Genomic DNA, 72,089 nt, shown 5'->3' with positions numbered 1-72,089 from the left:
CTGCCGCATGGAGCAAGGGATCGCATGGAGGTAGGTCCTCTGCCGGGGAAGGCACCTGTGAGCCCTTCCCCCCGGCAGAGGGCCCGTGGTTGCCAAGGGCGCCGTCAGTGTCCCCCTTGCCCCTTGGTCTCGTCCTGGTTTCCAAACGCCCCAATGGTGCTCGGGGGAGGTGCAGGGCGGGCCCTTGTCAGGCGACATGAAGCAAGGCTCACGCCTATGAAGGTCTCCGCTCGTGACACTCTCATGTAATAATGAGTGGGGTTGTACACGCCCCGGAGCCTCCTGAGTGCCGCCCTCGGGCCTTACGGGGGCTCCCACCCACGTCCAAATGGAAGCACCATGCTCGGCACTAGCCGTAGACACTGTCCACTATGCTCACACCCAGTGAAAGCACTTAGTTCCATGCTGGTGAGACGACAAGAAGACTAGCGAGGTTCCAGATGCGGCCATTTGCTCTTACTCCTTTTTCTGTAACTCGATTCGCCGCCTTTTTGGATTGAAATTCAAAGTTCCTTGTGTTTGTCATAATTGGGGGGAAGTCTTTCTTGATTTGTGTCGGTTTCTTGCTTTCTGGTTGTGTGTTTTACTGTGAGGCTCACACCTGCTACCCTCCCCATGCGAGTGCCCCGCAACCGGGGGCTGGGCTTGGTATGGCGCGCCAAGCACAATCAGGTCGGCTCGAGCGACGGCAAGGCCCCTCGGGCCAAGGATGCAATTCCGCGGGATCACGGCGCGCATACCCTGCCTTGGTCTGGCATTCGTTCCTCGCGAGGCTCTCTTGGACGGGCCAACAGGCCCCTCGGGAGACCTAAAACCTCGCGAGCCCCGAAGAGCTCGCCTCAGAAGGAAGGCAGATCTGCAACCTCAAGACCCGCTCAAGGCCTACTAAAAGCAAGATAAGTATCAACAATAACCCTGCCCGGGGGCTCGCAAGCTCGCGACAGCACATTTCAAGTCCTACTTTAAAAGGTAGGACATTGCTTTATACATTACAAGGGGACCCCCCCTGCAGGGACGGGTCCAAGTTTTTGCGTACACGTCAAGGAAAAAGGAATGTAGGCCTAACTGGACGCGCTACCTCCAGTACCGTCATGATCGCCTTCGTCCGCGCTACCTACGCTGCCACTGATGTCATCTTCATCATCGTCATCCACGCCATCTTCATCCGCCATGATCACCGCCGTGTCATCCTCGGGGGAGAATGATATGTATCCATCGTATCTACTTTTCCAAACACTTTTGCCCTTGTTTTGGACTCTAACTTGCATGATTTGAATGGAACTAACCCGGACTGAGGCTGTTTTCAGCAAAATTGCCATGGTGTTATTTTTGTGCAGAAATAAAAGTTCTCGGAATGACTTGAAAATCAACGGAGCATTATTCTAGAACATATAATGAAGATTGGAAGGAAGATCCACGTCAGGGGGGCCTCCACCTGTCCACAAGGGTGGGGGCGTGCGCTACCCCCCTGGGCGCGCCCCTGCCTCGTGGGCCCCTTGACGCTCCACCGACCTCAACCCTGACTACATATATTCACTTTCGGGGAAAAAACTAGGGAGAAGGATTCATCGCGTTTTATGATACGGAGCTGCTGCCAAGCCCTAAACTCTCTCGGGAGGGCTGATCTGGAGTCCGTTCGGGGCTAGAGGGGAATCCGTCGCCATCGTCATCATCAACCATCCTCCATCACCAATTTCATGATGCTCACCACCGTGCGTGAGTAATTCCATCATAGTCTTGCTGGATGGTGATGGGTTGGATGAGATTTATCATGTAATCGAGTTAGTTTTGTTAGGGTTTGATCCCTAGTATCCACTATGTTCTGAGATTGATGTTGCTATGACTTTGCTATGCTTAATGCTTGTCACTAGGGCCCGAGTGCCATGATTTCAGATCTGAACCTATTATGTTTTCATCAATATATGAGAGTTCTTGATCCTATCTTGCAAGTCTATAGTCACCTACTATGTGTTATGATCCGGCAACCCCGAAGTGACAATAATCGGGACCACTCCCGGTGATGACCGTAGTTTGAGGAATTCATGTATTCACTATGTGTTAATGCTTTGGTCCGGTACTCTATTAAAAGGAGGCCTTAATATCCCTTAGTTTCCAATAGGACCCCGCTGCCACGGGAGGGTAGGACAAAAGATGGCATGCAAGTTCATTTCCATAAGCACGTATGACTATATTCGGAATACATGCCTACATTACATTGATGAACTGGAGCTAGTTCTGCGTCACCCTAGGTTATGACTGTTACATGATGAACCGCATCCGGCATAATTCTCTATCACCGATCCATTGCCTACGAGCTTTCCATATATTGTTCTTCGCTTATTTACTTTTCCGTTGCTATTGTTATCATCACTATAAAACACCAAAAATATTACTTTTGCTACCGTTACCTTTTGCTACCGTTACCACTACTATCATATTACTTTGCTACTAAACACTTTGCTGCAGATATTAAGTTTCCAGGTGTGGTTGAATTGACAACTCAGCTGCTAATACTTGAGAATAATCTTTGGCTTCCCTTGTGTCGAATCAATAAATTTGGGTTGAATACTCTACCCTCGAAAACTGTTGCGATCCCCTATTGTGACGCCCGGATAATTAGGCTACAGTAATCCCACATTAACGATGCCACATCACCTCGGTTATTGTTGCTAATCTCGCGTTAGTTCGAAACCGATTCAAATTCAAATTCAAAATCAAGCAAACAATAAAAGTTTTCAAATATTAAAACTAAAATGTTCAATAAATAGTAGATAAATCAGAGGCTATGATAAAATTGTAAAAAACATTATTGAAATTTGATAAGTGACTTAAACAACCTCAAACAGTGGCTGAAAGCATTATTTACTAACCTTTTTATTAATATAAAATAAATATGAAATGATAATTTACCCAGACTAGTTTTTGGTGGTAGGATATATTCTGCTGTGATTTGTGGGCCAACTCTCATATTTTACAAAACTCATTTGGTGCCCAAACAATTAGCCAAAACAGAAAAGGAAAGAAATAAAAGAAAGTATAAATAAAAAGAAAGGCCTGGCCTTTACAGTGCCACCGAGCCTAAGTGCTAAAGTGCACAAAGGCCCAGCCCACGTCGGCCTTCCACTTCACAGGACAAGAGGGAAGGAAGAGCCATGGCCGTGGCCTCTGCTCGACCGTCCACGCGCCCGATGTCGCCGTGCCGGCCATCCCCTGCGTCATCGTCGACCTACAAGGCTCCCTCGGCATAGTGGACAAACCCTAGCCCCCTCCTTTATTCCCCCCTCGCGCCCCTCACTCCCTCTCCCATGTTTGCCGGACGGAACCATCGTCGCCTACTTCGTCGCCTTCGTCCATGCCCACCGGAACACCGTCGTCGTCCTCGCAGCTAGTGCCATCCTCGAGCGTTGAGAGGATGTCGAGGAGATGCGCCACATCCTCCTCGTCGCCTACATGGAGCATCGCAACCGGGTTGCCTTGGAGCCTCGCCATCATCCTCGCCTTCCCCCCCCCCCCCCGACTGCGACGCCACCGTCGATGCCTCGATCCGCCGGCCCCAGAGCTTCCCCGGCCTCGTCGCCCCCTCCACGACCTCCCACTGTGTCCCCGAGGGTCACCGCCGTCCGCTACTTCGACTGACGCATCACGTTGGAGCTCGGAGCCACCGCAACGCCCACGTCGTCGCCGTCTTCCTCCTCTGCTCCGACGAGCTTCGCCGCCGATTCCGCCGCACCGAACCCTCCTCGAGCATGCTTGAGCACATCTGCAGGAGCACTGTGAGCCTGCGCTTCTTTCCCCTCTCCTCTGAGCTCAATCTCGAGCTCCTAGCTCGCCTCACTGTCGTCGCCGTATCTCGTCACCGCTGTCCATGTCACCGCCGCGCGCACAGCTACCGCAGCCCACGCTCGAGCACATCATCGTGCTCAGCATCGCCGTAGGAACCCGGAGCGACCATCCGTTGGACCTACCGTGCCCAGCATAGCCGTTCCCCATCGCGTCCGACTCTGGCGTCCGCCAAACTCGACGCCGGCGCCGTCTACGGCCGCCCCAGGGCCGGCCACCGCCATGGTTCATTGCAGCTCCTCGCTCTCGACCGAACGCACCCCCCACGCATCCTACCTTGCCCCGTAGCGCTATCCCCGACGAGGCCCGTAGCTCGCCACCGCCTTAGCTCCTCGTCGGCACCTTTTCCCGCAGCTCTAGCTCCGGCCGGCCTCACCACGTGATGCGACGTGCTCTCCCCGTTCGAACGCGCCCGCCCGCACCTATTTTGGCTACCGGACGGTGAAACCCGGCGCACGGCCGCGCCCTCCGCTGTGGATTTGGTCACCGAAGCTAGCTCCAGCGCCACCGCTGACCTGGCCGACCGGGGCCACTCCCCGAGTCACTGACCAGTGGGCCCGGGGCCCCCTTTTGACCAGTTGACTAAGTTAACTGTGCTGAGTGGGCTGGCCCAGTCACTCACATGTGGGCCCCGTGCTAATTTAACTGATTTTGTAGATAAATATAAGGTTATTTAAATTGTTAATTAACTAATTAGCTAATCAGTCTTTGACTAATGGGACCCACACCCTATTTAATCTGTAACAAGTTAGTTAGTCCCTAATTACCTAATGTGAGTCTGACCAGTGGGGCCCACTGGTCAGGTTTGACCTGGTCAGCTGGGCTCGACCTGCTGACGTCACACCTATGTCATGATGACGTCATCGTTTTCTATTCTGGATAATTCGAATTTAAATAAATAATTAAATTCTAGAAATTCTTTAAAACTTTGAAAATTCATATAAAATAAACCGTAACTTGGATGGAAAAACTTTGTACATGAAAGTTGCTCAAAACGACGAGACGAATTCGGATACGCACCCCGTTCATCCGCCACACATCTCTAGTATAGCAAACACGCAACTTTCCCCTTTGATTCATGTGTCCAAAAACGCGAAACACCAGGGATAGTTACTCGGATGTTTCCCTCCTTCACCGGTACCACCTCATACCGCGTTAGGGCACCCCTAGCACCGCTACTTGTCATGTCATGCATCGCTATGCATCTGTTTGCTTAATATTTATTGTTTCTTCCCCCTCTTCTCTCGCTATACACCGAGACCGACGCCGCTGCTACCCAGTACGACTACGGTGTTGATGACCCCTCTCTCTTGCCAGAGCAACTAGGCAAGCCCCCCCTTTGATCACCAGATATCGCCTATTCTTCTCTCTACTGCTTGCATTAGAGTAATGTAGCATGTTACTTCTTTCCGTTATCCTATCCTGATGCATAGCCTGTCCTTGCTACTACTGTTGTTACCTTTACCTGCAATCCTAAATGCTTAGTATAGGATGCTAGATTATCATCAGTGGCCCTACACTCTTGTCTGTCTGCCATGCTATACTACTGGGCCGTGATCACTTCGGGAGGTGATCACGGGCATATGCTATATACTTTATACTGTTACATTACTTAGATACTGTTCGGAGATGGGGGATGAAGGGGCAGGTGGCTCCATCCCGGTAGAGGTGGGCCTGGGTTCCCGACGGCCCCCGACTATTACTTTGTGGCGGAGCGACAGGGCAGGTTGAGACCATCTAGGAGAGAGGTGGGCCTGGCCCTTGTCGGCGTTCGTGGATAGTTAACACGCTTAACGAGATCTTGGTATTTGATCTGAGTCTGGCCACTGGCCTATATGCACTAACCATCTATGCGGGGACAGTTATGGGCACTCGACATCGTGGTATCAGCCGAAGCCTTTGTAACGTCAGCGACTGAGCGGCGCGCGCCGGACTGGACCGTAAGCCTTCTCTTGTATTAAGGGGGCTAGTTCTGCTTCCGGCCGCATACGCAACATGCAGGTGTGCAATGGGTGATGGGCCCAGACCCCTGCGCCATAGGATTTAGACCGGCGCGCTGACCTCTCTGTTGTGCCTAGGTAGGGCTGCGACGTGTTGATCTTCCGAGGCCGGGCATGACCCAGAAAAGTGTGTCCGAACAAAGGGGATCGAGTGTGTTGGGGAATGTGGTGCACCCCTGCAGGGAAGTTAATCTATTCGATTAGTCGTGATCTTCGGTAACAGGACGACTTGGAGTTGTACCTTGACCTTATGAAAACTAGAACCGGTTACTTTATAAAACACACCCTTCCAAGTGCCAGATACAACCCGGTGATTTCTCTCTAACAGGGTGACGAGGGGAGGATCATCGGTTAGGATTATGCTACACGATGCTACTTGGTGAACTTACCATATACTCTCTTCTCATTCTGCAAGATGGAGGTGGCTAGAAGCGTAGTCTTCAATAGGAATAGCTATCCCCCTCTTATTTCGGCATTCTGCAGTTCAGTCCACATATGATACCCTTATTCCATTTGATACCAATGCATACATACGTAGTGTAGCTCCTTGCTTGTGAGTACTTTGGATGAGTACTCACGGTTGCCTTGCTCCCCCTTTTCCCCTTCCTATACCCGATTGCTGCGACCAGCCGATGGAGTCCAGGAGCCAGACGCCACTGTCGATGACGACTACTACTACTCGGGAGGTGCCTACTACTATGTGCAGCCCGCTGACGACGACCACGAGTAGTTTAGGAGGATCCCAGGTAGGAGGCATGCGCCTCTTTCGATCTGTATCCCAGTTTGTGCTAGCCTTCTTAAGGCAAACTTGTTTAACTTATGTCTGTACTCAGATATTGTTGCTTCCGCGGACTCGTCTATGATCGAGCTCTTGTATTCGAGCCCTTGAGGCCCCTGGCTTGTAATATGATGCTTGTATGACTTATTTTATTTGTAGAGTTGTGTTGTGATATCTTCCCGTGAGTCCCTGATCTTGATCATACACGTTTGCGTGTATGATTAGTGTACGATTGAATCGGGGGCGTCACAAGTTGGTATCAGAGCCGACTGCCTGTAGGTATCCCCCTTCCACACTCCTTGGCGAAGTCGAGTCTAGACATTACAAAACTTTTTACTAACATGGATGTGTGCCTTACAGGCCCACATCGCCATCTGGGTGGTTTTAGGATCTTTTACTCCTCGATCCTTACTCCGGGATTCTAATCTCTCTTCTATTCGGGTTAAATGATTTTGCTAACTCTAACTCTAGGTTCTCGTAATTACTTTCTTCTGAAGAGTCCCTTATTACAGATGATCGCCTGCTGCACCAGAAGATTTCGAAGATACTCTCCGATATTCTCTCGAGGCTTTGTGCCCATTGCTTTTGCAATTCCCTACCACCGAAACATCCCTATGGATAAATACTTACACATGTCGTCTGTCGTTCTTACTTTTATTGCCAGTCGATCTTTTTATTACAAGATACCCCGAGAATACTTTGTGCCTACTACCTTGTAGTTCCTTGCCCCAGAAATACCCCTATAGATAATTCCTCGGTCTTATCGAGTATCCACTCATTCCCAATTGTTCTTGTGTTCCACAAAAGACTTCGGAATACTATTTGATCTTTCGAAAATCATCAACAGCCTGTTGTTCTTGGAATTCTTGCATACTGGCATTCCGGTTAATTCCATTGGTCTAGCTAATTACTTTAAAAACCTTTGTGATTGTCATTCTGATCCTTTTGATTCAACATGTGTGTGAATGCACACCATCATCAATTGTTCCCTAGAATTTATCCTTCCGACTCACACGTCATTTTAAACATGAGATGGATCTCGACCAATCAAATTTTGCCATCGATTGTACCTCTACGGCTATTCAACTTATCCATCCCTAATTAGAGCCTTCTGATCCCTTGTCTTGGAATTGATAATTCCTTTGCATTTGAACTTTGAGTTAGTCAGTTGTTTCTATAAACTGATCTCCTTGCATTCCTTCTTCCTCTGGTTGAGTACTGATGCTCACATCAGATCCCTTGTGGACCACCAGATCCTTTGTTGGATTTTATCCGACAGCGTCCTTCATATTCTATAAGCTTGTGAGCCTTTCCTCGGATACATAATGCCTTTGGTAAATTGTATCCTCTGCTTTCCCCAGCATGCTCTACTATCGAGCTGGTGTTATTTATTCCTGAAATTGTGGTATATGCTCCTAAGATGCCTTGATGGGTTGAACCTATGCCTTCCCCAAACCGTATGAACCCGAAAGTTTTCGCGAGTCATACTCTTCTGTTGTTCCGCCACATAAAAATTCTCCACTACAGCCTCATCAAAAGGGAGAAGTAAAATGAATGGTTATGCATTGAAGAAGTGGGAGTCGACCTTGAGCCTTTGCGTTCATGCCCATGGACCCGATGTGGAACTTATCATCGGAGCTTCTTGTAAATGATAATAATCCCCTTGTTATAAGTTCGTCCTGTATCTATGTTTGGTCCTTTGCAATCATGGTTCCGACCATATTTTCTCCTTAATACCATTTCTCAGACAAGTTGAAGTACTTGTCTTGTGCAGATCATTGCACCTGTCCAACCTTTACTTTGATCTATTGTCTAGTATTACACTATGATATCTTGATAATGTCATGGAACTGCATAACTTCTTATGGGTTCTTCATTAACTGTTATATCTCACCGATTCCAATTTTTCTGGGTTATGGGTTGTCGTTAACTAAGAACACCGATATGTGAACCGATTCCGCATTTCCGGTTTGATAACCCTAATTAATTTTCATTTCTTATGAGTTTAATAATCCTTCAAGTCATTCCTAGCCTGATCGGCTATACCATTATTGGGCTAAAATTTAACTGTGCTACCTGGTCCTTCTTCACGGAGCACAAATTTCGATAGTAAGCTAATCTTACGTCAATCTTCTTTGCCATATCATTTGTCCTTGAATAGCAAACTTGATTTCGAGTTTGTGTCGTACCCATGGTTCTAATAACCTTTCGCTTCATCTTTCAAATTTGATGTCATCGCTGATTGACTACATCTTCATGGAATCTCTCGACAATTTTGTCGTGATCATCATCAACATTCTGAGCTCTTACAGGATATCAATCGAATTCGTGTTGAGAAATACCATCCCTGCCCATCGATGATTTGTGTGTTCATCAACAACATTCTTGCCTTCCCTCAAACACAAACTTGTTCATGTTTTGTGTTATACCTGGAGATCCTTGCTATCCAGCAATTATTCTTCTTTACCTTGGAGTATTACCATCTTTTATGTCAAGAATGTCGTGAGAATTTCACCACCTCTTATGAATTCTTGGTACAAGTGATACTTCTTGCCATTTCCGTTCATTCCTTGGTCCCCGTGTTGTTTCTAACCGGTAAACCGACAATTGAACTATGATGTGTGAATTCAAAAGTTCTAGAAACCCTATTGCTTTGAAGTTAATGGTCGACATTACATTCTTAGGCCATTGGTTATCGAAACACCATTCTAACATTGATCGTACTAACTAAGCCCATATATCGGGTGCACCTTTCAGCCAATGTTTAATTGTGTATGTTTTTCCTCTAGCATACATCATTATATCATTTGATATGACAAATGTTATCTCCTTGTTCACATAAGTGTGGAAATCCATCTTTTGAAAATCTCAAGGAATTTTCGCTGAGCCAATCAACCACCTCCTCACATCTCCTTGATTTAATGATGAACTCTTGTTTCGGAACTTGCTCCCATAGTTCATTTCCCGAGAATCTTACAATGTCATCCCAACAATATGTGTTGCACCTTTCTACTCAGGTATCCTGAATTTGAGTTATCCTAACACCAATCAGATCTGAATCTCGGTCAGATATGATGGTTGGGACATATTTGCAAGAGTTGTAACATTGGTCCTTATATATCAGTAAGGTGATGTCATCCTAGCACACCTGGCTGGAGGACCTATTGTTATCAGTTTTCTATTTAGCAAGGTTAACCATTCTTCCATGAGGAAACCGTAAGACCTATACTATATGTTGTTCCTGTTGAATCCTTTGTGTATCCAAGTTCGATCTTCGCTTGAAGACCATGTCAGTGCTATCTCGAAGCATGTCTGTGGTACTTCGATTTTTAATAAGAAAATTTGAAGCACAAGGCTAAATTTTCTTATCAATTATTCAAACGCCGTTGTATGGGTAATGTCATGAAATTTCTCTGCCCTTACCTAAAGAGTTCTCTACATTATATCCCGTCATGGATATCATGCTCTGCTTAACCTTGGGAAGGATATACCCTTGAAATATGTGTTTAAACACATTTTCCTTTCCATTGTTCTGTTTAATCTAATAATCATATTTTTCTTTCCATTGTTTGGTTTAACCTTTCTTGTGATCTATATGAGCTATCTAGTAATATTCTCCTGCTTATGTAAGCACCTCGGTGTACAATTCTATCAACAAGACCCTGTTACTATTGTTGATGACATTCCGATAGCCATCAATGAACGAGAACTTTGCCTATTGGTCTGCCTCGTTCAACGAGCAGGAAAATGATTCTCTTCGTCCCTCGCCCTTGGTACCGACGTTGTTGCCTACATAACTGACAGGCTACCCTCTGACATGCCTTGCTATCATGACCATGCAAGATGTCACCGCTCCTACTTTTAACCCACATGGTGGGCCCATAACACACAGTTCCACATGATCGAAACCTGACTCTCCTGTTCAACCCTGTTTCTAATGGTTATTCCTCACGCTTGGCTTCATATTTAATTCACGTGCCACCTTCCTAGTGCTCTATTCTGCTATCAGACGCAATACTTACTCTCGCTGCTCTGAACCCCTTTCTCACTTTGGTTTAGACTTTGAGCAAATATCTATCCGCTTGGAACCTCTTATTGTACCTTCGTACCTTACTCTTGATGTATTTTATATGTTCAAATCGAGAGATAATTTGATGCTCATTCATGGGTTAACCCCAGATTGTTTCCCTCCTAAACATTTTGTCGTAGCCGAGCTGCCCCTTACCTATTCATAAGTACGTTGGAGTTCCCGAAGAAAAGGACGACTTCACCATGATGACCTGAAGCGGAGAAATGAGGACGTCAATGTAATGGATCGACCTCTTCAAGAAGAGTAACCAAGAGCGAGAAGGTCCGTTAGAATTTCGTAACTAGACTTTGCCCCCCTTCTCTACCTCTTAAATCTCGGGACGAGATTTCTTGTAGTGGAGGAGAATTGTGACGCCCGGATAATTAGGCTACAGTAATCCCACGTTAACGATGCCACATCACCTCAGTTATTGTTGCTAATCTCGCGTTAGTTCGAAACCAATTCGAATCCAAATTCAAAATCAAGCAAACAATAAAAGTTTTCAAATATTAAAACTAAAATGTTCAATAAATAGTAGGTAAATCAGAGGCTATGATAAAATTGTAAACAACATTATTGAAATTTGATAAGTGACTTAAACAACCTCAAACAGTGGCTGAAAACATTATTTACTAACCTTTTTATTAATATAAAATAAATATGAAATGATAATTACCCCAAACTAGTTTTTGGTGGTAGGATATATTGTGCTGTGATTTGTTGGCCAACTCTCATATTTTCCAAAACTCATTTGGTGCCCAAACAATTAGCCAAAACAGAAAAGAAAAGAAATAAAAGAAAGTATAAATAAAAAGAAAGGCCTGGCCTTTACTGTGCCACCGGGCCTAAGTGCTACAGTGCAGAAAGGCCCATCCCACGTCGGCCTTCCACTTCCCTGGACAAGAGGGAAGGCAGAGCCATGGCCGTGGCCTCTGCTCAGCCATCCACGCGCCCGGTGTCACCGTGGCGGCCATCCCCTGCATCATCGTCGACCTACAAGGCTCCCTCAGCATAGTGGACGAACCCTAGCCCCCTCCTTTCTTCCCCCCTCGCGCCTCTCACTCCCTCTCCCACGTTTGCCCGACGCCACCATCGCCGCCTACTTCGTCGCCTTCGTCCATGCCCACCGGAACGCCGTCGTCGTCCTCGTAGCTAGTGCCGTCCCCGAGCGTTGAGAGGATGTCGAGGAGATGCGCCACATCCTCCTAATCGCCTACATGGAGCGTCGCAACTGGGTCGCCTTGGAGCCTCACCAACGTCCTCGCCTCCCCCCCGACTGCGATGCCCCGGTTGACGCCTCGATCTGCCGGCCCCAGAGCTTCCCCGGCCTCGTCGCCCCCTCCACGACCTCCCACTGTGTCCCCGAGGGTCACCGCCGTTCGCTACTTCGACTGACGCATCGCGTTGGAGCTCGGAGCCACCGCAGCGCCCATGTCGTCGCCGTCTTCCTCCTCCGCTCCGACGAGCTTCGCCGCCGATTCTGCCACACCGAACCCTCCTCGAACACGCTTGAGCACATCTGCAGGAGCACTGTGAGCTTGCGCTTCGTTCCCCTCTCCTCTGAGCTCGATCTCGAGCTCCTAGCTCGCCTCACCGTCATCGCCGTATCTCGTCACCGCCGTCCATGTCACCGCCGCGCACACAGCTACCGCAGCCCACGCTCGAGCACATCATCGTGCTTAGCATCGCTGTAGGAACCCGGAGCGACCATCCATTGGACCTACCATGCCCAACATAGCCGTTCCCCATCGCATCCGACTCCAGTGTCTGCCAACCTCGACGCCGGCGCCGTCTACGGCCGCCCCAGGGCCGGCCACCGCCATGGTTCGTTGCAGCTCCTCGCTCTCGACCGAACGCACCCCCACGCATCCTACCTTGCCCCGTAGCGCCGTCCCCGACGAGGCCCGTAGCTCGCCGCTGCCTTAGCTCCTCGCCGGCGCCGTTTCCCGCAGCTCTAGCTCCGGCCGGCCTCACCACGCGATGCGGCGCGCTCTCCCTGTTCGAACGCGCTCGCCCGCACCTATTTTGGCTGCCGGACAGTGAAACCCGGCGCACGGCCGCGCCCTCCGCTGTGGATTTGGTCGCCGGAGCTAGCTCCCGCACCACCGCTGACCTGGCCGACCGGGGCCACTCCCCAAGTCACTGACCAGTGGGCCCGGGGCCCCCTTTTGACCAGTTGACTAAGTTAACTGTGCTGACTGGGCTGGCCCAGTCACTCACATGTGGGCCCCACGCTAATTTAACTGATTTTGTAGATAAATATAAGGTTATTTAAACTATTAATTAACTAATTAGCTAATCAGTCTTTGACTAATGGGACCCACCCCCTATTTAATCTGTAACAAATTAGTTAGTCCCTAATTACGTAATGTGAGACTCACCAGTGGGGCCCACTGGTTCGGTTTGACCTGGTCAGCTGTGCTTGACCTGCTGACATCACACCTATGTCATGATGACGTCATCATTTACTATTCTGGATAATTCGAATTTAAATAAATAATTAAATTCTAGAAATTCTATAAAACTTTGAAAATTCATATAAAATAAACTGTAACTCGGATGGAAAAATTTGTACATGAAAGTTGCTCAGAACGACGAGACGAATTCAGATAAGCACCCCGTTCGACTGCCACACATCTCTAGCATAGCGAACACGCAACTTTCCCCTTTGATTCATCTGTCCAAAAACGCGAAACACTGGGGATATTTTCCCGGATGTTTCCCTCCTTCACCGGTTCCACCTCATACCGCGTAGGTCACCCCTAGCACCGCTACTTGTCATGTCATGCATCGCTATGCATCTGTTTGCTTAATATTTATTGTTTCTTCCCCCTCTTCTCTCGCTAGACACCGAGACCGACACCGCTGCTACCCAGTACGACTACGGTGTTGACGACCCCTCTCTCTTGCCAGAGCAACTAGGCAAGCCCCCCCTTTGATCACCAGATATCGCCTATTCTTCTCTCTACTACTTGCATTAGAGTAGTGTAGCATGTTACTTCTTTCCGTTATCCTATCCTAATGCATAGCCTGTCCTGGCTACTACTGTTGTTACCTTTACCTGCAATCCTAAATGCTTAGTATAGGATGCTAGATTATCATCAGTGGACCTACACTCTTGTCTGTCTGCCATGCTATACTACTGGATCGTGATCACTTCGGGAGGTGATCACGGGCATATGCTATGTACTTTATACTGTTACATTACTTATGATACTGTTCGGAGATGGGGATGAAGGGGGAGGTGGCTCCATCCCGGTAGAGGTGGGCCTGGGTTCCCGACGGCCCCTGACTGTTACTTTGTGGCAGAGCGACAGGGCAGGTTGAGACCACCTAGGAGAGAGGTGGGCCTGGCCCTGGTTGGCGTTCGCGGATACTTTACACGCTTAACGAGATCTTGGTATTTGATCTGAGTCTGGCCACTGGCCTATACGCACTAACCATCTACGCGGGGACAATTATGGGCACTCGACATCATGGTATCAGCCGAAGCCTTTGTGACCTCAGCGACTGAGCGGCACGCGCCGGATTGGACCGTAAGCCTGCTCTTGTATTAAGGGGGCTAGTTCTTCTTCCGGCCGCGTTCGCAACGTGCAAGTGTGCAATGGGTGATGGGCCCAGACCCCTGCGCCATAGGATTTAGACCGGCGTGCTGACCTCTCTGTTGTGCCTAGGTAGGGCTGCGACGTGTTGACCTTCCGAGGCCGGGCATGACCTAGAAAAGTGTGTCCGGACAAAGGGGATCGAGCGTGTTGGGAAATGTGGTGCACCCCTGCAGGGAAGTTAATCTATTCGAATAGCCGTGATCTTCGGTAACAGGACGACTTGGAGTTGTACCTTGACCTTATGACAACTAGAACCGGTTACTTAATAAAACACACCCTTCCAAGTGCCAGATACAACCCGGTGATTGCTCTCTAACAGGGCGACGAGGGGAGGATCGTCGGTTAGGATTATGCTACACGATGCTACTTGGTGAACTTACCATCTACTCTCTTCTCATTTTGTAAGATGGAGGTGGCCAGAAGCGTAGTCTTCGATAGGAATAGCTATCCCCCTCTTATTCCGGCATTCTGCAGTTCGGTCCACATATGATACCCTTATTCCATTTGATACCAATGCATACATATGTAGTGTAGCTCCTTGCTTGCGAGTACTTTGGATGAGTACTCACGGTTGCCTTGCTCCCCCTTTCCCCCTTCCTATACCCAATTACTGCGACCAGACGATGGAGTCTAGGAGCCAGACGCCACTGTCGATGATGACTACTACTACTCGGGAGGTGCCTACTACTACGTGCAGCCCGCTGACGATGACCAGGAGTAGTTTAGGAGGATCCCAGGCTGGAGGCCTGCGCCTCTTTCAATCTCTATCCCAGTTTTTGCTAGCCTTCTTAAGGCAAACTTGTTTAACTTATGTCTGTACTCAGATATTGTTGCTTCCGCTGACTCGTCTATGATCGAGCTCTTGTATTCGAGCCCTCGAGGCCCCTGGCTTGTAATATGATGCTTGTATGACTTATTTTATTTGTAGAGTTGTGTTGTGATATCTTCCCGTGAGTCCCTGATCTTGATCGTACACGTTTGCGTGTATGATTAGTGTATGATAGAATCGAGGGCGTCACACCTATACTTGTGGGTTATCAAGACTATTTACTGGCGCCGTTGCCGGGGAGCATAGCTATATTCTTTGAGTCACTTGGGATTTATATCTGCTTATCATTATGAAGAACTTGAAAGAAGCTAAAACAAAATTTTATCCCTCAACTACGAGGGGAGGTAAGGAACTGCCATCTAGCTCTGCACTTGATTCACCTTCTGTTCTGAGTAAGCTTGCGACACCTATACCTGCTTCTTCTATTAATTCTGATATGTCACATGTTATTGATGATGCCACTTCTGCTATGCATGATACTTATGATGAAACTACTTCTATGCTTGATACTACTGTGCCACTTGGTGAATTTCTTGATGAACAACTTGCTAGGGTTAGAGAGAATGATATTATTGAAACTGATAATATTGATGAAAGTGATGATGAAGACTCTCCCCCTAGATATGAATTACCTGTTGTGCCTGAGGGCTATGTTATGGATGAAGAAACTACTAGAGATTTTCTTGCTTGCAATGATAGGAGTGATCTTAAGAAATTATTGGCTAAGCTGAAACAAAAAACTTTGAATGCTAGAATGAAATATGATCCTGCTTATGCTACTTCACCTATCTTTGTTACTGATAAGGATTATGATTTCTCGGTTGATCCTGAGATAATTACTTTACTTGAATCTGATCCTTTCTATGGTTATGAATCTGAAACTGTTGTGGCACATCTTACTAAATTAAATGATATAGCTACCCTGTTCACTAATGATGAGAAAACACGCTATTATTATATTCTTAAATTATTTCCGTTCTCATTAAAGGTTGATGCTAAGATATGGTTTAATTCTCTTGATCCTGGTTGTGTGCATAGTTCCCAGGATATGATTTATTACTTCTCTGCTAAATATTTCCCTGCTCATAAGAAACAAGATGCTTTAAGGGAAATATATAACTTTGTGCAAATTGAAGAAGAGAGTCTCCCACAAGCTTGGGGGCGGCTTCTCCAATTACTTCATGCTTTGCCTGATCATCCTCTTAAGAAAAATGAAATACTTGATATATTTTATAATGTACTAACCGATGCTTCCAGAGACCACCTGGATAGTTGTGTTGATTGTGTTTTCAGGGAAAGAACACCAGATGAAGCTTAAATTCTATTGAATAATAGGTTGACTAATGAAAATAATTGGACACTTCCTGATCCAATTCCTGATCCGATTCCTGAACCAACTCCTAAGCTAACTCCGAAGAAGAGGGGTATTCTATTTCTCAGTCCTGAAGATATGCAAGAGGCAAAGAAATCTATGAAGGAAAAAGGAATTAATGCTGAAGATGTTAAGAATTTACCTCCTATTGAAGAAATACATGGTCTTAATTTACCGCCTGCTGAAGAAATACATGGTCTTGATAACCCGACACGGGTAGTAAAGGTAAATTCTCTCTATAGATATGATAAAGCTGAAATCCCATTTACTAAGTTTGCTAGCCCATGCTTGGATGAGTTTGATGACTTTATGGAAACAAGAAAACTTTAATGCTTATTTTGGTAGAGAATTAAAACGCAATGCTGATATGCTTGAACACTTGGGTGATTATATGGCTAATGTTAAAGGTGAACTTAAGCTTATTAGTAAACATGCTTCTATGGTTACCACTCAAGTAGAACAAGTACTTAAAGCTCAAAATGATTTGCTCAATGAATTGAATAGTAAGAAAAATAATAATGTTGTTAGAGTTATGAGTAGAGGTGGTAAAATGACTCAGGAACCTTTGTATCCTGAGGGCCATCCTAAGAGAATTGAGCAAGATTCTCAGAGAAATATTACTGATGCACCTAGTCCTTCATAGAGGAAGAAAAAGAAAAATGATAGGACTTTGCATGCTTCTAGTGAACCTGTTATTGACACACCTGAGAATCCCAATGATATTTCTATTTCTGATGCTGAAACACAATCTGGTAATGAACATGAACCTAGTAATAATGTTAATAATGATGTTCATGTTGATGCTCAACCTAGTAATGACAATGAAGTAGAGATTGAACCTGTTGTTGATCTTGATAACCCACAATCAAAGAAACAACGTTATGATAAGAGAGACTTTGTTGCTAGGAAGCACGTCAAGGAAAGAGAACCACGGGTTCAGAAATCCATGCCTTTTCCTCCTAAACCATCCAAGAAAAAGGATGATGAGGATTTTGAGCGCTTTGCTGAAATAATTAGACCTATCTTCTTGCGTATGCGTTTGACTGATATGCTCAAAATGAATCCTTATGCCAAGTGTATGAAAGAAATTGTTACAAATAAAAGAATGATACCGGAAGCTGAATTTTCCACCATGCTTGCTAATTATACTTTTAAAGGTGGAATACCTAACAAACTAGGAGATCCCGGAGTACCAACTATACCATGCTCCATTAAAAGAAATTATGTTAAAACTGCTTTATGTGATATTGGAGCCGGTGTTAGTGTTATGCCACTCTCTTTATATCATAGACTTGATTTGAATAAGTTGACACCTACTGAAATATCTTTGCAAATGGCTGATAAATCAACTGCTATACCTGTCGGTATTTGTGAGGATGTGCCTGTTGTGGTTGCAAACGTTACTATTTTAACGGACTTTGTTATCCTTGATATTCCCGAGGACGATAGTATGTCTATTATTCTTGGAAGACCCTTTTTGAATACTGCAGGGGCTGCTATTGATTGAACCAAAGGCAATGTCACTTTTCATGTTAATGGCAATGAGCATACGGTACACTTTCCGAGGAAACAACCTCAAGCTCATAGTATAAACTCTATTGGAAAAATTCCATCGATTATTTTTGGAGGTTTTGAATTTCCTCTTCCTATTGTCAAGAACAAATATGATATTCTTATTTTTGGGGATGTGCATATCCCCGTTGAGGTAACCTAGTGTTATTCAAAAATTCTCCGGTTTCATGTTATTCGGAATGAGTTTGTTAACAAGACTTGATCAACCTTGTTAGTGGATTCCTTTTTATGAGCATGAGATGGATGAATTTAGAAAACACAACTCTCTGTACCCTCTTTTTACTTTCTGTTATTTATATTGAAATAAATCAACAATAGTATTTTTCTGTCTGTTTTCTGAATTATCAATGCAATAAAAAATACCCCAAAAATAAAAGTTCTCCAAATGCCCTAGAATTTAAAGATGATTTTTTCTAGAATATTTGAGAATATCTGGCACTGAGAACATAGTAGGGGGAGCAAGCACCTGGCCACGAGGGTGGAGGGGGCGCCCCCTGCCTCGTGGGCCCATGTTGGCTCCCCTCCACTTATTCCAGCTACCACACACTCCTTCTTCCTCCTACAAACACCACTAATTAACCAGCTCAAACCCGAGTCCAAGCTCATTTTGTTGCCATTCTCGATCCCCTTGCTCAAAGCTCCACTCACAAAACTGCTTTGGGGGATTGTTCCTTGGTATGTGACTCTTCCAATGGTCCAACTAATTTTTGTTCTAGTGCTTTATTCATTGCATATTTTTGCTGCTTAGGTGACCCTGTTCTTGAGCTTGCATGTCAAATTTATATGGTCAAAAGTAGTTTTGATGCATGGTATTGCCTCTAGGCACTTGTAGGAGTAATTTCTATCAATATTGTTGAGTTTGGTTCACTTTTATTTTGAAGTTACTAAAATTTCAGAAATTTTTCATAGAAAGAAATATGTTTAGGAAAATTTACCAAGCTAGTCCTTCAAGGAAGCAAGGACCCATGCTCGCAATGCGCGATGCCGACGAAGAACCACCGAGGGAAGCTCAAGTGCGGGCTTGTGAATGGCCTTCAGAGGACTTTATGGATCGAGCAGTTATCAAGGAAGAATTTAACGCATATGTGTGTAATGCTGATCTTGAGAGCTTCGAGGCAGACAAATGCCGCCAGTACCACTATCTCACTGATTCCTTTATGAGGAGGTTTGAATTTTCATCATCACGCAATTCTCAAACTGTCCTGTTTGATCTGTATGAAAATTCTTATACTATGGACTTAGAGGATTTTAACACTACTTGCAAACTTCCAAAATGGGGTAGTCCTAATGAACCTCGCAAATCTGAATTTAGAGATTTTCTTGCTAGTATAACTGTGGGGGAATCTAGAGACATAACACAAGCTACCATAGGGAGAATTCATTTTCCTGCTATACATTATTTTGCTCTCTTCATAGGGAGGTGCATAAATGGTAAGGATGAAGCATGTCACATGTGTGTCCCTGACCTCAGTGTTCTCAGGAGTGCCGTATTAGAAGATAGACATTATAATTTGGGAGCCATTGTTGCCCGTAGGTTGAATAATAATAGATTTAGTGGAGATTTCTTCAGTGGAATTTATGCAACCGGTCTAGCTAATTTTCTTGGTGTACCCATACGTGGGTATGATGTTGAGTTGCCTCCTGTTTATTTGGATCATGAGGCCATGGTTCGTCATCAGTTTGTTGACAAGAACGATAAGTTCCTCTAGTACCGACTAATCTTTGACAGACGATGCACCTATCACGTCGCTCTCCCTGCTCTTGCTTTCTTTGACTTTCAGGCAAAAGGGGGATATGTTATAACCAGGGAGGAGGCGGACAAGTATAAGAGGAGGACAGAGACGGCCCGTCTCCAAGCAGCAGCTCATGAGGCAATAGCTGCTGCATCTCAGTACGACCCCAACTATCACTTTGTATATCCGCCAGGCCAGCCGTGGCCATAGACCAACTTAGGCCAACACTACTAGGGAAAACCTTATACACAGAATCTTAGCAGCAACGCGGCATAAAAACAGGCGCTGCTACTAAGTAGTAGCAGCGCGGCTACGGAAAGCTCGCTACTGGTGCAAACTTAGCAGTAGCGCGTGACGCTTAAACCGTGCTGCTACAAAAATCCACCGACAGTACACAACGACATAAGTTTACCAGTAGCGCGGCGCCAGGGAGCGCGCTGCTGCTAATGCCATAGTAGCAGCGCGCTTTTTTGTCACCTCGCTGCTGCTAATTTTGAAATTGTGCACAGGGTTGGCCCGTTTAGCAGTAGCGCGTGACAGGAAAGCGCGATGTTGCTACGCTCTTAGCAGCAGCGCGCTTTCTCTCCCGCGCTACTGCTAAGACGCAGCACCCACCACCTTTTCCACCTCCCCTCCCCATCTCCTCTCCTCCCTTTCCCCTACCTCCCACATCCTCCCTCTCTCACTCTTCTTCTGACTCAATACTTCTCCCCCCATTACTCTCCCTCTTCTACCTACCTTTCTCTCTCTTCATTACTCCTAGCTATAACTACACCACCTCCATTAATTCATCTCCTTTCTCTTTTTCCTCCCCCTCCACTAGTTGAAGTTGTCTCCTCCCAAATTAGCTAGCTAGGTAGATGTAGCATTTAGTTAAGTGACCTATTTGCCCCCTAACTAGATCTTTCTTTGTCAAGAAGAGCTTTGTGCACTTTTGACCTCCCTACATCATCATCTCCACCGTGTGCTCGATCTCGAGATAGAGGTGTGATTAATATTTCATGCTTTTGCAAAATGGAAATATATGTTCCTATTTTGTATACACACTTAATTAGCCATTATTATGCATGGGTCCAATGATGTAATATATATATATGTTCCTATTTTGTATACACACTTAGCCATTATTATGCAAGGGTCCAATGATGTAATATATATGTTCCTATTATGCTGAGGAAAAGAAAAAAAGGGAAATTGGTTATAGCAGTAGCGCTTTAGTGAAAAAGAGCTACAGCTAGTCAAGGTAGTAGTAGCGGTTTCTGTAGAAAATCGCTATAGCTGCTCGTAATAGTAGTAGCGCGTTTCGTGTAAATGCGCTACTGATATGTCCACTTAACCCAAAATTCTCCCTCTCCCTGCTTCATCCCGCCTCTTTTCCCCCAAATCCCCACTCTCTCTTCCCCGGCCCCGTCGCACCGCCGCGCCCGCCCCCGACCCCGGCGCGCTCACCCCCAACCCCGCCGCCCCCGACCCAGGCGCGCTCGCCCCGGCGCCGGCGCTCGCCCTCGACCCGTCGGCCCTCGCCTCCCTCCTCTTCTTCCTCCCCTCCCAACCTCGGCCGTCGTCGGGCCTGCCTCCTCGCCCTGCACCCTCTGTAAACCAGCCCCCCCCCCCTCTCTCTCTGCTATCTAGGATTAATTTACTTAGGTTTTAGTTATGTTAATTAGGTTATATATTTAGTTATGAATTTAGATAGGTTTCAAAATTTGCTGAATTTATATGCAAATTTGAACTGGACATGTGATATGTGGATATGTCATGTTTTGGACATGTCATGTTTTGGTAACTGATCCGAGTTGCCTATGTTACGCCGGAATGTTGATTCATTTCCGTCCCGTGAATTTCAGGCGCTCGATATGTCCATTTTTTAGGAAAGGTCATGCCAAAATTTCCCGTGAATAAAGGCATGATTTGTGCTACATAGTTGGCATATCGAGTGCTGGCACATAGATTTATTTTTTATCTCATTTCTCATTTATTCATACTTTTAGAAATAAATGAGGACACTTAATCATAGGAAACATGTCGAACAACGAAGAAACTAGGCCTTCTGACCAAGATGCAGACGAGATGGATTATGAGGGTGAACAAGACTACCTCGACTTTTTGACTGTTAAGCAAGGTTTGCAGGTCCGCCTCGATGATGGTACTGACGCCGACACCGACACCGACGACGCCGGCACCGATGGCGGCGCCGAGACCGGTGGGGAAGGTACCGCCGGGGAAGATACCGGCGCCGATGCCGTTACCGAAAAGAGGCATAAGAAGCAGAGGATACGAAAATCTAACAAACTAGGGATTGGACGACTTGTGATCACAAAGATGGCACCTGGCAAGTTTGAGCCGTTAGAGCCGGAAGAACCACGCAAGTGCTATGGGAACCAAGTAGGATGCATCCTACGGGAATGTGCGAGCATCAATGACGATGACTTAAGGAGTAAAGAACATTTGACACAGTTGCTCCTAACGAACTTGCGTAACGCTACTTTGTGTCGGTTGAACTTGTATACTATTTGTAGCAATGCAACTTTGTGATGTCCATGATCCCTGCCGAACTTGCGTAACGCTACTTTGTTAGTTTGCGTATGATGACCTGCGTACCTCTAGTTAATTAATTTGCATACTGTATGTTGCATCTAGTTGCTAACCCTTTCTTTTTCGGTGTTCTCTAGTATATTTTGTTGCATATATATGATTGTACATCCTCTTCATGAACATGCATCTCTAACAGGTACCTAGTTTCTTGATGGCGAGATGGAACTGCTATGTCATGTACAAAGGGAAGGTTCCGGGGGTGTACAACAAGTGGCATGAGTGTCAGGCGCAAGTGAATGGGTTCTCGGACGCCAGCCATAAAGGCTTCAAAAGCGGACAAGAAGGAGAAGCTAGTTACTTGAGGTTCACGCTAGCGCGAGAGAGGACTCGTAACCGCCATCTCATGTACTGCATAGTTCCGCTCTCACTCATAGTGATAGCTCTTCTCGCGTATACCTTTGTTTAGATGGATGACGTTGTAGTTGCAAGTATTTGAGACTTGCATGTATCGCTATTTTCAAGATGATGACAAGATACCACTTTGTGTTGGATGATGATTATGACGAGACTATTTGTATGTATATGCTATGATTACATTTGTGGTCTCGCAGGCATTTGTATGTGTATCATGATGACATTTGTATGTGCTAAAGATTTGTAACATCCCAAAATTCTAAATTTTGGAATGTTATAATAAATAGATAGATTTGATTGATTGTTTGATTGATTGACTGAAAGTGAGTGAATTCGAAACTCTTTGAAAGTTAAATGAGAGGGAATAAAAGGACTTTCCCAAACTTTCATATTTGCTTTCTGATCTCCATGATTTCAAATTCTTTTGAAACACAAAACCCCGGAGAGAAGATGACATGACTTCTTCCATTTATTTAAATGACAAGGGGTGTTGAAAATATTTGAATTTCATTTGAAATTTTTTCCAATTCAGAAACTTTATGCAACTCAATGATTTTCACGAGAGAAGATAAAATGACTTCTTCAAATTATGAAATATGAGTTGGGAGTTTTAAAGAATTAAATTCAAAGTTCTTTTGAATTTATTTTCAATTTGGAGTTATTTGAGTTTTATTCAAATTATTTTTCTCCAAAAATAAAATATATGGAAATTAGGGTAACATGATTCCCTACAATAGAAACTTGGAGAAAAATTAATTTGAAATCATTTTGGTATTTTTAAAATGATTTTAGTTGGATTTTAATAGACCAGTAGCACTCTTTGAATTATTAAAATTTGTGTGTATTTTATTTAATGCTAGAAAAATGTTCATGTCGTAGAAAATCTTTTTCTAAAAATTTTGATATATAGTATGCCTATATAAAGTTTTATTTTATTTTCGTTTTTCGGTTTATCACATTCTGTAAAAAAACTGCACCGAGCGGCCGGCCCAAAAAAAAAAGGGCACCGCACGGCCGGCCGAAGGCCTTTAGGCCCATCGCCTCTTTTTTTCTCTGTTTCGTATATTTTCGTCTATGTTTAGTCCCACATTGCCTAGCCTTTGACCCCTAAGCCTCTTTTCCACCAATAAATATAGACCCATAGAGCCTCCAAAAATCATCCAATTCGGGTTAAATCAATATTTTGGTTTGACTAGATTTATCTAAGAAAAATATATTTTTTCTCTCCGGCGCGACTTCTGGAAGTTGTCTCCACTCTCCAAAGTTGTCTTTTCTCTGCCTTATAAAGGTATCTTTCTTTATTTTATTTTTTTCTTATCCTTCCGTAGTTTATTATTTTTAGACTAATACGATAGAATAATTAGATTATCAATTAGTCTACGTATTTATACGTTAGACCCTAGCCCGTAGCTATTTTTTTCTCTCTCTTCCGTAAAACAGCTTGGCTCTGATTTTTCAAATAGCCATAACTTTTTACTCGTTTGCCCAAATCCAACGAAACCAACGCCCACGTCTTCGTTATGATCTCCTCTATCCGAATGAATAACTTAAACATGTTTCTGAAAAGTTTAAAATTTGAGTTAGATCAGATTTGAATTCAAACTTCTTTTGATCATATCTTTTTATCCGTAACTCCGTTTGAGTTGATTCTTTTTGCAAATCGAAGCTCTTGACCTAAACATTCTAATAAGGCCAAATTCACATAATTTTGGTACTGTTAGAAATTGTTTTATGTTGCAAGAGTTATTTTCTTGGTTTTGATGTTTCCGAATCGTCTTCTTCGTTCTTTCCGATCTTTTGAGTGATTGCTTATGTGTGGTTACTATTGCTTGCTCACGATAGACTGACCGGAGTGTGACGAGTAGAGCTATCAAGAGTTTTGAGTGTGAATCATCTTCATCAACATTGCAGGCAAGTAACACTTCGATCATACCTTTTCTACAACCCATGTTTTATTGCATTAGATCAATCCTCTCACATTGCATGATTAGGATCTAATTAAATTGTGGGATGGGAAGTAGATGAGGTAGTACCTATTACCTGTATTATTATGAAACCTTTGGGAGTTACTTCTACGTTTGCTTATTATGCCATGCTATGCTAGTAGACGTGGATTGGGTGAGTGATATCCATGACAGATGTGAGTTGATAATTTTAATGGTTTATCTAAGGTGGCAACTTAAACACACATCTGGGTGGATTGAGGCACCTGATGTCTATCAGGACTTGCCTGTTTTATTTTGGACCGCCACCCAGGCTCAAAGGGATCATAAGATTATTCATGCTAGTAACTTCCGTGTGCAGCCACAAGCCATTATGGGCTCTGGCATAGTTGACTAAGTCGTGCGAACTCTTACAGTGGCAGACTAGCAGATGTAGGGGATGTAGGTGTACCGGTCTACCCGATCGTAAGGTGCTAGCGCTTCTAAAAGACTGTGTCTCGGTCATCCGTCTTCTCAAACACCATGTAGTGCGAGAAACCAAACGGAGGCGATCGAGTCTTGTGGGGAAAAGTGCGCAAACCTCTGCAGAGTGTATAAACTAATCATGATTAGCCGTGTCCCCGGTTATGGACATCTTGAGTATCTAGTTCTTGGATTATCCTGTTGATCTCATCATGTTACTTTAATTGAATATTGTTGGGTTTAATGATGTTACTTAATTGGGATTGAGAATGCTGTCAACCATTCTCAATGTTCAACAACCACCATGATAGTTAAATAAACTTATTCCTTTGCAGTAGGGAAAAATTGGCTTTACGCAAAAACCTTATAACCATAGAGCTTTTCCACTAGCCAAATATGCATGTAGTGATAGCCATTGTTTGTCATTCTCTATGGTGTGAATTTTCCAGTACATTCAATGTACTGACCCGTTTCGGGCTGCAACGTCTTATGTTGCAGGTTTCTTACGACGAGTAAGTGTTACGTTAGGGTTACGATTTCTACACTCAACTTTGCCGTTGGTGTTGATGGGAATCCACAACCTTGTTGCTTCCGCTATATTTGGATTGAGGTAATAGTATTTACGTTACTTTATACATGTGATTTACCTCTGTTATAAATCCTTCGAGTACTGTGTGTGTCAGCATACTGATCCAGGGATGACACATAAGCACAGAGACTTGATCCATTCGGGTCGGGTCGCTACAAGATTCTTCTATAAAGCCTGTTCAAATACAAAACAAATATGCCGGAAAAAAACAAAAAACTACTAAAATTAGCAGTAGCGAGTGGAGAAAAGTTAGCAGCAACGTGGTTGTAGCAGTAGCGCGCACAGGGGAAGCGCGCTATAGCTATTAGCAGCAGCGAGGTTCCTTTAAGCGCGCTGCTGCAACACTTGTGTAGTAGTAGCGCGGGTGGACCAGCGCTACTGCTATACGTTAGCTGTAGCGCCTTATTAGTAGCGCCGGCCCCCGCGCTACTAAAAGGCCGAAAACCCGCGCTGCTGCTAGGCTTTTCCCTAGTAGGGCAAAAGCCTAAGCTTGGGGGAGTACGTATTTCTCACCGACATTACATTCATGTTCACACACTCATTGCTAGTGGTTCGTGCTCATACTTTTTCATTGTATCATCCATGCTGGTTTATTTTCCTTTTTATGCTTTCTTCTTGTGTGTTTAATAAACCTTAAGAAAAACAAAAAAAAATAGTTGTAGCTTTTAATTAGTTACTTTCCATGCTTGTAGTAGTAATTAAAAAGAAAACCCAAAAATATTTCTCGTTGTTCTTTTGCTTGTTGGGAGCTTTCCCGTGTAAATAGGTTAATTTATTTTCTTTCCTTTGGTGGTCGATAGGAGAAGACCATAATGAAAATGTTAAAGTGGCTCTTATATGCATTATTGTTGATCTGACAAAGAGCCCATATTACCTTGTCTTCTCTCTTGAATTGAATGCTTGCAGATTCCAGCTTAGTCCAATGCACATGCACTATTATTATTATCCACAATATTCGATCATGCAAGTGAAAGGCAATAATGATGTTTATATGATGGACTGACTGAGGTGAGAAAAGCTGGTATGAACTCGACCTCTCTTGTTTTTGTAAATATGATTAGTTCATCGTTCCTGATTCAGCCTATTATGAATAAGTTTGCAATGACAATTAGAGATTATAGTTGCTTATGCCATGCTTAATTAGCTAGGAGCTTATAATGGTTTACCTTGCGTGTCAACATGCTATTTAAATGGTTGTGATGTGGTATGATAGGGTGGTATCCTCTTTTGAACGATTCAAGTGGCTTGACTTGGCACATGTTCACACATGTAGTTGAAACAAAATCAACATAGCCTCTATGATATTTATGTTCATGGTGCATTATATCCTACTCAAGCTTGCATTCGGTGTTGATTAATTTTAATGCACGTTCATGACTGTTGTCGCTCTCTAGCTGGTCGCTTCCCAGTCTTTTGCTAGCCTTCACCTGTACTAAGCGGGAATACTGCTTGTGCATCCAATTCCATAAACCCCAAAGTTATTCCATATGAGTCCACCATTCCTACCTATATACGGTATCTACCTGCCGTTCCAAGTAAATTTGTATGTGCCAAACTCTAAACATTCAAATAAATATCCTGTTTTGTATGCTCGAATAGCTCATGTATCAACTAGGGTTGTCCGTATCTTCCATGTTAGGCGGGTTATTCTTAAGAGGAATGGACTCCGCTCCTCACTCACGAGAAAATGGCTGGTCACCGAGATGCCCAGTCCCATGCTTTATGCAAATCAAATCAAAATAACTGCAAACAAAACTCCCCCAGGACTCTTGTTAGTTGGAGGCACTCGTTGTTTCGAGCAAGCCATGGATTGATGCTTGTTGGTGGAGGGGGAGTATAAAATTTACCATTCTATTTGGGAACCGCCTATAATGTGTGTAGCATGGAAGATATCGCCATCTCTTGGTTGTTATGTTGACAATGAAAGTATACCGCTCAAAATATTATTCATATCTATTTCAAAACTGAGCTATGGCACCTCTACAAATCCCTGCTTCCCTCTGTGAAGGGCCTATCTATTTACTTTTATGTTGAGTCATCATCCTCTTATTAAAAAGCACCAGTTGGAGAGCACCGCTGTCATTTGCATTCATTACTGTTAGTTTACATTGAGTATGACTTGACTAGATCTCTTTTACAATGAATTACAATGTCTAGTCAGTCCTTGATCTTTAAAGGTGCTCTGCATTTATGTTTTGCAGTCTCGGAAAGGGCTAGCAAGATACCATCTTGTTATATCATATCATGCTTGTTTTGAGAAAGTGTTGTCATCCGAGATTTATTATTATTGCTCGCTAGTTGATTATGCCATTGATATGAGTAAACAAGAGACCTAGATGTTATTGTGAATATGGTTAGTTCATAATCTTTGCTGAAAACATGAATGATGGCTTTACATATTTACAACAACAAGAGCAATAGAATTTGTAGAAGTTTTTCTTTATCACTTTCAGTTTATCAACTGAATTGCTTGAGGACAAGAAAAGGTTTAAGCTTGGGGGAGTTGATACGTCTCCATCCTATATACTTTTCCAAAAACTTTTGCCCTTGTTTTGGACTCTAACTTGCATGATTTGAATGGAACTAACCCGGACAAATGTTGTTTTCAGTAGAATTGCCATGGTGTTATTTTTGTGAAAAAATAGAAGTTCTCGGAATGACCTGAAAATCAACGGAGCATTATTCTGGAACATATAATGAAGATTGGAAGGAAGATCCACGTCAGGGGGTGTCCCACCTGTCCACGAGGGTGGGGGACGCGCCTGCCCCCCTGGGCGCGCCCCCTGCCTCATGGGCCCCCTGACGCTCCATCGACCTCAACCTGGACTCCATATATTCACTTTCGGGGAGAAAGAACCATAGGAGAAGGATTCATCGCGTTTTAGCATACGGAGCCGCCGCCAAGCCCTAAACTCTCTCGGGAGGGCTGATCTGGAGTCCATTCGGGGCTCCGGAGAGGGGAATCCGTCGCCATCGTCATCATCAACCTTCCTCCATCACCAATTTCATGATGCTCACAGCCGTGCGTGAGTAATTCCGTTGTAGGCTTGCTGGACGGTGATGGGTTGGATGAGATTTATCATGTAATTGAGTTAGTTTTGTTAGGGTTTGATCCCTAGTATCCACTATGTTCTGAGATTGATGTTCATATGACTTTGCTATGCTTAATGCTTGTCACTAGGGCCCGAGTGCCATGATTTCAGATCTGAACCTATTATGTTCTAAATCCTATCTTGCAAGTCTATAGTCACCTATTATGTGTTATGATCCGTTAATCCCGAAGTGACAATAATCGGGATACTTACCGGTGATGACCGTAGTTTGAGGAGTTCATGTATTCACTATGTGTTAATGCTTTGTTCCAGTTCTCTATTAAAAGGAGACCTTAATATCCCTTAGTTTCCAATAGGACCCCGTTGCCACGGGAGGGTAGGACAAAAGATGTCATGCAAGTTCTTTTCCATGAACACGTATGACTATATTCGGAATACATGCCTACATTACATTGATGAACTGGAGCTAGTTCTGTGTCACCCTAGGTTATGACTGTTGCATGATGAACCGCATCCGGCATAATTCTCCATCACCGATCCATTGTCTACGAGCTTTCCATATATTGTTCTTCGCTTATTTACTTTTCCGTTGCTATTGTTATCATCACTACAAAACACCAAAAATATTACTTTTGCTACCGTTTCCTTTTATCACCGTTTCCACTACTATCATATTACATTGCTACTAAACACTTTGCTGCAGATATTAAGTTTCTAGGTGTGGTTGAATTGACAACTCAGCTGCTAATACTTGAGAATATTCTTTGGCTCCCCTTGTGTCGAATCAATAAATTTGCGTTGAATACCCTACCCTCGAAAACTGTTGCGATCCCCTATACTTGTGGGTTATCAGCGAACTCTGTGACCAGGGTGTCCACAGGATCGTCCACCCAGCACACCAGGTTGTCCCGGATAGCCCCAGGCACGGGGGCTATGGCGGCGTCAAAATCAAAGTGTGGGTCGAGGTTCTGGAGGTGACTGAAGACGCGTGAGAATGCGCGCCCAAGGAGGCCCCGGCTCCTCTCCTCAACGAGCTCGCGAGCGCTCGCGGCCCGATCGTCCAGGCGCGTCATGACCTTGGTGAAGAAGCGGAGGTGGCTGGCGTAATCTTCCTCGTGCGGGTGAGGGCTCTCTCATCATAGATGGTGCTCAAGGCTCGGTTGGCTCTCACCCTGTGGGCCTGGAGCATAGAAGCGTGCTCGCACTGTAGCATCTACCGACAGCATGCCTCATCTGCATTCTTCTTCGCGCGGGACGCGGCGCCATCGATCTGCTGCTGGAGTGAGAGCAGGTTGGTGCGTGTGGAGGCCAAGTCAACCTGGGCGGAGGCCTGAGCTGCCTTGGTGGCCCTCTCGTGCTGCTCCGCCTCATTCAGCTTTTCCTTAAGGGTGGTGGTCCTGCCCTTAACCTCGGCTTCCAGGAGCCCCAGCTTCAGGCGGTGCTCATCGGCAAGAACCGCGCAAGACTTCGCCACCCTCCGATCAACCTCCTCCTAGATCTTGGCTTCTGGCGCGGTGACGGCGTGCTCAACCATGGCCACCTAACGCTCCCTCACCTCCAACCGCTCAAGCTCCAGGCTACGCTCCAAGGCCTCCAGCACCAGTGCCTCCTCATGTTTCCGCATCTCCTTCTCTTCGGGAGGTGCTCCCCTCAGTAACGTGGCCAAGACGGCCCTGCGTGCTTTAATCTGCTGCTCAAGGGCAGCGTTCGAGGCCTGAAGTTCCCGCTCACGCTCTTCGGCAGCCTCACGGCGATGGTCGGCCACCCTGTCCTCCTCCAAGGCCCGGGCACAAGCCTCACGTCAGGTTGCAAGGGATACCGCGGCCCTTGTGATGGCGCGTTCATGCTGAAGATACCCGAGGCTGATAGCCACCTTCAACTGGTGCCACTCATGCGCCAGGCGAAGGTCCTCCATCTCAAGTCGAGCATTGACATCCACAAGCTCTTCTCCGAGCCAGCTCAGCGCACCCATCACCTCCCAGAAAAGCTCGTGGCATATGGCACCGTGCCCGCGCGTGAGCTCCAGCACATGGCCAAGCCCATCCTTCGCGTTGGGAGTTGTTGAGGAAGCTTGAGGTGGCCCGCCTGCCCCTGGCAGGGGGGCTGTAGGCCGGTGACTTCCCCTCCACCTTTCGAGCCTCGACGGAGGTACTGGGAGGCGTGGCCTTGCTACTCGAAGATGAAGCCAGTGCTGGGGTTGCCCAGTCACTAGTGATGACCAATGGAGGGGGCCCTCGGGATGCCTTCTGCACCCCAGGCCGGACCGTGAAGGAAGGGTGCCAGGAATGCAAGATCAAGACCCCCCATCGACGCGTCCACCTCTTGGATAGGCCCCGTGCCTCACGCAGTGGTCAGGTGTGGGGGGCCCGAGACCAGGAGCGAGCCAAGGACTAGTGGAGGCCACTCCTCGAGAGACCTCGCCGTTGCAGACGAAGGGATCCTGAAGAGCCATTGTCAGGAAAGGACACAATACGCAGGAAATGGCGAAGATAAGGTACTCACTCTTCTATGGCTATGTACTTCCTCTGCTTCAGCGGCCAGTAGGCATCACCATTGCAGCTTGGAGACCCTTTCCTTTCGCGGAGTGCTTTGAGGTTCAGGCGAAGCTGGCCGAAGCCCGAGGCGCGACCGTCATCGTCTGGGGCATTCGGCGGGGCCCCCGGGTTGGCGACCTCGGGAGTGTTAGACTGTGCCTGCTCCCCAGCCTCCACCTCAAGACTGCTTGCCTGAGCTTTGGGGGCGAAGACCTCGGGAGCCTCGGATCACGCCAGCTCTCCGGCCACCCCCTTAGGACAGCTCACCCGAGCCTCGAGGGCTGCCATCTCAGGAGCGCCAGGCAGCGTTGTCTCTTCAACAGCCACCCCGACTGCACTCGGCGGCACTCCCCCCCTACATCCGCCTCTAAGGCACACGCCACGGGGACGGCGGGAAGAGGGACCATAAGGACGGGGTTCTCGTGGGGCCCTTCAAGGCCGGCCGGGCGCAGCCCCCACTCATCAAAAAGGGGCATCTGCCTCACGAACTCCTCCTTATTCGAGCAATAGTACAGGAGGCAGCCCTCCTCCGGAAGCGTGGCTAGCGCCGGGTCGCCCGTCAAGAGCTCCAGCACCCTACACAGCATCTCGGGAGGAAGCGCGGGCACCTGGAGCCTCATGGGGTACCCGCTGCCAGTGAAGGCCCACATTTGTCGAGAATGATGCTGAAGCGGAGCAATGCGGCACTGGATGAACTCCTTCACCACCATGGGCGTCGTCACCCCGAGCTTCTTCAACCTGACTAACCGGCGCCAGACGTGAGCAAGCTGATGGTTGATGAGCTTCATGTGCACCCAGCCAGAGCTGGGTACGGCCGGTGCCCGTGGAAGCAAGAGTAGGGAGTTGAGAATGCCGACATCCACGAACACCCACCGCTTCCGGAATCCACTTACAGCTGGCGAGAGCTCGAAGTCGATGCCTAAGCTGGCCGTCACCACTACAGCCTGAAAGGCCACGCACCCCGAGTGCTGGCGGGCGTTGACCAGGTGAAGCAAGAAGAAATGACGAAAGAAGGCCATAGAAGGGGCAATATCCACCATGGCCTCGTAGACGAAGGCAAAGATAGCAAGGAGAATGATGGATTGAGGATCCACATGCAGCGCGTGGACTTGGTAATGCGAGAGTATGGCGTTGAAGAAATCAAAGAAAGGGGGATCAGGCCAGCCAAGAGGGCGTGAAGATGGATGGGGATCTTAGTGGCTGCATGTCGACCTTGGCTCGGGAAGCAGGCCAAACCACCGTCACCTTCCACTCATTTGAATTGCCTGTGAGCGTCGGACGGATCTTGACAAGCCCTTCTTGATTGCCACCATCCACCGCTCGAGGGCAGGCTCGAAGGCTGGCGGAGGTTTGACCGAAGCGCGGGCTTTCCCCTTCTTCTTCAACTGCGGTGCCATAGCGACAGGGGAGGACCAGTGCCAGCGTCAGATCCGGGAAGGGAGCCACCGTTTATCGAGAAGGTGAAGGAGCCAAGGGCACACACGGCAAGCAATGAAGGTGGAGCTTCGTTGGCAACTATGGCCGCCGAGCCCGGCGAATATCAAGGCTGCGTGGGGAAGTGGGGGCGCCCACATCCCATCGGGTTCCACGCGTCCTTCAAGGCCACAGGCGGTTGTGGCCCACAGCGCTCCGCACTTGCCCTTTGGCTTCGCCTCGAAGCCAAGTTCGAGCGCGCCTTGGTCCCGGAGGCTACTGTCGGCGTTCTGGGAACGGGGGTACCCAGACTGGCCTATCTGCGGCCCACAGTGTGGCTCTGTCGACGGCCCGGTACGGCCCAGCTTCAACATTGACAACTCAAGACCCTTGTCGGTGTCAAAACTGGCGGATCAAGGGTAGGGGGTCCAGAACTGTGCGTCTAAGGTTGATGGTAACAGGAGACAGGGGACACGATGTTTACCCAGGTTCGGGCCCTCTCTATGGAGGTAATACCCTACGTCCTGCTTGATTGATATTAATGAGTATGAGTATTACAAGAGTTGATCTACCACGAGATTCTAATGGCTAAACCCTAGAAGTCTAGCCTGTATGACTACGGTATTGAGTATATCCTTTTCAGACTACACCATCCGGTTTATATAGACACCGGGGGGGTCTAGGGTTACACAGAGTCGGTTACATAAGATGGAATCTTCATAGTCGTTCGCCAAGCTTGCCTTCCACGCCAAGGAGAGTCCCATCCGGACACTAGTACAGTCTTCGGTCTTCATATCTTCATAGCCCATCAGTCTGGCCCATAGATAATAGGTCGGACGCCCGAGGACCCCTTAGTCCAGGACTCCCTCAACCCTCACGAGGGGCCAAGCCTCGCGAGGCGGATGACACCAAGACCTCCTTGGGGGCGGCTTCCCCAGTCTGGTTCCCGAGGAGCGGAGATATCTATGCAAGGTGCACCTCACGAGGTTTGGATGACGTGAGCCATGATGACCAAGGCCAGGCGGGCACAGTGTACCAATTTCCTCTTTAGTGCTAAGGAGGCAAGCGCAGGCGCGGAGTCCCGACGAATCAGCTAAAGGTTTCAATTCTGGTGCAACAAGACCAAGACCGCCAGGACGGCAGGATGGAGGTCATCACGGATCCCACCGCGGCGTCACAACCAGGAGCTTTTGCAGGCAAAGACTACTTTTGTCAGGATAGCATGTACTAGTTGTCTGCCTTCAAATTTGGCCGTTGTGGGATCCCTTCCTGCCTGGCATTTGGGAAGAGAACCAAGGCCACTATAAATAGGACTTAGCCAACACCATAGGAGGGGACGGATGATCGAGATCATCCTCTCACCCACCAGCTCATTGAGCACAAGAAGACCTCACCTCTTGAGGCGGTTCTACCCTTGTACTAGTTCTTTCGCAACCCCTAGAGGCTAATCCACCACAAAGAGGGAGTAGGGTTTTACACCGCAAGGTGGCCCAAACCTGGGTAAACTGATGTGCCTCCTGTCCATTAGGTTCGTCCAGCTAGGTTGTGGGATCGGTGGGCAGGCAGACTGGGGAGGACGAGTTCTTTGCACGCACCCCAGAGTTTGAACCTCTCAAGGGTCTGCGGAACCCAGAATCTGACTACCTTGCCCAGCTCCTCGCCTATGAGGCTCCCAAGGCACATCCAGAAGTCGTCCTGCGTGCCATTGAAGTCCCACATGGGGCACGAGTGCACCTGGAGCGGGGACAGGCGCTGCATCAAGAACTCCTTGACAATCATGGCCCCGGTCAGCGCCCCGGACTCCAGGTCCGCCTACATCAGCCTCAGGACCGGCACCGCCCTGGGATCGGTGAGCTTCTCATGAGCCCACTGGTCCAGCTTCTCTGGCATCTTGGTCGGTAGCTCCAGCCGAGCGTGGAGGCCCCTGGCGTCCATATAAATCCATTTATGCTAGAAGTCCTCCGCCTTCTTCCCTGCCCTCATGAGTGCATTGCCAGTGTTGACCGCGATGAAGGAGATGCATCTGGAGCGCTGGACTAAGTCGTGTATCCAGAGATAAAAGAAGTGGTGGAGTAGCGTGACAGAGGGCGTCACGCCCACGAACGCCTCACAGTAGAAGGCGAAGATCGACAGGAGAAGGATGGAGTCGGGATGGAGGTGCAGAGCGTGAACCTGGTAACGGTCAAGGACGGAGAGGAAGAACTTGGAGAAGGGCGGGACGAGCCCCGTGAACATGTTGTGAAGGAAGAAGGGATAGAATGTCCCCGCCAGGGTTTCCTGCTTGGTGGAGCCAACCCAAAGCGTCGTCTCTGTCGGATTACGGGTTCCGGCAAACCCTTGAGGTTCGAACACTGGGGTGCGCACGAAGATCTCTCTCTCTCCCTAGCTCACACTCTCGCCACAATCTCAAAGCCTAGCTCGCCGAACCTGAGGAACAATGTGACAGCCTGATTTTGCCCTCTCTTATTTGCCTGATTTTCATTTGGATTTATTTTGAAAGTTGGGGTTTCTGAATCTTTTCATATGGACTTAAACACTTGGGTACCCTTGGCTTTCACCCAAGTGCATCATTCCCCTCTCTGATCATCATTCCCCTTCTGATCCATCTCAAAATAATCTTGGGAATATTTTTCTTAAATGAAAAATATACATTTTCTTCTCTAAAACCCTAGCTAGTTCAATGAGCTCCAAAGCAACCCTCATTTTTATGGCCCACAAAAATCTGAGAAAATTCCCAAATATTCTTTGAACCCTAGGGCACCTTCCTGAGCAAAAATATTTCATCACTTTTTGGAATACTTTTGCTACATAAAATAGTTTCTGTTCTGGACAGAAATGGTGGTTTCTACAGCAAGTACCATTTTACTTGCTCCCTGTGCCTAAATTTTCTTGTGCATCATCACCTTAGTAGATGATGGCTAGCCTCCAAAGCACAGCGCCCACCTCCCAGCCATTTAACCTCAGTAACACCTCAAATTTACTGATCAGAAGCTTACCTGGCGTGTGAAATCTTCTCTATTGCACCTGGAGCCAAACCAAGGCATGGTAACATTCAAAACTACCACGAACAACGTGCCAGACATGGAGTTTAGGCTTAGGTCAGCATGAGGTCATAGTTCATGCGGTGACCGCGTTCGTCCAGGCGTGCTGGCATGCAGCCGACGCGCTCTGTAACGCGCCCGAGCCTCTGTTGCTCGCGTGCTCGCTTCCCCGCCTGCCTAAGCGTGCCAAACCTTGCCATCATCATCGTCTCAACGCCATTTACTCCTCTCTGGCGCTCGCCGATGCCGGAGCTCGCCGCAGCGAGCACGGGTACGGTACGGCCAAGCCAACAGTGCGGTGCACATTGTGCTCGTCGCCATCTCCTCGTTCCCGTGCTCGTCCCCGCTCGCCCACAGTTGCCGCGCGAGCTGCGTCGCCTTCTCCCCCTCTCACTGACGCCACTCGTCTCCGGGCGTCATGGACAGGTGTCCACCGGTAGAGCCCCAACCCCCCTCTCCGCTCGCCTATAAATGGAGCCGCCCCCAGCCTCCTCGAGCACCATCCACCACTCCCACACACCCCACAAACGCGTAGGAAGTCGTAGTGTAACACCCATGATGCGGCTATATCTCCCACATGTCGGAGCACGACTTAGAGGCATAACCGCATAGTAGGCATGTCGCAAGAGGGGTAATCTTTACACATCCCACGTATTGAATAAGAAAGGGATAAAGAATTGGCTTACAATCGCCACTTCACACAATACATAAATATAGCATTACATCATCCAGATACAATCAAGATCCGACTACAGAACCAAAATAAAAGAAGACAACCCCTAATGCATAGATCCCCGAACGCCCCGACTGGGCTCCACTACTGATCAACTGGAAACGAAACAACACAACGAACACGATCTTCATGGAGCTCCTCCTTGAGCTTGGTTGCGTCACCTGCATTGGTCTCATCGGCACCTGCAACTGTTTGGAAGTATTTGTGAGCCACAGGGACTCGGCAATCTCACACCCACGAGATCAAGACTATTTAAGCTTATGGGTAGGATAGGCTAATGAGGTGGAGCTGCAGCAAGCACTAGCATATATGGTGGCTAACTTACGCAAATGAGAGCGAGAAGAGAAGCAAAGCGCGGTTGAGAAGCTATAATGATCAAGAAGTGATCCTGAAACTACTTACGTTCAAACATAACTCCAAAACTGTGTTCACTTCCCGGACTGCGCCGAGAAGAGACCATCACGGCTACACACGCGGTTGATGCATTTTAATTAAGTTAAGTGTCAAGTTTTCTACAACAGGATATTAACAAATTCCCATCTGCCCATAACCACGGGCACGGCTCTCGAAAGTTTATACCCTGCAGGGGTGTCCCAACTTAGCCCATCACAAGCTCTCACGGTCAATGAAGGATATTCCTTCTCCCAGGAAGACCAGATCAGACTCGGAATCCCGGTTACAAGACATTTCGACAATGGTAAAACAAGACCAGCAAAGCCACCCGAATGTGACGACAAATCCCGATAGGAGCTGCACATATCTCGTTCTCAGGGCACACCGGATAAGCAATCCGTACAACTAAAACCAACCCTCAAGTTTCCCCGAGGTGGCGCTGCAAGGGGCTCTAGTTTGGACCAACACTCAGAGGAGCACTGGCCCGGGGGTTTAAAATAAAGATGACCCTTGAGTCTCCAGAACCCAACGGAAAAAGGCTTAGGTGGCAAATGGTAAAACCAAGGTTGGTCCTTGCTGGAGGAGTTTTATTCAAAGCGAACTATCAAGGGGTTCCCATTATAACCCAACCGTGTAAGGAACGCAAAGTCAAGGAACATAACACCGGTATGACGGAAACTAGGGCGGCAAGAGTGGAACAAAACACCAGGCATAAGGCCGAGCCTTCCACCCTTTACCAAGTATATAAATGCATTAATTAAATAAGAGATATTGTGATATCCCAACAAAATATCCATGTTCCCACAAGGAACAAACTCCATCTTCACCTGCAACTAGCAACGCTATAAGAGGGGCTGAGCAAAGCGGTAACATAGCCCAACAACGGTTTGCTAGGACAAGGTGGGTTAGAGGATTGACATGGCAATATGGGAGGCATGATATAGCAAGTGGTAGGTATCGCGGCATAGAAAATAGAGCGAGCAACTAGCAAGCAAATATAGAAGTGATTTCGAGGGTATGTTCATCTTGCCTGAGATCTCGCAAGGAAGAAGAACGAGTCCAAGAAGAAGACAAACGGATGTAGTCGAACGGATCCTCACAACTCCAGAACGAAACCGAAGCTAACGAGAGAAGCACCCGGAAAGTAGCAAACAACATAGTAAACAACCACCACATAAACATGGCATGATGCACAACCAAGTATGATGCATGTCCGGTTTAATGAGGTATGGCATGGCAAGGTGCACAAATAACACTACAAATTAAGTGGAGCTCAATATGCAACGGAGTTGCATATTGAAGAAAACACCACATGACTTATTTAGTTCTCTCCCTTTTATGTACTCAACAATATTAAAGGTTGGTTAACATGGCAAGAGGTGAAACATGAGTGAAAATACACAGCTAGGCATTTTAAATGAGGCCGGAAACAACAACAACAATTCTGGTATATCCTCATGTGCATTAGCAATTTAATGCAACAACAATTTTTAAACATATTAAATGTTGTTATCATGATGCGGATGTCATGTTCAAGTTTATGCAATTTTAAGAAAATGTTGACATGATAAGATATGAGGCATTTTTCATCGTGGCGGAAACAAAGGGGGTGCCACAGCAACGATTCCGAAGATGATGCCATGGCAACATAACGGCTCCAGTAGCTCATGGAGATATCGGTGCAAAGGAAGTGTGACGGGAGCGTGTCATGCAAGGATGATGGGATGCTCCCAGATACCGGGTTCCCACATGTCGACGACGCTGCCCAGCGGGGAAAACAACTAACGTTCGCAGGAGGATACAACATCCAAACATGCATCTCATACAACACAAGCATTTGTTCACGGAAGGTTGTCTCGGGGTTATACCTTCGAAGCGTGCATTATCGGAACGGATCGAGTTCGGCGGTAGGGTTACACATGTCGAAGGGGAAGTAGTTGTTCACGGGTTCGTCGTGGGAAGTAGCGGTTCACACGAAGGTGGTTGAACTTGACGTTTGCGTTACACGGGTCTTCGGCGACGGTTGTCTTACATGGTTCGGAATGGTACTTGCATCTTCGGACTTGTCGGTCTCGATTCTTGCGACGGTAGCGGTATACGTCTTGTTTTCAGAGAGGTACTTGGGGTCATTTGAACTTGTCGGTCTCGTCATCTCGAAGGGGTGCTTGACGTTCTTAGCGATTCCAAATACGACGGTGGAGGTACACTTGTTGTAGGGGTACTTGTCGGATCCATAGCGACGGTAGAGGTACAAACGTTCTCGTGGTACTTGGGTCATCGTGGAACTTGGCTCTTGTGGTATTGATAGCTCGAAGGGGTACTTGGCATGTCCGAGGTCTCCGGTCGTAGTGGTACTTGATGATATGGGTAGTCGAACTTGACGAAAAACGGGTCTCCTCGGGGACTTGATGCATCCGAATTCTTCGGGTTTGTAGTAGTACTTGGCGTTCGGAGTCCGGGTCTTGCCGGTCTTGATGGTCTTTTGTTCCGAAACGAAGCATCACAAGGCCTCGGTTGGGCAGCAGCAAGGAGGCGATGGAGCGGGTGCGCTCAAGGGAGAGCAGCAGAGGGCAGCAGCAGAAGTGAAGCGATGGTGGTGGTCGAACGAGGCAGGGCAGATTGGTCGCGCGTGGGAAGAGGTCAAGGAAAACAAGGCGAGGCTGAAGGTGGGTCTCGGGCAGGGGCTGTCCATGACTAGAACAGAGGAGGTCAGCGAGTGGCGGCGTTGGGTGCTTGTATGTAGGGAGGCAGCGGACGCGGGAAGCTCACCGTGAGGGCGTCATGGCGAGGCACTCCGGCGACGAGGCTCGTGACAGGGAAGAAGCCGCCAGCTCCTGGTGGTGGAGGTCGGCTCCGAGGTGGATACGGGGGAAGGCAGCAACACAGGCGAGGAGGAAGGAGAGGCCGGCATGGTCACGCACGCAGGTCGGCATCCTGCTGGTGGTCGTCGATGTGGCACCATGGCCGAAGGCCAAGGTCAGGGTCTGAGAGGAGGAGCCTGGTGGCGCGGTGCATCATGGTGATACGGCAGCGCAGCGGAGGCTCGCGTGCAGGGGCATCGGGTGCGGGCGCTATGGCCGGAGGCTGGGACGTACTCGGGCGACGAGAGGAGCTCCGACGTCGGGTAGCCGCGGGTGTCTCTCGAGCGGCGCGCTCAAGCAGACGACGAAGGCTGGAGGAGGAAGGCGCGATGGTGGAGAAAAGGGGGATCGAGAGGGAATAGGACAGTGGGCGAGAGGTGCGGGTCGAGCGTGGCTCTCTGGCGGCGGTGTGGGAGTATGCGAGGGAGAGATGGGATCGAGAGGGAGTGAGCAATGGCTAGGGTTAGAGCAGGGGAGAGGCTTGCTGGGCCGCAAGAGTTGGGCCTAGGGACCGGGCCGACTGGATTCAACAAAAGAAGAGAAAAAAAGATCTTCCTCTTCCCTCCTTTCCATTATAGAGAAGAAAAACAAGAAAGAAAGAAAAGAAGATGGTAGGAGAAATAATATATTCTCAAACTCAGAAAATTGAGTTTAATCCAAGAAAATAGGAGTGGGCATGGATGCAAGGTTTAGATTCAAACACTCAAATGGGTGAATAGGAAGTGGAGGTTTGGAAGGTCCAAAAATGTTTGGTTTTTTTAGAGGAGCCTCGATAAAAGAGATACATAATTGTGGACAAGATTTGAAGGTCAAACTCAAAGTGGAAATAGGCATGAGGATTATTTTTGCACGTTTGTCATGGTGAATTTCAAAACAAAGAAATATTGAATATAGCTCCCTATTATCGGGAGGATATGTTTTAAAGAGAAACCACCATGTGAATTCCCTCGATTTAAATGGACCGAAGATCCATGCAATTTATTAAAGAGAGTTTTAGTTAGCTTTGAGAAAAGATGGCATGATGACATGATGCAATGCACATCATGCAATGACGAATGCAACGAACCAAACAAATCACACGACGAAACCCGGAAACCCTGGAAGGCATCTGAAGCTCCGGTCTTGGGGCGTCACAACACTCCACCACTACAAGAGGATCTCGTCCCGAGATCTAGGATGGCACCGGAGAGAAACGAAAGAGGAAGAGAAAAGGTACAACTAAGTTGCTTCTTTGACAAACGAGTGAAACCACAAACCTTGCGAGGTTAACCAATTCCGATAAAGGAATACAACGGAGATGAACAAAGTTGAAAACACTCCTTTAGAAAAGAGGAACAAGGAAGAACAAATTCGGGCAGCACTCCGGTTGAAAAGTTGTACGAAACTTGATAAGATGAAAAGATCTTGAAGAGATGACACAACACTCCGGTTAAATGTTTAAGCATGAAAAGAACACGATCCTCACCATTCGAGATGATGAGAGAAAAGAGCAAAATCACAATGCCTCCGGAAGAAATGAATGAGTGGAATGGAAAGAACGAAGGGAAACAAGATCTTGGTAGAGCACGCTTACAACAAAATCTAGAAGGAGTTTTTGGATTATCAACAATGAAAGGATAAGCTTGAAGTGGGCTTATGGAAAACATCCCAAAACAATGAAGTGAAATTCTGCCACTAAGGAAAATAATATATTGGATTTATATCAACAAGGAGACGAGAAGCTTATTTCACTGGGAGGATAAATGAAGAACTTGGATCATTTATAAGCACCATAAATAGCAACAATCCTTAGGAGAAGCTTTAGGTGAAATTTAACCCAAGATAACTCCAATGAAGAAAGTGATGGGTTAAAATACCTCATTCTTGTAAATGAAGAATGATATATTACCACCTCAACATATAAGGGAGAAAAATTGCACTCCGAATTGCAAGATGAAGAAAGCTCGAGCTCCTCTGAAAAGAATCTTGATGAACGCTTCGAGAAGGAATTAAATCATTCATGAACCATCATGTAGAGCCTCCATGAAGAACTTCGGTAATAAAATAATGATCAAACGAAAGGAAAGATAAGTTGAAAACACAAGGTGAATCCTTGCAATGATTAGATGGATCTTCGCGATGAAATAATTGAGAGAACTTGGAACTCCGGGAAAAGAAAGATGAATCAAGTGAAACCGAGAATTTGATGAACCTCCGGAATAACGAATTAAACATTTGGGTGAATCAAGAATAAGAATTACATTATGCTTATCCTTCACCAATTTAAATTGATGACAAGCAACGGATTTGGCATACTACTTATTCTTTTAGAAAGAAATGGTTAAGATAGATATAGCATAAACTTGAGAAAGGTCTTCGACGATCCACTGGTAGGATGAGAGAATGAATTAATTGATATGAAATGAAGGAAGAGAAATCTTGAACGAAAACCGTAAGAATTGGAAATGAACGAAGTAAAGGGATGGATCACCGGTAAGAATTAGAGAACGAATGAAGATACTTGAGGGAATTTGGTACAAGTGAAACGAAGAGCTCATGAATTGACTAGAGAATACTTGAGTGATGCACGGGTAAGATTTTGAGAGCGAGAGCTGAAAACTGGAATGAATAAATCTGAAATGATGACCTCCGGAGAATCGAACTGAAAATACTCCTGAATTGCTCTGGATGGTTGAAACGAATTCTCACAATCGAAAAATAATTATGAGAGGATAGCACGAAGCTAGAGCCATGAATCTTGAAGAGAATGGAGCAAGATATGGAGGAGAACTCTTCTTCGGTCTTCAAAATCTGAGAATTACGACGAGAAACACCACCAAGAATTATTGAGGCACTCCAAAATGAAAAATAAAAAGGTTGAACCAACGATGAAAATAATTTGAAAGATCTTGGAGAAACACATTTGACTGATGATAATTCATTCTTACGTCAAACTTTGAAATGAATTTGAGAATAACACCGGGAATAGAAGAGTCAGGTAAGATCCTGGGAAAAGACCTGTGGGTTAGGACCCACTCAAAAGAAACACAATTGAAATGAATTGAAGAGTGATTGCACCGGTTGAATTAAATGGCTTGAATGAGATAACATCCTCGAAAGATCTTGAACGAAAGCAGAGTGGAAACACAAATCTTTGAGATATCTTGAGCACTCTGGAACAATTGAATATCAAGAGGTGAAAGATTAAGAGATGCACTGGCATGAGGAAACATTGTGCAACGAGGAAAGGATATGATCTACAACGCTTGAGTTGCATCCACCGGAGAAGAAAGAGAACGAAGAATGATGAACTAGAAGCTCCGTTAGTATCTTCCTGAGAATCACCGGATAAGAATGTTGATGGAAAAGAATGGAGAGACTTCACATGAATAAAATGGATACTTGATTAAGAAGTCTGAGTCCTTGAAGAAAAAAGGGATGGGAGGGCGGGAAAACAGAAGACAGCTGGGGACGGATGAAACGAACACCGTTGAGAAAACTGAGATTGGATCATGCAAATGGGAAAAAATGATAGGATCATCTTGAAGAGAATAACACCGGCTGGAAAGAATTGACATGACAACCTCGATGATCAAGAAGGATTTGTATTCACATAGAAGTATGAGAACACCGTTTAGGAAAGGTATGGAATCAACATTTGACTTTGAAGCAACTCGAATACCACAACTGAAATAAAAAACAAAGGATTGGCTTGCAGAATAAGTCAGAACAAACATATGATAGAGATTTCATCCGAAGTTTTCGTGGTGGGGCCCACATGGGCTCGATCGTACAACACCATCATGTACAAGGCAGTGCACATGACATACAAAGCGTCCCCAAGTCAGCATAGCCAAGGACTCTTTAAGACACAATGAGACCACTGTAAAACCAACCGTGGATAGGCGGACCACTAGATGTCGAACCCCAATCTCATATCATGCATCTGTCAGAAAGATATCCTAGGAGCTACTTGAATTCCCACTTATAAACTCCCGAAACTTTCTGGTTATGCAATCAGGTGTTGGGGATACGGGGGAAGCATAATATCTCACTCAAAACTAACAAATCCTACATCCAGCTGTATCCATCCTTCAACACATAACCACAAAAACTTCGGAAATCATTTACCTCAACCTTTGAAAAAGCATCTGTTATACTAGTTATGGCAATACTCCCGAACTCCCGCCCCGGTACTGGGTGGCGTCGAGGTTATCTCACCAACAACTGCATAAAAGAGATTTTCGATGTCGGTGAACTTAGGTATTCCAGAACTGCAACGATAAAATTGTGACGACAACACCTCGGAGCTCAACTCCCCGGGACACTGCCACAACCCCTAAATGTCAGGAGGCACCAAGAACAATGTTCTTGTCACAACACCATCGGAACGATTCCAAGATACCTGCGTGATCCTAAAAAAATCATGAAATTTGAGAAGAGAAGAGTCAAAACTCTACGCCAGGAGGCCTCACCAGAGCGACGAAGGGACTGAGGAGTTAAAAGAATCCTACTCTCCGATATATATAATCCTATAAGACTCAAAACTTTTTTCTAGACTCAACAACGCCAATGATTCGATCAAGCAGGGGGCTCCTAAGTCGGGGAAGGCTCTGATTACCAACTTGTAACACCCATGATGCGGCTATATCTCCCACGTATCGGAGCACGACTTAGAGGCATAACCGCATAGTAGGCATGTCGCAAGAGGGGTAATCTTTACACATCCCATGTACTAAATAAGAAAGGGATAAAGAATTGGCTTACAATCGCCACTTCACACAATACGTAAATATAGCATTACATCATCCAGATACAATCAAGGTCCAACTACGGACCCAAAAAAAGAAGACAACCCCTAATGCATAGATCCCCGATCGCCCCGACTAGGCTCCACTACTGATCAACTGGAAACGAAACAACACAACGAACACGGTCTTCATCAAGCTCCTCCTTGAGCTCGGTTGCGTCACCTGCACTGGTATCATCGGCACCTGCAACTGTTTGGAAGTATTTGTGAGCCACGGGGACTCAGCAATCTCACACCCGCGAGATCAAGACTATTTAAGCTTATGGGTAGGATAGGGTAATGAGGTGGAGCTGCAGCAAGCACTAACATATATGGTGGCTAACTTACGCAAATGAGAGGAGAAGAGAAGCAAAGCACGGCCGAGAGCTATAATGATCAAGAAGTGATCCTGAAACTACTTACATTCAAACATAACTCCAAAACCATGTTCACTTCCCGGACTCTGCCGAGAAGAGACCATCACGGCTACACACGCGGTTGATGCATTTTAATTAAGTTAAGTGTCAAGTTTTCTACAACCGGATATTAACAAATTCCCATCTGCCCATAACCGCGGGCATGGCTCTCGAAAGTTTATACCCTGCAGGGGTGTCCCAACTTAGCCCATCACAAGCTCTCACGATCAACGAAGGATATTCCTTCTCCCAGGAAGACCCAATCAGACTCGAAATCCCTGTTACAAGACATTTCGACAAAGGTAAAACAAGACCAGCAAAGCCACCCGAATGTGCCGACAAATCCCGATAGGAGCTGCACATATCTCGTTCTCAGGGCACACCGGATAAGCAATCCGTACAACTAAAACCAACCCTCAAGTTTCCCCGAGGTGGCACTGCAAGGGGCTCTAGTTTGGACCAACACTTAGAGGAGCACTGGCTTGGGGGTTTAAAATAAAGATGACCCTTGAGTCTGCAGAACCCAAGGGGAAAAGACTTAGGTGGCAAATGGTAAAACCAAGGTTGGGCCTTGCTGCAGGAGTTTTATTCAAAGCGAACTGTCAAGGGGTTCCCATTATAACCCAACCGTGTAAGGAACGCAAAATCAAGGAACATAACACCGGTATGACGGAAACTAGGGCGGCAAGAGTGGAACAAAACACCAGGCATAAGGCCGAGCCTTCCACCCTTTACCAAGTATATAGATGCATTAATTAAATATGAGATGTTGTGATATCCCAACAAAATATCCATGTTCCAACAAGGAACAAACTCCATCTTCACCTGCAACTAGCAACGCTATAAGAGGGGCTGAGCAAAGCGGTAACATAGCCAAACAATGGTTTGCTAGGACAACGTGGGTTAGAGGCTTGACATGGCAATATGGGAAGCATGATATAGCAGGTGGTAGGTATCGCGGCATAGCAAATAGAGAGAGCAACTAGCAAGCAAAGATAGAAGTGATTTTGAGGGTATGTTCATCTTGCCAGAGATCCCGCAAGGAAGAAGAACGAGTCCAAGAAAGAAGACAAACGGATGTAGTCGAATGGATCCTCACAACTCCGAAACGAAACCGAAGCTAACGAGAGAAGCACCCGGAAAGAAGCAAACAACATAGTAAACAACCACCACATAAACATGGCATGATGCACAACCAAGTATGATGCATGTCCGGTTTAATGAGGTATGGCATGGCAAGGTGCACAAATAACACTACTAATTAAGTGGAGCTCATTATGCAACGGAGTTGCATATTGAAGAAAACACCACATGACTTATTTAGTTCTCTCTTGGTTATGTACTCAACAATATTAAAGGTTGGTTAACATGGCAAGAGGTGAAACATGAGTGAAAATACACAGCTAGGCATTTTAAATGAGGCCGGAAACAACAACAACAACAACAACAACAACAACAACAACAACAATTCTGGTATATCCTCATGTGCATTAGAAATTTAATGCAACAACAATTTTTAAACATATTAAATGTTGTTATCATGATGCGGATGTCATGTTCAAGTTTATGCAATTTTAAGAAAATGTTGACATGATAAGATATGAGGCATTTGTCATCGTGGCAGAAACGAAGGGGGTGCCACGGCAGTGATTCCGAAGATGATGCCACGGCAACATAACGGTTCCGGTAGCTCATGGAGATATCGGTGCAAAGGAAGTGTGACGGGAGCGTGTCATGCAAGGATGGTGGGGTGCTCCCGGATACTGGGTTCCCACATGTCGACGACGCTGCCAAGCAGGGAAAACAACTAATGTTCGCGGGAGGATACAACATCCAAACATGCATCTCATACAACACAAGCATTTGTTCACGGAAGGTCGTCTCAGGATTATACCTTCGAAGCGTGCATTATCGGAACGGATCGAGTTCGGCGGTAGGGGTACACGTGTCGAAGGGGAAGTAGTTGTTCACAGGGTCATCGTGGGAAGTAGCGGTTCATGCAACGGTAGTTGAACTTGACATTTGCATTACACGGGTCTTCGGCGACGGTCGTCGTACATGGTTCAGAGTGGTACTTGCATCTTCAGACTTGTCCATCTCGATTCTTGCGATGGTAGCGGTATACGTCTCGTTTTTGGAGAGGTATTTGGGGTCATTTGAACTTGTCGGTATCGTCATCTCGAAGGGGTGCTTGACGTTCTTAGCGATTCCGAAGACGATGGTAAAGGTACACTTGTTGTAGGGGTACTTGTCGGATCCACGGCGACGGTAGAGGTACAAACGTTCTCGCGGTACTTGGTTCGTCGTGGAACTTGGCGCTTGCGGTATTGATAGCTCGAAGGGGTACTTGGCGTGTCCGAGGTCTCCGGCCGTAGTGGTATTTGATGATACGGGTAGTCGAACTTGACGAAAAACGGGTCTCCTTGGAGACTTGATGCATCCGAATTCTTCGGGTTTGTAGTAGTACTTGGCTTCGGAGTCCGGGTCTTGCCGGTCTTGATGGTCTTCTGTTTCGAAACGAAGCATCACAAGGCCTCGGTTGGGCAGCAGCAAGGAGGCGATGGAGCGGGCGCGCTCAAGGGAGAGCAGCAGAGGGCAGCAGCAACAGTGAGGCGATGGTGGTGGTCGAAAGAGGCAGGGCATCTCGGTCACGTGTGGGAAGAGGTCAAGGAAAACAAGGCGAGGCTGAAGGTGGGTCTCGGGAAGGGGCTGTCCACGACTGGAACAGAGGAGGTCGATGAGTGGCGGCGTTGGGTGCTTGTATGCAGGGAGGCGGTGGACGCGGGAAGCTCGCCGTGAGGGCGTCATGGCGAGCCACTCCGGCGACGAGGCTCGTGACAGGGAAGAAGCCTCGAGCTTCTGGTGGTGGAGGTCGGCTCCGAGGCGGACAAGGGGGAAGGCAGCGATGCAGGCGAGGAGGAAGGAGAGGCCGGCATGGTCGCGCACGCAGGTCGGCATCCTGCTGGTGGTCGTCGGCGCGGCACCATGGCCGAAGGCCAAGGTCAGGGTCTGAGAGGAGGAGCCCGGTGGCGCGGGTGCATCATGGTGATACGGCAACGCAGCGGAGGCTCGCGTGCAGGGGCATCGGGCGTGGGCGCTATTGCCGGAGGCGGGGACGTACTCGGGCGACGGGAGGAGCTCCAACGTCGGGTAGTCACGGGTGTCTCTCGAGCGGCGCGCTCAAGCAGACGACGAAGGCTGGAGGAGGAAGGCGCGATGGTGGAGAAAAAGGGGATTGACAGGGCGCGATGGTGGGCGAGAGGTGCGGGTCGAGCGTGGCTCTCTGGCGGCGGTGTGGGAGTATGCAAGGGAGAGATGGGATCGAGAGGGAGTGAGCGATGGCTAGGGTTAGAGCAGGGGAGAGGCTTGCTGGGCCGCAGGAGTTGGGCCTAGGGACCGGGCCAGCTGGATTCAACCAAAGAAGAGAAAAAAAGATCTCCCTCTTCTCTCCTTTCCATTACAGAGAAGAAAAACAAGAAAGAAAGAAAAGAGAGAAAAGAATATGGTAGGAGAAAGAATATATTCTCAAACTCAGAAAAATGAGTTTAATCCAAGAAAATAGGAGTGGGCATGAATGCAAGGTTTAGATTCAAACACATTTGAATTAAATTCAAATGGGTGAATAGGAAGTGGAGGTTTGGAAGGTCCAAAAATGTTTGGTTTTTTTAGAGGAGCCTCGATAAAAGAGATACAGAATTGTGGACAAGATTTGAAGGTCAAACTGGAAGTGGAAATCGGCATGAGGATTATTTGTGCACGTGTGTTATGGTGAATTTTAAAACAAAGAAATATTGAATATAGCTCCCTACTATCGGGAGGATATGTTTTAAAGAGAAACCACCATGTGAATTCCCTCGATTTAAGTGGACTGAAGATCCATGCAATTTATTTAAGAGAGTTTTAGTTAGCTTTGAGAAAAGATGGCATGATGACATGATGCAATGCACATGATGCAATGACGAATGCAACGAACCAACAAATCACACGACGAAACCCGGAAACCCTGGAAGGCATATGAAGCTCCGGTCTTGGGGCGTCACACGTAGCCCGTCCGGGCAGGCCGCGGGCCGCTGCCCTCGAGCTCGAGCTCGCCGGCGATCCCCTCCGGTCGCCGCAGTAGCTATAGCCCCTCCCAGGCCAGGGCGATCCTTCCAAGGCCTCCGCCTTTCTCCGGAGAAGCTATCCCTTCCCCCTGGAGCCCCTGGAGCTACCTCTGCTCGCCGTCTACTTCATCTCCGGTGACCCCCGCCCTCTGCCTCCGTTTGCGAGGAAGATTCCGATGCCGTCTAACCGCCATTAGCTATGCTATGGGTACGGGCAGGTGCGCCTCAACCCCCTCTCTCAATCCCTCCCCCTGGTTTTGGCGAAGGAGCCTTCATTGCCGGCGAGAGCTCCGGCGAAGCCGTGACCTTCCTTTGTTTCCTTCTCCCCTCCTTCTCACCTGACTAGCGGGGGCCACTAGTCAGCCACTTTGTACGCGCGTGAAGCGGTACGAGTGGTGGCGCCCTTTGGGTTTACGCCTTCGACGTCACCCCCCTAGTCTGTTTATTTAAATTCAAATTTCATTCAATTCCAGAGAGCTTCAAACAACCATAACTTTTCAACCGTAAGTCCAAGTAAATTGATTCTTTTTGCATTATGTTCTTTGCAAGGAAATCTAGCAGCTCACCAAAAATGAGATTTTTCTGAGCTGTCTAGAATTTCTGGTGATTTTCAGAAGAGTTCTTGATATTTTCTTCTTGTGTTTAAAATTATTTTCAGAGGGTGAGGCTTGTCTTGAGGATCACCAGAAGGCTTGTGAACCTTATCTGCACTAAGGCAAGCCACAGCAATATTTTCATGGTGCCATTTCTATATTGATGAATTTCTTACTTGAATTGAATGATTAATCCATGCATTTTAAATAACTATTATGTTATTTATATGATGTTAAAGTGTGTGCTGGTATTATGCTTGACTTACAGAACCTTGAAACTAGCTTAGTTGTTAAAGAGGCTAAGATCTAATTATGGTAATGATAAAATGAGTTGTTATGTGTATGAATAATCGCTTAAAGTTATTTTCTTGCATAAATAAATAGTCGAGTCCACGGTTACGGACAACTTGTAGTAGGTCCCACCATGAGTCAATGTTTAATAAACTTTCACACTAAGTTATGATCATTGCACTGATGATGATGGCGGAAAGGCCATCGAGCTATTTGAGACCCAATATGCGTCGTGGTGGTGATCGCCGAAAGGATCACGAGTTACTCTGGTTTAGACCATGATAGTTGTGTGGTGGTGATCGCTGTAAGGATCACGAGTTATTCTGTTCAAGACCACGATGGTGGTTTGGTTGTGATCGCCGTGAGGATCACAAGTTACTCTGGGTAAGACCACGATGGTGGTTTGTTTTGTGATCCAAGAACGATCACGGTTGGTAAGTTGGTCCCGAGGGACGTTTATGCCAAGAGCATGAGCACAGCATGTTGGAATATTATTGCATTATTAATTGGTTAAATATCATGATATTGTTTATCGTTATGATTATGCCTGTTGTGAGCTTGCAAGTACATTGAATGTACTGACCTGGCTTGTCATGCCAGATTTCAGGAAAGTTGCGTTGGAAAGGAGCGCTGCTCGAGTCTAGATCGTGTCCACATCGGTGTCCTTGTGCTATGGAGTTTCCGCTACGACGTTGTTCCACTGCCGCATAGTTGATATGGTCGAGGCCCCATTATGTTCACTAAATAATGTAGATATTGTTCAGCCGCACCGTGTGTGCTGCTCGGCCTCGGCATCTGTTGTAATATAAACCCCAACCCGCTAGCATCAATAAAGCAGTTGTTTTCTGTACCAAGATGTTGTGTGTTGCTAGAAGACATGGTCTCTGGGCTGGCAATGCAGGGTAAACCGGTCGCTCTGAGTCGGGGTACCACAACGCTTGGTATCAGAGCCACACTGACTGTAGGCCACGCTAGACTATGACGTGTTAACTGGACGTTAGATACGAGTTTTAGTTGAGTGTCGGTAGCTAATGTAGCTGATTGTTGCATTACATGCACTTGATTTATATTTTTATGCTAACCTGCTAATGGTTGTGAGTGTAGATGGCTCCGGTGCCGTATCCGTGCCAGTTGCAGCTGATGTTGTACACGTCACCGCACCTTCTTCGCAACGTGTGGCGTCGGTTGTACCCCCTCGGAGACGATCCAGTCTATCGTGTGTACCGGGAGCGTCTAGCTAATTCAGTGTATGAGTATCACGCAGTGGTTACTCTGCGCACTAGTTCCTGTTCCGGCTCTTACAGTCATACTTCTCGGAGCGGTTATGCCTCTACTGCTTCTCAGGCTGTCCAGTTTGCTGCATTCGAAGTCCTTGTTGAGCTTCGCTACAATGAGGTCCGGATGCAAAACCATCCAGGTTTCTTTTACTACCCTTCTCTGCACGACAATGGTAGTGTCCGCTTTCAGATCATTGATCCGGAGTCTGATAGTGTTGCTAACCACCTTGCTCGTTAAGTCACTACTAGCTATCTTATGATCCATGAGCTAGCTCGAGAGCTGACTCGTGCCCGTACTGCTTTAGCCGCTGCTTTGGTCACTACTAGATCAGCCACTACTCCATCTTCTCTCGGATTTACTCCCTATATTCCAGCCAGTTCTAGTTCCCCTGTTTCACCGGTTACTCCCCCGAGTAGCTCAGGCACCTCGACGGTGAACCCTCTCAGTACTCCTGCCGAGTGATCTTCACTTCTCACCACTCCTGCAGCCCCGATGCTTCATCCTGCCCCTGCCCCTGAGGGAGAGCCCTCGAGGCAGCGTCATCGTGTTACCATTAACCCGGAGGTTTCCGTTAACCACGTCAGTTCAGGATCCGAATCCACTTCAGGGGAGGACACCGCAGCACCAGCAAAGCAGTAGTACCTCGGAGTATTCGCAGTCGTCCAGATGATGTACGAATGTAGTCGTACGAGTCATGATGTTTCGTTGCATGTATGAGAGTAGTTGAACCTGTCATGTTGTTTATCTTTCATGTATGATCCTATGTATAATTATGTTGGGACTTTATTCGCCGTATTTTCTTCGCTCTTTTGCTTTCTTCTGGGATTTGTCGCTGGCTTTTCCCCAAATTTATTCTTGGATGTTTCTCATCTCGATTGCGTTGTCTTGGAAAAAATCCACAATAGGATGACGCGGGGAGGCAGCAGTAGCAACGTTCATGAGGGAACTCCTGTTTGTCATTCCGCACGACAGGCAGGACATTCTCCCGAGCCGTACGTTCCGCCACCACCTCCACCGCCAAATCCGCCCTCCACTGAGCAAATTCTGCGTATGTTTGAGGAAAGAGGAATAATGATCTGCTTGAAATATTAAGAAGTGTGCAAGCTATGGTTGGACAGAATGGAAATCAGAACGGTCATTACTCAAAGTTGTCAGATTTTCAAAGGACCAAGCCACCCAATTTCAGTCAAATTGTTAACCCATTGGATGCAGACAATTGGTTGCGTACCATTGAGAAAAAGCTTGAGATTACTCCTACTGAAGAAAATGATAAAGTTCCATTTGCAACTCATTATCTTGAAGGCGCTGCTGCCATATGGTGGGAAAATACAAAAGCCATGTGGCCTACTGGTGAAGAAATCACCTGGGAAAAATTTAAGGATCAGTTCCGGAAACATCATATCCCTACTGGAGTTATGAAGGTTAAGCAGCGTGAATTTCTCGCACTCGTCCAAGGAAATCAGTCTGTGGGTGAATATTTGCAAAAATTCAATCACCTGGCCCGTTACTCCCTTTATGACGTGGCCACCGCAAAAAGGAAGATTGACAGATTTCTTGGAGGCTTAAATCCGCAACTCCGGTGTACTCTCAGTATGTTTGAATTCCCAGATTTCCAAACTCTGGTAAACAAGGCTTTCATTGCTGAATGGGAGCACAAGCTTATATCAGATAATAGGCCTGCCAACAACGATAACAAGTGTAAGTTTGAGCCAAAGAAGGATGGGCAACTAGTGCAAAAGGCTCGAACCTGGTAGCAGCCTCAGGTGGAATACAAGCCCAATTGGCAATAGAATGTTAACAAGACCACCACTCAAGTCAAGAATGTTGTGACCAACCCAATACGTGAGGAGCGTCACCGCAACAATTTGTGCTTCATTTGTGGGCAGAACGGACATTATGCCAAACAGTGCCCCATGAACAACAAGGCGGATGCCCCATTTAGGCGACAAGTCAACTTTATAGATTCATGCCCGACCCAGCAAAACATTACTGGGCACGTGCATCATCTCTCAGCCGATGAAGCACAAGAGAACCCCGAAGTCGTCATTGATATGTTTTCTATTAATGACATACCTACCATAATTTTATTTGACTCTAGGGCTTCCCATTCTTTTATTTCTCGGAGTTTTGCTGCCCAAAACAAATTTCCTTGTACACTTTTGGGCAAAAATATGCTGGTACAAACCCCAAGATCTCTAATCAAGAGCAACATGGTCTGCCGTGATCTGGAAATCAATATCAACGGAGTCTACTTTCCAACCTCTCTGATAATTATTGAGTCTGAAAAGTTGGATATTATACTGGGTATGAATTGGTTGACCCAATATCAAGTTTGTATAAATTGCGCAACACAAGAAGTCACTTTGACCAGTCTAAATGGGCAGACTACCGAATTCTATGCTCGCAAGAATATATCCAAGCAGGAATTGGTTTTCACCACTGTGGCTGAGTTGGAATTAATTCATGTGGTCAACGAGTACCCTAATGTATTTCTAGAAGAACTGCCAGGCATGCCACCGGACCGAGAACTGGAATTTGCAATAGATCTTGTGCCTGGAACTGCACCATTATACAAGAAGTATTACCGAATGCCTTCATCAGAATTAGTGGAGCTAAAGAAACAGCTTGATGAACTGCTCCAAAAAGGATATATTCGTCCCAGCTCTTCACCATGGGGATCACCCGCTATTTTCATGGACAAAAAGGATGGCAGCCTCCGCATGTGCGTAGATTACCGTCAACTGAATGAGGTCACCATCAAAAATAAATATCCGCTGCCAAGGATTGATGATTTGTTTGATCAGCTCAGTGGGGCTAAGGTATTCTCTAAGATTGATTTACGGACCGGATATCATCAGCTCAAAATTAAAAAGGAAGATATTCCTAAGACCGCATTCACTACTCGGTACGGTCTTTATGAATATACAGTGATGTCCTTTGGTCTCAACAATGCCCCTGCTTTCTTCATGCATATGATGAAAAAAGCATTCATGGACTTACTCGACAAATTCGTGGTAGTCTTCATCAATGACATCCTCATTTACTCCAAGGGTGAAGACGAGCACAAGGATCACCTCCGAGCAGTGCTACAACGACTCCGCGGCCATCAGCTTTACGCCAAATTCAGTAAATGTGAGTTTTGGCTGAAGAAAGTTGGGTTTCTCGGACATGTGCTATCCGCTAAGGGTATAGCCGTGGACCCAAGAAAAGTAAAAGATGTGCTCGATTGGTTGCCGCCCACGACAGTGACACAGATCCGGAGTTTTCTCGGATTAGCTGGATATTACCGTCATTTCATTAAAGGGTTTTCAAAGATTGCTAAACCCATGACAGAGCTGATCAAAAAGGATAAGAAGTTTGAATGGATGGAGGACTGTGAGAGAAGTTTTAATGAGCTAAATATACAGCTGACAATCGCACCTGTACTGACTCTCCCAGACATTTATCGCAGCTTTGATGTGTATTGTGACGCCTCCAGGCAAGGCCTCGGTTGCGTACTTATGCAAGACGGCAAGGTAGTAGCATATGCATCGCGACAGGTACGGCCCCACGAGGGAAATTATCCTACTCATGATTTGGAATTGGCTGCGGTGGTTCATGCGCTAAAAATTTGGAGACACTACCTCATTGGAAAAAGGTGCCAAATTTTTACCGATCATAAAAGCCTTAAATACATATTTACTCGGCCAGATTTAAATCTCCGTCAACGAAGATGGCTAGAGTTGGTCAAGGATTATGATCTTGGAATAAATTACCACCCGGGAAAGGCCAACATTGTTGCCGATGCCCTCAGTCGAAAGCCTGTCAGCTTAAATGTCATATCGAAATCCTTGCCTCTCAAAGTCCAAGAGGAGATCGCTCAGCTCAACCTGGTCATAGTGGATGCTGGCCTCTCTAATATTTTGGAAATTACCCCACACTTGAAGAGATCCGCAAGGCCCAGCCAGCTGACATCAAAGTGCAGAAGCGTGCCAAGAGCCCGATGGCAGGGCAGACCCCAAATTTCTCCAAGGACAAATTCGGTACTCTCCGATTCCGTGGACGGATTTGTGTACCCAATCAGCCGGACTTAAAGAAGAAAATCCTGTCGGAAGCACATGAATCTTCATATTCCATTCATCCGAGAGGCACGAAAATGTATGAGGACCTTAGACAAATATTTTGGTGGGATGGAATGAAGAAAGACATTACCTATTTTGTGGCATGTTGCGACATATGCAACAAGGTGAAGGCAGAGCATCAGAAGCTAGCTGGACTCCTCCAACCGCCGCCGGTTTCGCAATGGAAATGGAATGACGTTTGTATGGATTTCATTACGGGGTTGCCTAAGACTCAGAGAGGAAATGATGCAATCTGGGTCATAGTGGACATCTTAACCAAGGTTGCTTACTTCATTCTGACCAGCACCAGATATCGAGCAGATCAACTTGCACAGCTGTATGTATCCAGAATCGTCAGTCTGCATGGAGTACCTCGAACCATCACTTCCGACCGAGGTTCCCTGTTTACCTCCGCTTTTTGGTCCCGTCTCCATCAAGCCTTGGGGACAACGCTGAAATATAGTACTGCTTATCATCCTCAGACCGATGGACAGACAGAGCGGGTAAATCAAATTCTCGAAGATATGTTGCGAGCATGTGCTTTAGCCCAAGGAACTAAATGGGAAGATTGCTTGCCATATGCCGAGTTTTCTTACAACAACAGCTTCCAGACTAGTCTAAAGATGTCACCGTATGAAGCTCTATATGGCCGTAAGTGCCGCACTCCATTAAATTGGTCTCAAACTAGAGATAGCCGTATCTTCGGAACATATCTCATGATGGAAGCTGAGAAGCAAGTTAAGGAAATCAGAGACAGAGTGCAATTGGCCAAATCTCGACAGAAAAGTTATTATGATGCAAAGCACAGACAAATCAATTTTGAACCCAGAGAACACGTATACCTCCGAGTCACCCCTATGAAAGGAGTCAAGAGATTTCAGACCCTTGGAAAGTTGGCACCCAGGTTTATTGGTCCATTCCCGGTTATGTCTCGAGTGGGCACTGTTGCATATCAGTTGGAACTACCCGTTGAATTGGTAGACGTGCATAACGTGTTTCATGTTTCACAACTAAGGCGTTGCATATCCCCACCTGAGAAAAGGACTTCTACGGCTGAGGTAGAGTTGGCAAATGATTTGACCTATGAAGAAAGACCGTATAGATTTTTGGATCAGATGGAAAGGGTCAGTCGAAGTAAAGTGAGAAAATTTTACAAGGTTCAGTGGGAGCATCACACAGAGTCAGAAACAACTTGGGAGCGGGAAGAATTCCTAAGGGCTCATTATCCAGAGTGGTTTTCCCAAGCAACCGAATCTCGAGGACGAGATTCATTCTAAGTGGGGGAGGTTTGTGACAGCGTGATTTTGCCCTCTCTTATTTGCCTGATTTTCATTTGGATTTATTTTGAAAGTTGGGGTTTCTGAATCTTTTCATATGGACTTAAACACTTGGGTACCCTTGGCTTTCAACCAAGTGCATAATTCCCCTCTCTAATCATCATTCCCCTTCTGATCCATCTCAAAATAATCTTGGGAATATTTTTCTTAAATAAAAAATGTTCATTTTCTTCTCTAAAACCCTAGCTAGTTCAATGAGCTCCAAAGCAACCCTCATTTTTATGGCCCATAAAAATCTGAGAAAATTCCCAAATATTCTTTGAACCCTAGGGCACCTTCCTGAGCAAAAACATTTCATCACTTTTTGGAATATTTTTGCTACAGAAAATATTTTCTATTGTGGACAGAAATGGTGGTTTCTACAGCAACTACCATTTTACTTTCTCCCCTGTGCCTAAATTTTCTTGTGCATCATCACCTTAGTAGATGATGGCTAGCCTCCAAAGCACAGCCCCCAACTCCCAGCCATTTAACCTCAGAAACACCTCAAATTTACTGATCAGAAGCTTACCTGGCGTGTGAAATCTTCTCTACTACACCTGGAGCCAAACCAAGGCGTGGTAACATTCAAAACTACCACGAACAACGTGCCAGACATGGAGTTTGGGCTTAGGTCGGCATGAGGCCATAGTTCATGCAGTGACCGCGTTCGTCCAGGCGTGCTGGCATGCAGCCGACGCGCTCTGCGACGCGCCCGAGCCTCTGTTGCTCGCGTGTTCGCTTCCCCACCTGCCTAAGAGTGCCAAACCTCGCCACCATCATCGTCTCAACGCCATTTACTCCTCCATGGCGCTCACCTACGCTGGAGCTCGCCGCAGCGAGCACAGGCACGGTCCGGCCAACCCAACAGTGCGGTGCACACTATGCTCGTCGCCATCTCCCTGTTCCTGTGCTCGTCCCCGCTTGCCCATAGTTGTTGCGTGAACTACATCGGCTTCTCCCCCTCTCACTGACGTCGCTCGTCGCCGGGCGCCGTGGACAGGTGTCCACCGACAGAGCCCGAACCCCTCTCTCCGCTCGCCTATAAATGGAGCCGCCCCCAGCCTCCTCGAGCACCATCCACCACTCCCACACACCCCACAAATGCGTAGGAAGCCGTAGCCCGTCTGGGCAGGCCGCGGGCCGCCGCCCTCGAGCTCGAGCTCGCCGACGATCCCCTCTGGTCTCCGCAGTAGCTCCAGCCCCTCCCAGGCCAGGGCGATCCTTCCAGGGCCTCTGCCTCTCTTCGAAGAAGCCATCCCTTCCCCCTGGAGCCCTGGGAGCTGCCTCTGCTCGCCATCTTCTTCATCTCTGACGACCCCCGCCCATCTGCCTCCGTTGCGAGGAAGATTCTGACGCCGTCCGACCATCCCTAGCTACGCTACGGGTACGGGCAGGTGTGCCTCAACCCCCTCTCTCGATCCTTCCCTCTGGTTTTGGCCAAGGAGCCCTCGTCGCCGGCGAGAGCTCCGGCGAAGCCGCGACCTTCCTCTGTTTCCTTCTCCCCTCCTTCTCACCTAACTAGCGAGGCCCGCTAGTTAGCCACTCTGTACGCGCATGAAGCGGTACGAGTGGTGGCGCCCTGAGGCTTTACGTCTTCAACGTCACCCCCTAGTCTATTTATTTAAATTCAAATTTCATTCAATTCCAGAGAGCTTCAAACAGCCATAACTTTTCAACCATAAGTCCAAATGAATTAATTCTTTTTGCATTATGTTCTTTGCAAGGAAATCTAGCAGCTCACCAAAAACGAGATTTTTTTATGAGCTATCTAGAATTTCTGGTGATTTTCAGAAGAGTTCTTGATATCTTCTTCTTGTGTTTAAAATTATTTTCAGAGGGTGAGGCTTGTCTTGAGGATCACCAGAAGGCTTGTGAACCTTATCTGCACTAAGGCAAGCCACAACAACATTTTCATGGTGCCATTTCAATATTGATGAATTTATTACTTGAATTGAATGATTAATCCATGCATTTTAAATAACTATTATGTTATTTATATGTTGTTAAAGTGTGTGCTAGTATTATGCTTGATTTACAGAACCTTGAAACTAGTTTAGTTGGTAAAGAGGCTAAGATCTAATTATGGTAATGATAAAATGAGTTGTTATATGTATGAATAATCGCTTAAAGTTATTTTCTTGCATAAATAAATAGTTAAATTTGCTACAATATATCCTGTTTAGTGCTGGTGTAGCCATTTTACTTAATTTACAGAATGTTTGAACCTAACTTGATTGGTAAAGAAATTAGGATTTGCTTAAGGTGATGATGGTAGAATATTTGCTATGCATATGAGGAATTAATCGAAGTTATTTTCTTGCATGAGAAAATAATGTTACTTGCTGAAAAATATATTGTTAAAGTGAGACCAGGAAAGTAAGAAAAGTTGTTGATGCTTATGCTTAGTGTGAATATGGTTGACAGCAGTCATTTTCGTATTATAGGATGCATGTGTAGTATTGCATTTCATGGCATGCTATGACACCGGTCATTATCATTTTAAGTTGAACTTGAATATAACTCAACTTGAATATATCGTTGACTGGGTCATGGTGCTGCTGAATTGAGATTTTCCCAGTGCAACCACATTTGCCTTTGTGGGAAGGCCTTGATTCGGTCCATTGAAATGTCTCTAGTCGGTGCCTCCAACTAGGGAAGGTTATGGGTGTGCTTACCCTGGCCCGGTAAGTAGGCATAACCTTGTGTGCCCGTTATTGAGATTTTGGTACCGGATCCCTGAGTGGGATTGTTTTGGCCACGGTGGTGGTCGGTGTGTCTTTGGTGGACACGGGGTCACCCAGGACTAGCCTGTTGGGGATTGGGTTGGAGTGGCCGGAAGAGTGTCATGGCAATGGAAGGGTTTTGTCGGAATGCCGTTGGTCCACCGGAATGGGAGTGCGAGGCCATGGGTTCCGTGGTGTGGGTACAGTGTGCTACCTCTGCAGAGTGTATAATCTATCGATAGCCGAGTCCACAGTTACAGACAACTCGTAGTAGGTCCCACCATGAGTCAACGTTTAATAAACTTGCACACTAAGTTATGATCATTGCACTGATTATGATGGCGGAAAAGCCAACGAGCTGTTCGAGACCCAATCTGGGTCGTGGTGGTGATCGCCGAAAGGATCACGAGTTACTCTGGTTAAGACCACGATGGTGGTGTGGTGGTGATCTCCGTAAGGATCACGAGTTATTCTGGTCAAGACCGCGATGGTGGTTTGGTTGTGATCGCCGTAAGGATCACAAGTTACTCTAGGTAAGACCATGATGGTGGTTTGTTTTGTGATCCGAGAATGATCACGGTTGGTAAGTTGGTCCCGAGGGACGTTTATCCCAAGAGCATGAGCACAGCATGTTGGAACATTATTGCATTATTAATTGGTTAAATATCATGATATTGTTTTTCATTATGATTATGCATGTTGTGAGCTTGCAAGTACATTCAATGTACTAACCTGGCGTGTCATGCCAGATTTCAGGAAAGTCGCGTTGGAAAGGAGCGCTGCTCGAGTCTAGATCGTGTCCACACCGGTGTCCCTGTGCTATGGATTTTCTGCTACGACGTTGTTCCGCTGCCGCATAGTTGATATGATCGAGGCCCCATTATGTTCACTAAATAATGTACATATTGTTCAGCCGCACCGTGTGTGCTGCTCGGCCTCGACATCTGTTGTAATATAAACTCCGACCCGCTAGCATCAATAAGGCGGTTGTTTTTTGTACCAAGATGTTGTGTGTTGCCAGAAGACATGGTCTCTGGGCTGGCAATGCAGGGTAAACCGGTCGCTCTGACCCGGGGTGCCACAAACAAGGGACACAAGAGTTTATACTGGTTCGGGCCACCGTTTTGGTGTAATACCCTACTCCAGTGTGGTGTGGTGGATTGCCTTGTAGACCGAGGATTAACAAGTACAAGGGATGAACAAACTCCTGAGGAGAGGTGTTCTTGAGCTCGGTGAGCTTGTATGGTGGCCTTGGTGGAATGGATCCAGTCCCAGATCAGATGCCTCCCTACAATGGTGGCTAGTCCTATATATAGAGGACCGGGTCCTCTCCCCAAATATTAGACGGGAAGGGATCCAACAACGGCCAATTGGAAGGGGGACAACTAGTACAAGCTCGTCGGCATTCTGGGAATGGGGGTCCCCAGACTTGCCTGCCTGCGGCCCATGGCGTGGCTCTTCTAGCGGCCTGGTACGGCCCATCTTCACCAGCAAACACTCAAGACCCTCGCGAGGGGCCAAGCCTCGCGAGGCGGACATCACAAGACCTCCTCAGGGGCAGCCTCACTAGGCTGGCTCGCGAGGAGCGGAGAGATCAAGGCGAGGGGCACCTCGTGAGGTTCCCGTGACGTGAGCCATGACGACCAAGGCCAGGCGGGTGCCAGCGGGCGCAGGGCACCAGTTGCCTCTTTGGTGCTAAAGGAGCATGCGCAGACGAGGAGTCCCGAGGCATCAGGCAAAGGTTTCCATATCGGTGCAACAAGACCAAGACCAGCAGTACGGCAGGACGGAGGTCATCGCGGATCCCATGACGGCGTCACCACCAGAGCCTTTGGCAGGCGAAGACAACCTTTTGTCACGATAGCTTGTACTAGCTATCCCCTTTCAAATTGGCCGTTGTGGGATCCCTTCCCGCCTAATATTTGGGAAGAGGACCAGGGCCTCTATAAATAGTACTAGCCATCACCATAGAAAGGGGATCGGATCCATTCCACCCTCACACGCACCAGCTCACCAAGCTCAAGAACACCTCCCCTCAGGAGGCTGTTCTTCCCTTGTACTTGTTCATCCTCAACCTACAAGGCAATTCACCACACCACACTGGAGTAGAGTATTACACCACATCGGTGGCCCGAACCAGTATAAACTCTTGTGTCCCTTGTTCTTCGAGTTCTGCGAGCTAGGATTTTAGATCGTTGTGAGAGCGTGAGCTAGGGGGAAGGAAAGATCTTTGTGTGCACCCCAGTGTTCGAACCTTAAGGGTTTTGCCGGAACCCGAAATCCGACATTTGGCGCACTAGGTAGGGGTGCGCTGAAGCTTTCCCTTCGCCCATCCACATTCCTTAGCTTTAGCACATCCATGGCAGACGCTCGCCGAGCTCGCATCGAGCGCCGGACTGCCCTTGGCGCTCGCGTCGCCCAGACGGCGCCCTTTGGCGGACCTCCCCGCCGTTCTCCATCACCTGTTGCCAACGCCGCTACCGGCCTGGCGGCAAATGAGTAGCAGGTGTCGTCGCTGCACCCCTCTGTGCGGCAGGATGGCCGCACAGCCACCCCGTCGCCGACTCCAGCCGACTCATCGTCCAACGCACGTCGCGCACCCATGGATGCGCAGGCCGCGTTGCTCATGGGACGCGAGCTCCTGCGTTACCGCCCAGTCGACGACCTCTACGAAGACTGGATGGACCGCATCGCCGAGCTCGTCAGCGCTACTGATGACCCACAAGTATAGGGGATCTATCGTAGTCCTTTCGATAAGTAAGAGTGTCGAACCCAACGAGTAGCAGAGGGAAATGATAAGCAGTTTTCAGTAAGGTATTCTCTGCAAGCACTGAAATTATCGGTAACAGATAGTTTTGTGATAAGGTAATTTGTAACAGGTAACAAGTAATGAAAGTAAATAAGGTGCAGCAAGATGTCCCCATCCTTTTTGTAGCAAAGGACAAGCCTGGACAAACTCTTATATAAAGGAAAACGCTCCCGAGGACACATGGGAATTATCGTCAAGCTAGTTTTCATCACGCTCATATGATTCACGTTCGGTACTTTGATAATTTGATATGTGGGTGGACCGGTGCTTGGATACTGCCCTTACTTGGACAAGCATCCCACTTATGATTAACCCCTCTTGCAAGCATCCGCAACTACAAAAGAAGTATTAAGGTAAACCTAACTGTCGGTGTCAAAACCGGCGGATCTCGGGTAGGGGGTCCCGAACTGTGCGTCTAGGCCGGATGGTAACAGGAGGCAAGGAACACGATGTTTTACCCACGTTTGGGCCCTCTTGATGGAGGTAAAACCCTACGTCCTACTTGATTAATATTGATGATATGGGTAGTACAAGAGTAGATCTACCACGATATCAAGGAGGCTAAACCCTAGAAGCTAGCCTATGGTATGATTTTTGTATGATGAAGTTGTCCTACGGACCAAAACCCTCTGGTTTATATAGACACTGGAGAGGGTTAGGGTTACACAAAGTCGGTTACAATGGTAGGAGATCTTTAATATCCGCATCGCCAAGCTTGCCTTCCACGCCAAGGAAAGTCCCATCCGGTCACGGGATGAAGTCTTCAATCTTGTATCTTCATAGTCCTGGAGTCCGGCTAAAGGTATAGTCTGGCTACCCGAACACCCCCTAATCCAGGACTCCCTCAGTAGCCCCTGAACCAGGCTTCAATGACGACGAGTCCGACGCGTAGATTGTATTTGGCATTGCAAGGCGGGTTCCTCCTCCAAATTCTTCATAAAAGTTTGTAAACACCAAGAGTAGTGTCCGGCTCTACAAAATAAGTTTCCACGTATTGCCACAGAGAGAATAACATTAACACAAATCTAATCTACTGACATATTCCGCAGCGTGACATCATACTACGGCCAAGCCTTTATTCGAATTGTTTTCACTTTTCCACCTCAGCGTGTTCTGTGAGGCGGTTTCCTTGGCACGTCTTGTCAAAGCAGAGATCGTGTCCCCTTTATTTATGGGATTCTCATCAATACGAACGTGGGTAACCCAATCGTGCCCGTTAGCATGTCTTCTTGATTAAAGGCGAGTCCCAAACGGTTACGGGAAGGGCTCCTGGTATTCAACCTCTTATAAAGAGACCAAGGCCTTACTCCTTTTCTCCAATCTCAAAACAAGTTCGCCTGTCGCCTCGAGTTCCAACACCCTAGACTCCAGATTCCAGGCGCTTCGGACCTTCGACAATGTTCGGTTCCGACCTTCAAGGCCGGTGGATGCCGTGACGGAGGAGGACGTGCTAAAGTTGAGAGAGGCTAAGTTCTTGACCGCCGAAATTTTGCATAGGTTGCCTGCTCAAAGGCAAGCTATTCCCAGTCCCCAGCCCGGTGAGAGCGTAGTGTTCATGTCTCACTTCCTTCGGGGGTTAGGCTTCCCGATGGATCCCTTCGTGAGGGGGCTGATGTTCTATTATGGGCTAGAATTTCATGACTTAGCTCCAGAGTCCATCCTACACATTTCCTCATTCATCGTTGTGTGCGAAGCGTTCCTCCGTGTTACTCCTCACTTTGGATTATGGCTCAAGACTTTTGGAGTGGAGCCGAAGATGATCGAGGGACGACACGCAGAGTGCGGAGGCGCTGTCATAAGTAAGAATGCTGATGCTCCATGGCCCGAGGGCTCCTTTCAAGAGGAGCTCGGCTTGTGGCAACGAGAGTGGTTCTATATCACCGCTCCCAGGAGCGCCAAGTGGGTGGCGCCTCCTGCCTTTCGCTCGGGTCCCCCACCACGGCTAGCGTCATGGGTTAACAAAGGATTAGATTGGGGGTTATCCAAAGACGTGCCCTTGTTGCAGGGCCGCATTAGAGATCTCTTAGAAAGAGACCTCAACCTGGTCAAGGTGACGCAGGTCATGCTGATTCGCCGAACACTGCCCGGCAAACGTCGCTCCCTTCGTCTGTGGGAGTTTAATCCGGAGGGACGATGACCTCTCCAGCATTTTATGGGCGCAACGCCCGTGGAGATGTATAAAATGTTCTTCAGATCACAAGCAATGTGTCCGGATTTGACCGAGGACGCAGTTTTAAGCTGCAATCGCCCGGATACTCAAGTAAGTAACCTTGTGCCCGGACTCACTATCCGTAAAATTGTCATAAATTCGCCCCTAAAAGAGTTGTACTTTTAAACAGGAGTGGATAGCGAAGGCAAAGCTGATCAGGTGTCCGGCTCCCCTTCCTGAGACCAGGCCGGATCCCGTGCTAGTCAGGATGTTGAAGATCGTGCCTTTGGAGGGAAGTGAGGGGGAGGACAAGGAAACTATGGCCTCCTCGAAGGAGGCTGCTCCGAAGGGAAGAACCGACGATTCCTCTCCTAAGGGGAAGAAGAGGGCCGCCTCTGACGACCCGGAGACCATGGCCTCAAAGCGGGGGAAAAAGTACTCGTCAGAGGGTCCGACGCCGGGGAGATCCTCGGGCGAACTATGCCCTCAAAGGGATCAGCCCTCCAGCGAGCCGTAAGTAGAGAAAGATTTTCCTTTAGAGGGATGAGAGAAATCCTTGCTTTTTATCTGAGAAGATTAACCGAAATTTTACTTTGTAGCTCGGACCTCAGCCCTTCTCAGCAGAGCTCGTCTTCGGGATCTTCTTCCGGAGATGATGGAGAGTGGAACACCTCCCCTTGCCGTACCGCCTGGCGAGGCGGGCGACCCTGAGGTGTCGTCGTGGAGGGTTTCTCCGAATCCGGTAGGGGTGGAAGGTGGCCATATGTCCCCCCAAGGTTCTCCGCGTCCGGCCTTCGATGGAGGTCATAGGACGAGTCCGGCACCGTCCGATGCGCAGTCAGAGGAGCTGATGATTCTTCTGGGGCGAGCTTCTATCTCAGAGGAGCACCGTGCATTGATGGGTACGGTGATTGGAAGGATTTCGTTCGCGGAAAGCGGATTGCATGAGGCCGTCAGAAGTTTGCTAACGGGTTTTGAGGTACGTTTGATAATGTACTTCTTTGTCAGTTGCGCATAAACAGGATGCGCCCTGTGTAGATGGTAGCCCCCGAGACTCTGTGTGTTGTCAAAATTGACGGCGCGCAGAGGATAATAATCCCAGGTCTAAAATGTCGCCTTTGTATACAGGTGGCGAAGTGTCCGGAATCGAGCCGAACTGATGATTTTGCCGAATTAAAGCGGCAACTTGACGTGGCATATGCCGACATCGCGCTCGTCAATGAGCGGCTTGATGAGGCTCAAGGTATGCAATTCCTCGGGCGGCATCTGGTAAGAGGAGCTTTATGCCAGTATCTTACAATGTGTGTGCTTGACGCAGATGGTGCGGCCGCCGTGGAGAGTCTTCGGGCGGAACTTGCCCGAGCTAAGGAACAAGCCAGGAAAAGTGATGGGGCTGCCGAGAAGGCCCTTCAAGAGCTGAGAGCCGAACAGGCTGCTCACTGCCGAAGCAAGAAGGAGATGGCCGTGATGGCCGTAAAGTTAAAAAGTGCTGCTAACCGTTGCAAGTTTCTTGAGAAATAAGACCGGGCGAGACAGACGGACTTAGAGAAGGCCGTTGCTGATGCCAAGGACGCTCGCTCTGCGATGAGAGCTGCGAAGGAGGAGCTGCGTCAGGCCGGACAAATTGCGGCTGGAAAGCCCTTTATGCTGCGGAGGAAGTATGGCGATCCGAAGTTTGCTCCGTTGGACCGGATGTGGAGTGCGGAGGACACCTATCTGGATTTGGCAGCGAGTGCTGCTGATGCGACCGAATACTTTCGAGATCAAGAAGATCGCGAAGTGGAAAGGCTTTTCTGGTCGCAGTTCCAGAATCCAGAGCGTCCACTGGCAGTGGATGATCGTCTGGCTCAATGGGCCGAACTGAATAGATTGTCCGGACTCGCCATGAAGTACGTCATGGGTCATCTGTGGCCGGGGAGATCGGAGCCGAAGAGTTATTTCAGCTTGGTGCAGCAATTCCTTGACGCGGTGCCACGTATCAATGCGATGAAGAGGTTAGCATGCATAGAGGGCGCACGGATGGCTCTTGCCCGTGTCAAGACATACTGGGCTGAGATAGAGACCACCGTTGTTGCATCCCGAGATTCGGACAAAAGCCGAGTACCCTCCGAGCACTATTTTCAGGAAGTCCTTGAAGGCGCTCATGTAACAGAGACGCAGTGCTCGAAGGATGCTATGTTCTGATAGCATATGTAATTATAAAGCAATATTTTGATGAATTTTAGTAGCCTTTTATACTTGTGCCTTCAAGTATTTGGAACACCTCCTGTGCGGCCGTTTTAAGATATATATACAAAATCTGAAAGATTGCAGTCATTGGCTTCAGCCCCCACGCACATAGTGCGGGGGTGCTCGCAGAAGGCGCATTTTCACACTTAATCCAACGTCTTGGTCCTACAAAGGAGGTGATAGCGCAGCAAGCTAGGCAACCGGACTATAATGCTTTAACACTTTCACTTAGCCATAGGAGCTTGACAATGGGACTATTTAGGTAGCCCCTGGTGGCGACTGCGCTCGCCCGAATTCAGGGCGCGTATGTGCCTGGCCGGGAAACGGCCCTTCGTTAATGCGGAGGAATCCTACAGATTCCGGAGAGTCATCGAGTGGTTGACCAGTCTCACGCCATATCATGACAGTCGGTTTTCGGCTTTCTCTACTGAGGTGCTCGCCTGGCCGAACCAGGGCACAATCGCAGTAGTTCTCCTAGTGCTGCCTTAGCCGATAGAGCGGAACGTAAGGCGGCCAAACACAGGAGCCGGGCAACCCAACATTTGACCAAAATCATGACTCAGAGCTGATGCATATAAGGCCAAACTCGCGACGCCGAACACTCCCTAAGGTATTCGGTCTTTATGAGAGCGGGCAAGGTAACGCTCTGAGGTATAAGCCCCTAGTGTCTAGGTACGCGCAAGAATTCTGACGTGGCCACATGCCAAGACGCCAGCCTCCTCCTTGGTCATAGAACCAGGGGATGTGTATCAACAAGAGACAGTAAAAAAGGTTTACGCAGGGTCTTAATCTGAAAAGAATCCTTGGAACGGGTCCCTACTGCACGTCTGCACCTGTGTCTCCGTTGTGCCGTATCCTGGACGGGCGCAGCACGACGTTCATCTGTAAAAAGAGAGCAACTAAGTTGAAAAAGGGGCGTGCCGAACAAAAGTTATATGAAATAAACAAAGTGTAAAGTAAAATATGAAAAATTGAGCTTTATTGTCTCTTATTTTATACGTGTGAAGCCCCTAGTGCAGGGGTATATGGCCACTAAGCCTTTATCAATGATACTTTTGTGCCGGACTCGTCTATCCGGGTCCGTGGTCTCAATGACCTGTTCCGATGTTCTGGCTGGTGAAGCCATTGTATTGTGGGGCTGTTAAAGCGGCCGCACAATCCTCCGCTTGGGGGAGGTGTTCTCACTGCTTCCCCTTTAAGGAGATGATGCCGCGTGGACCGGGCATCTTAAGCATAATAGATGCATAATGCGGTATTGCGTTAAAGCAGGCGAAAGCTTCGCGTCCCAGTAGTGCTTGATAGCGACTTGAGAATGGGACGATGTGGAAAGTCAGCTTTTCGCGACGGAAGTTATCGGCAGAGCCGAAAATAACCTCGAGCCGGAGAAAACCCATGCACTGGGTGTCCGGACCTGGCGTTACTCCTTGAAAGGAGGTTTTGCTGTGGCGAATTCTTTTTGGGTCGATCCGCATGTGGCGGATTGAGTCCTGATATATCAGGTTGAGTCCGCTGCCACCGTCCATAAGGACGTTTGAAAACCGGAGTCCGCCAATTATTGGATCGACTACCAGGGCAGTCCAGCCTGGGTTCCTGACACTTCTAGAATAATCCAGGTGATCGAAGATGATTGGTTTTGACAACCAGTGGCGGGATTCCTTTGGGATAGGCCGTGGGGCGCGTACCTTTATGGGCGCTGCACGTTTTGTTATGTGGAGTAAGTTTACTGTTTTTACTTCTTGTGGGAAATTCTTTTGTTTCTTGGTACTCTGCTTTTGGGGTTCGTCCTCGTCTTCGCTTGGTGTGTCGAGCCCCTTGTCTTCGGCGTTGAGTCTGCCGAATTGTTTGAAAACCCAACAATCTCTGTGGGTATGGTTAGCAGGCTTTCCGGGAGTGCTGTGTATTTGACATATCCTATCCAAAATTTTGTTTAGGTTGGATAGGTCGTCCCTGTTATCTTGGAGGGGCGGCTTTTTCTGATTCTGTCGTGAGCTTTTGAATCCGGCGTTGACTGCCGTGCTCTTCGGACTTTTTTCCTTAGTCCAGCGATGATCCTTATTGCATCGCGGTTTTCCGTTTCCATCCCTAGTTTCGGATGTACTTGGGTCACTGGTGCTGCATCTTGCCAACCAGCTGTCCTCTCCTGCGCAAAAGCAGGTCATGAGGCTTGTTAGTGCGGCCATTGTTCTTGGCTTTTCTTGGCCGAGGTGTCTGGCGAGCCATTCTTCTCGGACATTATGCCTGAAAGCCGCTAAGGCTTCAATGTCCGGACAGTCAACTATCTGATTCTTTTTAGTAAGAAATCTATTCCAGAATTGCCGAGCTGACTTTCCGGGCTGTTGAGTTATGTGACTAAGATCGTCTGCATCCGGAGGGCGGACATAGCTCCCTTGAAAATTTGCTCGGAAAGCGTCCTCGAGCTCTTCCCAACTTCCGATTGTGTTTTCAGGAAAGCTTTTGAGCCAATGCCGGGTTGGCCCTTTAAGCTTGAGGGGTAAGTATTTTATGGCGTGGAGGTCATCTCCTCTAGCCATATGTATGTGGAGGATATAATCCTCGATCCAGACTCCAGGGTTTGTTGTTCCATCATATGCCTCTATGTTTACGGGTTTGAATCCCGCTAGAAATTCATAATCCAGGACCTCATCGGTGAAACATAGGGGGTGTGCGGCACACCTGTATTTGGGTGTGCCGGATTCTGATAATGGCTTTATTGCATTGCTTACGAGAGCTTGCTTTCTTGGCCCGTAAATGGACCTGGCTGGGCCATGATGCAAATCCTTAAGTGGGTCGCATGCCGGCTTAAGTGCGGGGCTGCTTGCCGCTTTATGCTGGCCATGGGGTCGTCTATCCGACCGTGTGGCTTTCTCACTTTTGGAATGCGAGGGATCTAAGGCCTCCTCGTCAAATTCAGGTAGTAGCTTTCTCTTCGGATAGCTTTTAGTGCAGCGACTGTTGCCGTATTTGTCTGCGGTATTGATTACTTTACTTCATCTGATCCTGAGTGCATCTTCCGCAGTTTTTAGCTTCCGCTTCTGCTTTTTCAGGCTGCGTGCGGTTGCAACGAGCCGTTTGTGGAGGTTCTTCTGCTTCGTGGGCTTGTCCGGCGTAGGGTCGTCCGGAATGCCATTTTCGCCGGGGGAGGGATGTTCGGTTTCTCTATCCGGGTTGTCCTATTGGGACGGTTGCTCTAAGGCATGCTCATCGTCTACCGGCTCATCCTGCTCTATGGCTGGGTCTTTATCGAGGCGGGGCTTGGGTCGGCGTTTACGCCAACGCTTTGATTGTTTTTCGAGAGAACGATCCCTCTTTCCATCCCCGTTTTCCTCGTTGTTGCTTCCTTTAGAGGTATCCACCATGTACACATCGTGAGATGAGGTGGCTTTCCAATGCCCTATAGGCATTGGTTCTTGGTTGTCTCCTGCATCGTCGTCCATACCGTCGATGTCTTCGGAGTCGAAGTCGAGCATGTCGGTTAAGTCGTCGACAGTGGCTACGAAGTCGTCGACACTAACCATAGCATTAAACATATGGATCCAAATGAGCCCCTTATGAAGCAACGCATAAACTAGGGTTTAAGCTTCTATCACTCTAGCAACCCATCATCTACTTATTACTTCCCAATGCCTTCCCCTAGGCCCAAACAATGGTGAAGTGTCATGTAGTCGACATTCACATGACATCACTCGAGGATAGACAACATACATCTCATCAAAATATCGAACGAATACCAAATTCACATGACTACTTATAGCAAGACTTCTCTCATGTCCTCAGGAACGAACGTAACTACTCACAAATCATATTCATGTTCATAAGTAGAGGGTTATTAATATGCATAAAAGATCTGAACATATGAGCTTCCACCAAGTAAACCAACTAGCATCAACTACAAGGAGTAATCAACACTACTAGCAACCCACAGGTACCAATCTGAGGTTTCGAGTCAAAGATTGGATACAAGAGATGAACTAGGGTTTGAGATGAGATGGTGCTGGTGAATATGTAGATGGAGATTGACCCCCTCCCGATGAGAGGATCGATGGTGATGACGATGGTGATGATTTCCCCCTCCTGGAGGGATGCTTCCCCGACAAAACAGCTCCGCCGGGGCCCTAGATTGGTTCCGCCAGGGTTCCGCCTCGTGGAGGCGGAGTTTCGTCTCGAAAGCTTGCTTATGATTTTTTTCCAGGGCAAAAGACTTCATATAGCCAAAGATGGGCACCGGAGGCCTGCTAGGGGGCCCACGAGATAGGGGGCGCGCCCCCACCCTCGTGGATGGTGGGTGGCCCCCCTCTGGTGCTTCCTTCACCCAATATTTTTTATATAATCTAAAATGGACTCCCGTGGAGTTTCAGGACTTTTGGAGTTGTGTAGAATAGGTCTCTAATATTTGCTCCTTTTCCAGCCCAAAATTCCAACTGCCAGCATTCTCCTTCTTCGTGCAAACCTTGTAAAATAAGAGAGAATAGGCATAAGTATTGTGACATAATGTGTAATAACATCTCATAATGCAATAAATATCGATATAAAAAGCATGATGCAAAATGGACGTATCAACTCCCCCAAGCTTACACCTCAATTGTTCTCAAGCGGAAGCCGATATCGAAAAATATGTCCACATGTTTTAGAGATAGAGGTGTCGAGAAAATAAAATACGGACATGAGGGCATCATGATCATTCTAAGAACAGCAACATATATATATATTGTCATATGATTTCTTATGCTAAAGTAACAATCTATTCACAATGTGAAGTATGAATCAGAAACTTCATTGAAAACTAACAAACTATAATCTTAGTCATTGAAGCAATTGCGATTTATCATAACATCATAAAGAGTCAATATAAGAGCTTTTCATCAAGTCCACATAATCAACTATCATTTAGTCTTTCAAAATTGCTAACACTCACGCAATACTTATGGGTATGAAGTTTTAATCGGACACAGAGAAATATAGAGGCTTATAGTTTTGCCTCCCAACCTTTTACCTCAAGGGTAATGTCAACAATAATAGTGCATGCAAACCCACATCCAATTAGCTATATATATCAGGATCTTTCAAACACACAGTGCTTGCCAAAGGAAAAACTGTAAAAATGAAAGGTGAAGATCACAATGACTCTTATATAAAGTATAGGACAAAAATAAAAGATAGGCCCTTTGCAGAGGGAAGCAGAGGTTGTCATGTGCTTTTATGCTTGGATGCACGAAATCTTAATGGAAAAGAACGTCACTTTATGTTGCCACTTGTGATATAGACCTTTATTATGCAGTCTGTCGCTTTTATTTCTTCCACATCACAAGATCGTATAAAGCTTATTTTCTCCACCCTAATAAATCATACATATTTAGAGAGCAATTTTTATTGCTTGCAAAAACGACAACTTACTTGAAGGATCTTACTCAATCCATAGGTAGATATGGTGGACTCTCATGGCAAAACTGGGTTTAAGGATATTTGGAAGCACAAGTAGTATCTCTACTTGGTGCAAAGAATTTGGCAAGCATGAGAGGGAAAGGCAAGCTCAACATGTTGGATG

At 47.1% G+C, this 72,089-nt stretch overlaps 1 protein-coding gene and 1 pseudogene across 1 annotated transcript; both read right to left on the bottom strand.

The window, feature by feature from the left end:
- Positions 1–38,877: 38,877 nt before the first annotated feature.
- LOC147979209 (uncharacterized) lies at positions 38,878–39,841 on the bottom strand (annotated as a pseudogene).
- A 7,107-nt stretch (positions 39,842–46,948) lies between these two features.
- LOC147979208 (uncharacterized) lies at positions 46,949–47,911 on the bottom strand. The gene has a single exon (XM_087516713.1). The coding sequence runs from the start codon at positions 47,909–47,911 to the stop codon at positions 46,949–46,951; it is 963 nt and encodes a 320-aa protein (XP_087372839.1).
- Between the last annotated feature and the right edge of the window lie 24,178 nt (positions 47,912–72,089).

Source organism: Triticum urartu, chromosome 3A (genome assembly GCF_056163025.1).
Source record: "Triticum urartu cultivar PI428250 chromosome 3A, HENAU_Tu73, whole genome shotgun sequence".
Lineage (NCBI taxonomy): Eukaryota > Viridiplantae > Streptophyta > Magnoliopsida > Poales > Poaceae > Triticum > Triticum urartu.
This window is presented reverse-complemented; position numbering and strand designations above follow the sequence as displayed.

Coding starts and splice junctions, on each gene's coding strand:
- LOC147979208 (XM_087516713.1), bottom strand. CDS start 47,911: ATGCCGACCTGCGTGCGCGACCATGCCGGCCTCTCCTTCCTCCTCGCC.